Genomic DNA, 72,089 nt, shown 5'->3' on the forward strand with positions numbered 1-72,089 from the left:
TACTGTTATTTATATAATTATGACACTTGGTTTTATATTTATTAAATGTATACACACATTTGTGTGTTTTATCTTATAACATCTAATGTTCTATGTGCCAGAGAAAACTGATTTGTAAACATAGAATTTGTATTTCAATGATATAATGTGTTCCTGTTCTTCACTCACTTCACAGGTCACGATGGAGTAGGGCTGATCTAACCTAGGCTCTGTGCTAAATGCCTGGGGTTAGCTTGGTGTTCTATGGGAACAGAAGGGGAGTAGATGACTCTGGCAAGCAGACCTCAGGCCATATTTCTTAGACCAGGAATCAAGCTTACAGTTATAAAACCTAGGAACCTGAATTGAATAGAGGTAAAAAAAAAAAAAGCAATAATTTAGCTGGAAAAGAAAGGGCCCGCGGGTACTTGCCTGAGCCCTGATTCTGAATGTGTAGAATGGGACTCACATATGACTCCTGTGATTCCTAGACTGAGGCAAGGTGAACAAGTGGCACTATCATGCTTATTTTTTTTTCAGGTTAAATCATTTTTCAGCATACGCTATGTCTTTCCTCAAACTAATTTGAAACAGTTCCAAATGAAAATACAAATGCTATTTGGTAAGCTTTGTTGTTAACTCGTGTTATCAATTATTAAAATCACTATTGTAACAATAAAGCAGCATTAGTGACAGGAATAATAAATAGCAACCAACTATGCTTCCTATGTGATATTCATTATGCCAAGTGTTTTATATTTACTTAGAAGTCTATTGTTCCACAAAGCAATCATACATCTGAGGTAAATTAATTCTCTTTTATCGACAAAGAAAGTATGACATAGTGAGCCCAATACCAGTTCTTTAAGTGATGTAGCTTTGCTTATATCCACATATTAATACCTGGAAGCACAAGTTTTCACCCTGTAGTTCTCTAAGTATTATGTTTTAATTCAGTTACAATATACATTCTGATGAAACAATGGTTGAATTTTGTAATATAACATAATGATATAACAGTAAGATCTTTTTCTAAAAAATTTGTATATTTTAATTGACGGATAACTGCTTTACAGAAATATGTTGATTTCTGCCAAACATCAACGTGAGTCAGCCATAGGTATACATAAGTCCCCTCCCTCTTGAACCCCCCTTCCATCTTCCTCCATATCCCACCCCTCTAGGTTGTTACAGAGCCCAGGTTTGACTTCCCTGAGTCCTACAGAAAGTTCCCATTGGCTAGCTATTTTACATATGGTAGTTTACATATGGCATTATAAATTAGTCTTAAATTTTCCCCTGTTTTCTATTTATGAATTCTTTAAATTGTCTGCAGGTTCCTAATGGAATATTTTTAGATAGTTTTTAACTTACATTCATTTTTGGTGCTTTGCTTTGTTTTTTTATATCTCTAACTTGTTTTTAAGTCCTGTTATCTGTAGCCCAAACTTCGAATGCTTAGACAAACTCTAGATTTAGTTGCATGCTAGTTGATGTTATAGCTATTTCAGAGTTCTGTATATTATCTTAGAAATACTGAGAGATCACTGCATCCTTTTGGGAATAATCATCAACATATTTTCAAACAGAATTTCATAGACACCTTTTCTCTGTGCTCTAGGACCTTGATTTCTTTCCCTTTTGGCTTCAGACAACAACATGGCCAGTTCTTGACAAAAACCATCTTTCACAAGGATTTTGCCCTGCAGGTCTAAGGTCTGAAAACAACCAAGTAGAGCGATGATTCATGCTGGCTGGTGCTGCAGAAATCCCTGGTTTGGTTCTCTAATAGCAATTCTAATAAAAATATTCCAGAAAAATATCTACTTCTGCTTCACTGACTACACAAGCCTTTGACGTGTGGATCTTAATCAACTTTGGAAAATTCTTTAAGAGGTGGGAATACCAGACCACCATATCTGCCTTCTGTGAAGCCTGTATGCAGGTCAAGAAGCAACAGGTAGAACCAGACATGGAACAAAGGACTGGTTCAAAATTGAGAAAGGAGTACATCAAGGCTACATATTGTCACCCTGCTTATTTAACTTATATGCAGAGTACATCATGAGAAATGCTAGGCTGGATGAAGCACAAGCTGGAATCAAGATTGCCGGGAGAAATATCAATAACCTCAGATATGCAGATGATACCACCCTTATGGCAGAAAGCGAAGAGGAACTGAAGAGCCTCTGGATGAATGTGAAAGAGGAGAGTGTAAAGTTGGCTTTAAACTCAACATTCAAAAAACTAAGGTCATGACATCCAGTCCCATCACTTTATGGCAAATAGATGGGGAAACAACGGAAACAGTGAGAGACTTTATTTTGGGGGCTCCAAAATCACTGTAGATGATGACTGCAGCCATGAAACTAAAAGATGCTTATTCCTAGGAAGAAAAGCTATGACAAACCTAGACAGCGTATAAAAAAGCAGAGACATTACTTTGCCAACAAAGGTCTGTAGAGTCAAAGCTATGGCTTTTCTAGTAGTCATGCATTGATGGGAGAGTTGGACCATAAATAAAGCTGAGTGTCAAAGAATTGATGTTTTTGAAATGTGGTGTTGGAGAGGACTCTTGAGAGTCCCTTGGACTGCAAGGAGATCAAACCAGTCAATCCTAAAGGAAATCAATCCGGAATATCCACTGAAGGGACTGATGCTGAGGCTGAAGCTCCAATAGTTTGGCCACCTGATATGAAGAGCCAATTCATTGGAAAAGACCCTGATGCTGGGAAAGACTGAAGGCAGGAGGAGAAGGGGTGACAGAGGACAAGATGGCATCACTGACTCAATGGACATGAGTTTGAGCAAACTCCGAGATACAGCGAAAGACATGGAAGCCTGGCATGCTGCAGTCCATGGGGTCCCAAAGAGTCGAACATGACTGAGCAACTGAAAAACAACATTAGCAATTCTAATCCTCAAATAATAATTTGCTTAACCTTACTTCTGACTTTCCAGGACATTCCTGGAGCTGACAAAATATGATTCAGGCTAACGATATATTATTCCCTTCCTCTTCCCAGAGGTAAAGTTGTTTGTAGTGCACCATTTGGGTGCAGTATTCAAATTGCAAAGAGTCAAAGGTCAACCTTTCTATACAGAACCATCAAACTGTTCACAGGTAAAATGTAGAAAACAGAAATTACATGATTCTTCATGCTCTATCCTTTGAGTTTTTGATAGTTTTTCTTTTAGGCAAGGCCCTAGGTGATAAAACCAACTCAAGGAAGGTAAGATTGACTTCATGTGCCATAGTCTATAAATAGATGCAATAACCATTTCAGCACTGTCTCTTCCTCATTGTCCTCTGACACACTAACAATTAGAAACATGAAAATCATGGCACTTTTCCTTTCTGAAGTATGTGAACTGATTCCTGGGATGTGCTATTCAAGGTGATTATTTTGCTTTGCTTGAAGCCATCTGGAGGCTTTTTAATAGGTGTCATAATTCAGGCCAAAGTCAATATATTTCAAAGCTACAAAAAATATCTGTCATGTATAAATTCATAAAATAAGATAGGTGGGGTTCAGTCCAATTAACTCTATGTTAAGTTGGAAACATAAAGTTTCCTTTATTTTAAGGAAATGCAAAATCATATTCTCACTTGAATAGATACAAATTTTGGCAGGCAAAAAAAATGTGTTCTAAGTTGGAAAAGATGTGAATAAGTTACAAAGTACTCTATGATATCAATGACAACTCACATTTCTAAATATCAACATATTTAACATTCTGTTAATAGAACACTTAAAATGTCACAGTAATGAAATGATGAAAAATGTGTTGCAAAACTAGAAAGTGATTCAAAAATTTGGGAAAAATTCCAGGTATTTGTAAAGGTAAGGAAATTCCCAGAGTATTAAATATTTTTATTGTTGAAATTTTCCTACAAAATTAATTTTTTCTTAAGAAAATTGTAAGTTGAAAAAAAATCAATTAAGGAACACCTTTGTACTTGCCTAGTTTGATAATGGTTAGAATAAAATTCCAGTCTTCAACTAAAAGTCAGGAGTCTTGCTGCCAACAGATAAAAAAGCTATTGCCCTCTAAAGACAGCAACTTTGGTTGAAGGGATTTGTGCTTTGTTTATCATAACAATGGGTGATAAGGGTAATAAGAAGTTGTGAACTGCTAATAGTGATGATAAGAAAAGACAGAACATTACTCTTGGGTAATCCTAGATGTGATCAAATTCTGGACTGGCTCAATGTTGCCGAGTAAGCTGTCCACTTTAGGCACAACAAAAGAAAAAAGAAAAACAAACTTTTCATATAGAATGCTTCAGGGAAAGTAACTTGCGAATCTTGCACACTGAACCATTGTTTTAATAATATGCTTTTTGATAATTTAAGTGTTTCTTTTGAACACTTTTGAACACGATTGACCATGAGCATCTATTGAGCACTTTGTGTTTTGTGAGAACACAAAGAACAGCCTAGAAGGAGAGATATTAGCAATGTTTGAACAATAAGATGTAATTTGAAGGATATTTTAGCAATATAAAATGTGGTTAAGAGAATCGCCATTCATCTTTACAAAAGAGTTGACACTTGAGTTGATATTGAAGACTGGGTAGGTTTACTAGATAAGTAAGTTAAGAATGTCCTAGTAGAGAGAACAGAAAGGACAGAGGCAGCTGTGAGGGGAAAATGTTGTGGGAGTGAACTATAAACTAAAGGTTATATAAGGGAAAGGCTGGAAATGGGTCCAGAAGTGGTAACTTGTAGACATACTGTCTTTACCTCAAGTGACTGGTGAAGAATTAAGGCTTTAACTCCAGAATGTGATTTCCTGTAGTCTAAAGGTCACCTGCTTCAGAGGGCCACATGAGGGGCTTGTTAAATTTTCAAAATCCAAAGCCTGCCTGAAGTTTACAAAATCAAGTTTACAGATTCCTGTGGTCCAGGAATCTATACTTTAACCAACTTCTTGATTCAATTCCAAAAAAACTTTAAGCTCCATTTTCTATCAATGGACTCAAATGTGAAATATGCATACCCCATGCCTGGCCCAAGATAGGTAGTAGTGAATGAAGAATTAAAAATCTGTCTAGCTATTATTTATCAAGAGAGGAAATCAAGAGAGGAGGAAGGAGATAGAGAAAGAAAGAGGAAGAGAGAGAGGTTTTATTGGTGTTGCTAAATGTGCAGGTAGATAAATCATCCTTCATTTGGTCTATGTAAAAGGAAAGTCAAAATGGAGTCAGTATTGCTAAGACAGTGCTCAGAAACGGAGTCAGGAAGTATGAGTTATATATATCACAGCCTAGCTAGCCTTTGAATGTCTGACCAGTTATTGCCTTTGTGTAGGCATCCAGATTATCTGTCCAATGTTTCAGAAACTCAAAATATTTCTCTAATTCTCATCCTAAAATAACTCATGACGCCTATTCTTTAAGGAGAAATATTTCCATACTTGCAACAAAGTCAACCACAATTCTCACCAGTCACCTTAAATGACCTTGTGGCTTTTGTCTTTATAAGCCCCTCACTTTTTTCTTCTCCCAAAACACTCTTAGTTTTTCTCAAATCTGTGTCTCCTGAATTGCAATTCCTGAGACATACAAATACAGCTTTTTGTTCTTTGCAACCTTGGTAGTGAGTATTGTTATTCACCCAAATATTACAGTTTATTACATATATGACATATATTACCTACTGTATAAGTGTTTAAGATATCCTCAGAGAAGAGATATCCTCCCATATCCATTTGTTTTCAGTATGTTGGGATGTATCGTATTTTAGCTATGCTGGATTAAATTGTTTTAGGTATTATTATATCTTGTTTTACTTGAACTTGCAGATCAAGCCTACAGTTAAGTTCACCATCTAAAACCGTGTTTTATAAGCTGTTTAAATTATAAAAACTACTAAAATATCAAGCAAATTGACTTTAGCACTATTGCTTTTAAAAAGTCATTTTAAGAAGGGAGAAATGCTTATACTATTAAAATTATTTAATTAGAAATGAAAATGAGGAAACCATATCTTACTATTAAGCTAGAAGTTATTTGGGGATGCCAGATCTTTATTTCTGTAAAAGAAATGTACTCAACAAAAATGATAGTATAGAAAAGAAACTTGACATCAGAAAATACTAAAATACAAATTATTTCTTACTTAATAATTTTGATATTTCTTGACTTTAGCACTATTGCTTTTAAAAAGTCATTTTAAGAAGGGAGAAATGCTTATACTATTAAAATTATTTAATTAGAAATGAAAATGAGGAAACCATATCTTACTATTAAGCTAGAAGATATTTGGGGATGCCAGATCTTTATTTCTATAAAAGAAATGTACTCAACAAAAATGACAGTATAGAAAAGAAACTTGACATCAGAAAATACTAAAATACAAATTATTTCTTACTTAATAATTTTGATATTTCCCACTGCCTGTGACCTCCAATTTCTTTCAAATCACAGAACCTATCATAAATAATTTTGAGCACAAATCCAATGATTATTTCTCTGCTTTTATTTCTGTACTATTCCATCCTACATTATTCTATTACAAAGGCTACAAAAATATTTCAAAATATAAATAACATTAATAAATAATAATACAAATTCAATATTCAAAAACTCAAGGCTGATAGTGCCAATTTTTAAAGTTTGTTTTAAATAGTAAATAGATCTTGCAAATGGAAAATCAGAATAATGGATAGTATATGGCAAGAACTTAGTAAAGGTTACAATAGGTATGATTGCTGCTATTGTGGTAAAATTCTTAGTGGCACGAATGTGTCTTTGTGGTAGTTGCTTGCCCCAGCAAATTCCCTTTTCCACTCCCAGCATTTTCTAAGCTTCTGATTTTGTGAACAAACACATACTATTAAAAAATGACTTTGTATTTTAAATAGTATGCTTAATCTAGAGGATAGCTATATTTTAAATTGATTCATTTAATGTAAATCAATGGTACAGATGAATAGGTATAAGATTATATTAGATATTCTGGGTTTATTGTGTTATCATACAGGTTGTATCAAAAAGTAGTTTTTCACACCTCAGCACTTCATTTCAAAATATAAAAGAAAGTTCTGATTCTGTCAGAGGCACTGTACATTAATTCAGGGCTTATAACCACAAAGAAGTTTAAGCTGTACTTGTCATTTTTCTTGTGTTTAATATTTTGCTTTTTTCCCAGAGGCTGTATTTAATGATAGTTATTCCAAAAATTCTTCCTTCAGAAAGTTCAGAGATAGTTTTCTATTTCCTTCTTTGATAGTATTGTAACACATCTTTGAATAGATATTAAAGAATAATGATGAGACAAACATTTTATACAATAAAAGTATGTATGTAATGACTTGTCTGTCTAATACACTGGAAAGGTATACAGTATAACTACTCTATATTTTTGCAGATCATGTATAAATGCATGTGTAAACAGTCTGTGAGAGTATATTAACATCATATTGTGATTGTTTATATTTTATAGTGACATACGCATGTATATAAACATATTCAGATATTGAGTTTTGATATTCTATTTATTTTAAAGTAGAAGTTGATAATTGCTCCAGAGAGTGAAACATTAATAGAATTAGTTAACTGTTTGTCAACTTCCCCCAAACTATATTTTAAGAATAAGTAATAATAAAAAATTAATTAGTATGTTCCTACTTACATATGATAGGCTTTACACGTGGTTCAGTGATAAAGAATCCATCTGCCAATGCAGGAGATGTGGGTTCTAACCCTGGGTCAGGAAGATCCCCTGGAGAAGAAAATGGCAACCTACTCCAGTATTCTTGCCTGGAAAATCCCATGGACAGAGGAGCCTCATGGGCTACAATCCGTGGGGTCGCAAATAGTTGGATACAACTGAAGCGACAACACACAGGCACACATAGAAGCTATATTAGAAAAAAAAAACAGAAATAGAATAACATGATATAAAACCCATGGAGTACAAGCAGACAGGTTTGAGGAAGTCACTCAAAAGCAACAAGGACAAAAGTATAAAACTGATCGAAGAAAAGATAAGAACAAAGAGTATCTTCATGAGTAATCCATGCTCCTGGAATAGCAAAGAGAATAATTAAAACTGAAAAATATCCTCAAAGCCACAAGAAAGAAACTTCAGGCAGAACTGAAACTGCTGAAGAGAACAATGGCATTCCAAGAGACGGTATTTCAAATCATTACCACAAAAACACTTCCAAGTGAAATTATTAACTCAAGTGTATGGGCATGGTTTATAATATGGACCAGGAATATAAAGAGGAAGTCATATGCTAAGTTTGTAGCATCAGTTTAACAGTCATAAATGAGGATCCAAACTTTGGGAGTTCAAGAGTTCAAGTTCTAGCTTCCCTTACTAGCTCGGTTACTAGAATCAGCCTCTTTACCTTCACTGCTCTTTTCTAATTTTTAAACGGTACTTAATGAAAGTACATACTTGAAAGTGCCTTCCAGACAATACATTAGATAATGTATAAAGGGACTTAACAATTCTTGGATGTAATTAAGCATTCTCTAAGGTATTGTAAACAAATCGGCAAGCACTCTGAGAGTACAAGCATCCATGATTGCTTCAGGCTTTCTGGGAAAAAAAAAAGATATTAGACAAAGTTCCCACAAAACAACATGAGTATAAACGACAAACTCAGAAATGGAGAAGACACTAAAGGAATAGTGGTAAGTATTAAATCTTACTAAAATAAGATGGCTATACAGCCCTTGGTAGTACAACTGATATATATATCATAAAACTTGACATTGTAATGTTAATAATATAGCAATGGGAAATGAGAGGCAGGTAGAATATTATATTTTAGCAATTTTTATAGCAGAGAATCACTAGATATTGCTGAATCGTGCTGAAAAACAGAAGTACTTCAACCATTTAACATTTTTATTGATAATTGTTTTGTAAATTCAAATGGATTTTAGAAACTATCACCTCTTGTTCTGAAGAAATATTTGATAGAAATTCACAGATATCTTTTTATTTGTGTCTCTTTTCCTTTTGATAAAGTTAAATAAAATTTAAAATAACATTTTATTTTGAATTAATATTTGATCAAATCTTATAAAATACTACCTATAAACTGTCTGTTATCTACTATATCTACATTTTCAGATGCATATAAAAAGGATTGGAATTATTAACAATGAATCTTTATGGGTGATCAAATTTGTGCTTGGTTTTCTTCTTTTAAACTAAGCAACAGAATACAAAGAAAATATAAGCGACTAAAAAATAACTGCATATATGGGTAGCTGGGACAAATTATGAACAGGATGCAAAAAGATCAAAAATCTGATTTTTGAAGTGTTAGGAACAAAAGTAGGGTATTGCACATGATTCTGTACATAGCCACCACCTAGGGGATGGACAGACCACCCAGCCACCCCTAGGGCAGAACCCTGAGCCTGCCCCTACTCTCCCCCATTTAAGGGAACATCTTGCCCCGCCTCTTAATCCCCAGGGAGCTAGCAAGGGAAACAGTTACTTGTTTACACTCCCCTGTGCTGCAGCATGATTTCCAATAAAGCCTTACCTGAATTCTTCATTTGGCCTAATCAATTTCTATTGATTAAAGAGTCTAAGAACCCTGTCTGGTAACAATGGTACCTATTAGTAAGTAATTTCTTTGATTTATGGATGATTTAAAGTTATGTTGTTCAGCAGCCACAAAGTTTGGTGATGAATTCTATTGCAGATTAAGGTGAACTTAAAGAATATATATATTCAGTCAATTCTAGGAATACATTAATTAAACACTTTAAAAGACTGTAAGAATTGAATCTAAGCTCCATCTAAAATAATTCTAGTCTCCACCAAAAACAATTCCAATTACATTCTATTATGAACATTAACTATCAACTTAGTATAAATCATCAAAATGTTATCTTTATTTATAGTCTTTAAAATTAGTAATGCCAATTCAAGATTGATGAAGACTTGATTTGAATAAAAATAATTTAACAGTTTAACTTACAAGAGATACTTAATTCATTATGTGTAGGTTTTATACCGTCTGAAGAAAAGTTACTAGTTTGTGATTTCTTTCCTGCTCTTATATTTGCCTTCAGTAGGATTATACATTAACTCATCCATTTATATTACAGGATCTAAACCCCCAAAATTGTTGACTGTACGAGAAATGGACACTGATCCTGGTCAGGACAATCAGATTCTTTTTGCAATTTAGAACTGGGAAAAATAATTCTTTTTCAAATTTTGATTTATTTGAATCAAGGACTTGGTAATTCTGCAGTGGCGAAATTGGCATGTTTTGAAAAAAAAAAATTTAAGAAGTAAAATTCAAGTCAAAGAAGGAGAGGAATGAATTAGAGATACAAAAAAGCAGAGATATAAGTCTATACAAGTTAAACAAGTGAATTAATTGAAACATGTCTCTCAAGTTCCTGAAAATTGCCTTGTTCCAGCTGGTAAGAATCGTGGTGGTGCTTCTTGCTCCAAAAAATACTCCTGAATCCCTATGCTCTATTTCATTTTTTGCTTCTATTATTTGAAAATGATTTTCTGTTACTGGAACAAAGCATCTTGACTATCCAAGGATATGGAAGGAAATGTTACTTAATAAAGAATCCTAAAATGAATGAGTATATTATTAACATGGATAGTAATGAATAAAAAATAACTGTAGATAATTTTTATTTGAATCAAATTATATTATTTGAAGACAAACATTATACTCTATTCCTTAAATTCAAAATCATCACATCAACCCTTTAAAGATAGGAACATTTCTAAACAAATTTATCCAGATAAATTCTTGATGCCGTGATACATTTATAGTGAAAACCTATATTCAAATAAATTATGAAATAAATTTCAAAAATCCATACAAATGTGGCCAGTATAATGGCAGATGCACTTTCATCTCTCTGAAAAATTAATATAACCCAAGTAAAAATAAGATGAATTAGATTACTTCCAAGATATTGATGTAAAATAGAATGTATACCTAGAAGGAAACAATATATATTAATCCTTATGAAAAATATTACAATGATTAAATGAAGTATATAATTTGTACATTTCCTTTTAGCATTTTGGATAAAGCTTCTATTCATTTTTTAAAAATAAAATCACTGCTTGAATAATTTCTTCACATTTGGCTGTTTTTCAAACTCTCCATTTTAATTAGGGTTCTATAACCATTACTACTACATCCTAATTAAGGAATCCATTAAGTCTCTATAATAGTTGCTTTAGAGATAATACTAAATTTACTGGAGTTTTAAATAATAAATTCATGTGATGGGATTTTAATGTGCAATTTAAAAAGTTATTAATATTTGAAAGAAGTAGTCACTGCTTCTGTGTTCAATCAATACTAATCTTTTGTCAATACTTTGCTATCAACTTTACCATTTCTAATATTTCATGGATACTCTTAAATGCTCTTTACTGAAAGAGATATCTTACTTTAGTGAAATTTCTTTGCTTAAGTAGCTAAGTACTTCTATTCATTTATCTCAATTAAAAAAAAAGTGCCTGATATAGATTAGTCTTACTTTTTTGTGAAGTGTGACTTTTATTCAGTCTTTACTATGACTTTTATTCAGTCAGTACTTTCTCATTCCTTAGCCTCTAAAGTGAAATTTGCATACAGTGTAGTTTATATTACAAAGAAGAAGATATTTAAAGGAAGCTAGGAGAATCTATCAATCATAAATTAACTTGACAATCTATGGAGCTTAATTTAATCTAAGCTCTGGGACTCCTGCTAACTGCTTATGTTATATTATCCACCCATGCCACACTCTTTGAGTGTCTGTTTCTTCATCTATTAAATAAAAAGCCCTCCATAGATTGAGCTACCTTTCATCCATTAAAAATTAAAAATTTATTCTAAATAATCAAGTTGAGTAAATTTTTAAGCTGTTATAAAAGTCGCTAGTATGTTACTATTTTTCAGTTTGTTTAACATCTATGTTTCTAACTTGTATACCTGATAGCAAACTTCAAGATGAGAAATAAAATGTCATATTGCAAACTTCTTTATTCTTTTAATTACCCATTTTAAATCAATTTATTATCAGTTAATGTTCACTTTTGACTACATCATAAAAATTTGCAAGGTTTTTCTTCATTTGGTCTTTTGTTGAAATAGCTGTTTTTAATGTAACCAGAAGAACAATTCAAGAAGTGGCTATTTAAAAAAATATATTAAAAGCATACCTTAAAATAAACTAACAAGTCTTTGGTTCTACCAGGCTTTTGGATTGTCTAAACAGTTTTATGTTCATTCAAAAAATATTTTGGCTTTTTAAAACAATGAGTTCTATCAGCCAGCAATGGATAAACAAAAGAGAGGACCTTATGTTTTCTAAATTGAGTTCTGAGAAAAGTGTTGTCTGGACTTTATAGCTAACGAGTAACACTCTGTTATTTATTATTTCATTTGAAATTAAAATCATTTGAGAATTTATATGCATGATAAACATATAATTCTGAATCAGTGTGGAGACACCATGTCATCACAATCATTTGAGATGGAATAGGTAAAAGTTTAGAAAGAGCAACAAATTGTCCCAAACAAGAAAATTATAACATAGTAAACATAATAGAAAAAAACAGGTAAATATAAGAAATAAAAAAGATATCTCTTAGGTTTGGGTTTTATTTTTTGTATTCTATGTTAACAGAACTATTCCAAATGTCACTTTGAAGAGGAAAATTCTTCTTAAGTAAGTAAAACATAGAGATATATTCTTGAAAAGTAATAACTTTTGTCAGTAATTCAATTAAAAGAAACACCTTTAGTGGAAAAACTAATGGTAAAATGAGATATTTCTAGTATATTACTCTTAAGATTATTTATATTTAAACAGAAATTATACTTTTGTTTTATATTTCATATTTTAAATCTTCTCCATAAAATTAAAAAATAATTATCTGGAAGAAAATGTAATACTAATAATATTGAAAACCCAGAAACAATTTAACAGAAAAAGTTCTCAAATTATTATATTATGAATAAATGGCTATAAGAATATTTTGTTAGGTTAGTAAATTTATTTTTTTGTTCTACTGCTTTATTCAAGTCATAAACATACTTTCTAGAAAAAAAGTAATACATAATACATTGAGACATAGACATTAATATTTTATATTTTAATACATATATAATTAACTTGAAATTGAGCTAAAATTTTTAATATAATTCAATATGATATAATTTGTCATTTTAATTATAAATTTGTAAACTATAAATTTGCAACAAAATTTAATATAGATATCATATTTAAAAATTGACATATTTAAAAATTAAGTACTTCTAAAGATAAGACAGATATTGAATAAATTATTAAGCCAGAACAACCAGACATAGTGCATTTTCAACAAAAACACTACTGACTCTAAATGAAAACCAATTAGTTTATCTGGAAGGAGTTAGAGTAAAACAGAGAGCATGATATCTTTTAGGCCAAGAATGGAAGCTCTATGCTAATGGCGAGGGTCTGGGTGACCCTCTGAAGATCACAACACTGCAGGTATTTGAGCTGCTGCTGCTGCTGCTGCTAAGTCACTTCAGTCGTGTCCGACTCTGTGCGACCCCCTAGACGGCAGCCCACCAGGCTCCCCCGTCCCTGGGATTCTCCAGGCAAGAACACTGGATTGGGTTGCCATTTCCTTCTCCAGCAGGTATTTGAGAGGTCCCATCAAAAAACTGTGTGTTGCATATCATTCTTCTTGAGATTGTGGACATATTAAAAATCATGAGATAGGAAACCCAGGAACAGCCAGAGCTTTCAATAGTAGATTTGGATTGAAAAACAATGAAGCATTTTTGAGCATTAGGGAAATTTCCCATTCTTCACTTCAACTTCTTAACTGTGCTAGTTTATCCATTAATTAGCACTGGAGCTAGTTTTCAACTCAAGCCAATTTAATATTCTGAGACTCCAAAACCTATTCTACAACAAATACTTGCCTGAATATTATGCAAGGATAACAAAAAATTGATCTCAGTTTCAAGAGAGCCTAACATATGGCAAAGAAGAGAAATACACAAAAGCAAGAAAGCCCTGGGGGTGGTAGGAATAGAGTGAAACTCAAAATACAATTGAGAGTTTCAGGGAAGGAGTGCCTAACTCACCTGAAGAGTTATAAGAAGTTCGGAAAAGACAGATTACTTCAGCACTGAATCTTGAATCACAAGCAGAAAGCTTGCAAAGAGACACAGAGGTGGGAAGTAGTTAAGATAATAGATAACTTCATGGGACAGATACACAGAAGATAATAGATAACTTCATGGGACAGATACAGAGAGTAATAAGTTTGAATCAGGTTTTTAAGAGAAAATTCCAGCTCAATATATCAGACAGCTAATACCAGAGGAGTTTAGGTATTATTCAATCTCAATTTATTGAAGAGTGTTACATAGTGAAATAATGAAATCTGGTTTGTGTTTATGGCATTTAATAAATTCACTTCTGTAACTAATATTTGTTAAGAGACTATAATATGCAAAGCACTATGATGTTATATTTTTAAGTAAAGGGAAAAGCAAAAAATCATAGTGAAGGGTAGCAGAATATGTCACCCCAAATGTGACAATTTGGATTATTTTGAGTTAAAGGCATTTAAAAAACAGCAGATACAAAAAGCTCATTCTGATCTCCCCTTTTCTTCCTGAAAATAGGAAGTAAAAACTCCCATGTGAAAGATGCCTTTCCTATACCAAGAGAAAATAAATAGTCTTCCTCAGGGAACAAAAACTGAGATATTTTATATAAACAGACTTTGTTAAAATATTTTAAAATTCCCTTTAGCCTTCCATATATTTCAATTACTTTTCCACAGTTGCTTCTCTTTGTTCAACCACAGTTGCTGCTTTGGTATATAAAAGCATGTAGTAGCCACCATTTCAGGGGGACTTGATTCCTTACAAGGGCCCCTGTGTCATGTAAGTCTTGTATAAATGTGTATGCTTTTGTCCTGTTAATCTGTTTCATGTCAGTTTAATTCTCAAACCAGGCCAAGAAATTCTAAGAGGATTTTTCCTTACAATAGAATATGCTTAAGACTGACATAATGATCATAAATATATTGGGCCTTTGTGGTTTAATTCCTATTAGCATCTGCTTAACAAATCCACTAGTTAAACAAGTTTGATTAAAACTTTTGATATTGCAGGAAATACGTGATCCATTTCAAACAATCCTAGGTCATATTTGCCAATACAATAGATTTACTGCACTCGAAGAGGAAAGGAGAAACTTGTTTATCTTTGGCTAATCTTTTTTCTCTGTCTCTGGAGTTCTGTCCCAGATTTAAAATATTTTAAAATTGTTTCCTTCCCCAGGGATCAAACCCAGGCCTCCCACATTGCAGGCAGACACTTTAACCTCTGAGCCACCAGGGAAGCCCTTCCTAATAGTTCATCTTTCTGTTATATGTGAAAGAGACACATATTTTTGAGTAAATATAAAGTAGAGAAGAAATATTAAACATTCCTTCACTCTTTACTTACTTGTCTAACATTATGTGAACACAGATGTGAGAGTTGGACCATAAAGAAGACTGAGTGCCGAAGAATTGATGCCTTCAAATTGTGATGCTAGAGAAAATTCTTGAGAGTCTCTTGGACAGCAAGGAGATCAAATCAGTCAATCCTAAAGGAAATCAACCCTGAATATTGATTGGAAGGACTGATGCTGTAGCTGAAGCTTCAATACTTTGGCCACCTGATGCAAACAGCCAACTCATTGGAAAAGACCCTAATGCCGGGAAAGATAGAAGGCAAAAGAAGAAGCTTGAGGCAGAGGATGAGATGGTTAGATGCATCACTGACTCAATGGACATGATATTGAGCAAACTCCAGGAGATCTGAAGGACAAGGAAGCCTGGCATGCTGCAGTCCATGGGATGGCAAAGAATCAGACATGGCTTAGTGACTGAACAACAAGACTCAGTACCGACGTTCTGGGTAGCAGTGAGCAAGATAGATAGGATACATGCCATAGTAAAATTATACTTTAGCTTAGGAAATAGAAAATAATAAAAACAACTGACTCAAATAAACACAGAGTATTTAAGTGCTTTATAGGAAATGTGCGATTCTGTGATACAGAACAACCAAGAAAATGGTCTCCAGGATATGATGATAATTCAGCTGAGACCTGCAGAATGCTAGATGCCAGTAATGTCAGGTGGCAGGGGAAAAGAATGAATAATAAATGCAAAGGCTTTTAAATGGGGAGAATGTGGCATGTTTGTTCCTGGAATTGACAAAAGCTGTTGTGATTATGAGAGTGAATGAATTAAGGAGTTCTAAAAGATGAAGTCAGAAAGTGGGTTAGGTTGTGTAAGGATATATAGGTCCTGGGAAAAGGCTTCGATTGCATTCTAAGTATAATGCAAAATCATTGACTTTAAGCTGGGGATATCATAATTTCATTTTTTTAAAAAAGATTTCTCTAACTGCTAAATGAAAAGGTTGGAGAAAGAAAGCAGGGTAGTTGGATAAGAGGCCAGTGAGTGAATGCTCCTAAACAAGAAGTGATAGTGACTTTAATAAAATTGCAGAGATAGAAAAATGAGGATGCGATAGAGATAAAATTCAAAGGTGAGCAGAACAGGATTTGAAGATTGCTAGGATATGAGCTTCTAGAGACTTGAGGATGAGTTCTGGTCTTATTACACTGATTCCAAGGACAGAATCTACTTTTTCCTAACATAAATTTTTTTACTAAATCCACACTGTAGGTTTATCTGGGAAGGACAACATTAACAGCATAAGTATAAGATTTTTGGTCCAATTTCATTCTTTTGCATGTGGATGTTTTTCTCATTACCATTTATTAGAGACTATCCTTTTCCCACTGTGTACTCTTGGTGCCCTTGTTGAAATTAATTGACTGTATATGCTTGGGTTATTTTCTGGACTCCTGATTCTGTTCCATTGCTTTGTGTGTCTGTTTTTATACCAGTTCCATATTATGAATGCTATAGATTTTTAATGTAACTTGAAATTCAGAAATGTGATACCCGTTGGACGGTGAAGAAAGCTGAGCGCCGCAGAATTGATGCTTTTGAACTGTGGTGTTGGAGAAGACTCTTGAGAGTCCCTTGGACTGCAAGGAGATCCAATCAATCCACCCAGAGGAGATTAATCCTGGGTGTTCATTGGAAGGACTGATGTTGAAGCTGAAACTCCAATACTTTGGCCACCTCATGTGAAGAGTTGACTCATTGGAAAAGACCCTAATGCTGGGTAGCATTGGGGGCAGGAGGAGAAGGGGACGACAGAGGATGAGATGGTTGGATGGCATCACCGACTCGATGGACATGGGTTTGGGTAGACTCTGGGAGTTGGTGATGGACAGAGAGGCCTGGCGTGCTGCAATTCATGGGGTCGCAAAGAGTCGGACATGACTGAGCGACTGAACTGAACTGAACTGAACTGATACCTGTTTTTCTTTCTCAAGACTTCTTTGACTATTCGAGGTCTTCTGTGATTCCATGTGAATTTTAGAATTGTTTTTTCTATTTCTGAGAAGGTATTTTCAAATATCAACTCCTAAGTATATAGGCACTGGTCCTATATTATTGATATATACCACATAAACTATTAAATGTTCAGTTTCAACTTCAGAAATATAAACATTGCAAAGTAAAAAAAATGTCATTTGCAAAGGTCTTCTGTAAAATTTAAAAAGCATTTAAAAAATATTCTTAGCTTATTTAGCTTTGTGAATTATGAAAAGTAAATTTTTAGTTTTAATTTTGCATTATATTTTTGCCATCTTAAACAAAGCCACTATAATAAAAATTGTAAATTTAGTATTAGTTATTCTAAGTTCAGAAAAATCAAATATTTCTCTACACTATTTGTATGGATTAGGAACATCAAAAAGAATGTACCCATCCTTCTTACAAAGTTAATTCACAAACTATTTTCAAAGGCAAATTTTTTGATTCAGGAATTTTTGAACTTACTCTTATTTGATGTAATAAAACAAGTCCTTCTTTTAATTAAGGAGATTTATTTTCTCCACAAACAAGCACGTTTCAAAAAAATTTCCATTTGTCACTATGTAGAGTGCTGTGTTGTGTGCTGTGCTTAGATATTCAGTCATATCCGACTCTTTGCGACCCCATGGACTGTAGCCCACCAGGGTGCTCTGTCCATGGGGATTCTCCAGACAAAAATACTGGAGAAATACTGCCATGCCAAAAATACTGCCATGCCTTCCTCCAGGGGATCTTCCCAACCCAGGGATTGGATCGAATGTAGGTCTATTGCATTGCTGGCAGATTCTTTACTTTCTGAGCCATCAGGGAAACCCATGAATACTGGAGTGCATAGCCTATCCCTTCTCCAGGGGTCTTCCCCACCTAGGAATCAAACTGGGGTCTCCTGCATTGCAGGTGGATTATTTATCAGTTGAGCTAACCAGGGAAGCCCACTATGTAAAATGATCATGGCTGGATAATCCTTGTGAGAGATTTGCCAATAAAAGGGCAATGCCAAAAACAGTTTTTAAAATGTGGATATTGCAGGGCAAGTCATGCACATGTGGACATTGTAGGGAAAGTCATGTACCAAAGAGACAGTCAGCAATATGGCTTGATGTAAAGTTCCACTGACGAATGGATAAAGAAGATGTGGTATATATATACAATGAAATATCACCCAGCCATAAGAAAATGAAATAATTCACTTACAGTGGCAAAAAAATAATAAATTACCTAGAGATGATCATACTAAGCGAAGTAAGCGAGATAAAGACAAATATCATATGATATCACTTACATGTGGAATCTAAAAAAAATGATACAAATGAATTTATAAATTAGAAGGTTGGGATTAATATATACACATACCTATATGCAAAATAGATAGCCAACAAGGTCTTATTGTATAGGAAATTATACTCAATATTTTGCATTAATCTACAAGGGAAAAGAATCTGAAAAGGAATATATATATGATTATATATATATATATATTATTGTTGTGCTGTACACCTGCTGAAACTAATGCAATACTGTAAATTAATTATATTTCAATAAAAACATAAAATTACTAGGAATTGTCCCAAACTTTGCCCAAATATTTCCAACATCATCATTCTGGTACATTTTTAGGAATCCTTTCACTGATCATTTCTTATTATTAAGTGGTTATGGATAATATAAAGATGCTTACTACACTCTCGTGATACTCAGTATGAATGAGTCCTAAATAATTTTACACCAGTAACTACTACATCTGCTTTTCACCCCATTTTTAGTATTTTCAAACTTAATAGTCAAATGAATGGAGAGAACACAACTAGAAAAGGAACTCTCTAGTTTGAAAAAAATCTCAGTACCTTTATCTTCTCCAGTGGAACTGAATCTTGTACCCCTTTTCGGTGAAGAAAATGGAGATGTTATAAATTGTGCTGTAGCATTTGAATTAAATAATTTTATCTTCAGAAAAAGAGTCCAGGGCTATTTTATATGTATATATGTATGTGCGTGTATATATATATATATATATACACATATATATACATGTGTATATATATATATATATCATTAAAAAATCAATTGACCACCTCCATTTTTTCAAATTCACCTAAAATTTTTAATACTAATAGTGTGAAATCCTGGACTGTGGGAGCTTCTACTATTTCAGGGCAGTTGTAACCCTAAGGAATATTTTTAGTAGAAATGTTACTTCTTAATTTTGTGGTTAAACCAAAAAATATAGCTTTTAATGAAATGTGGGACAACTAATGAAACATTAAGAGATCTGCTGAAGTGATAAAGGATTAACTAGTTCATGGACAGAAAATCACTTTTTTAATGACTTGAAGCAAACTGCCTTTGCAAAGCTTTGAAAATTATCATCAGTAAATTGAGATAATTTTAGTAAGAAACATATGCTTAAATTTTAGAAAATATAAACTCATTAACTGACCTAATGAGAAGTATGCAAATAATTTTACAACTAAAATAATGAAGCTATGCAGAACAAATGGCAAAATGTCAATAATAAAATTTTGCTTTACAAAATAAAGGAAACCCATTGATTATTTTTATTATATACTATTAAAATTATTAACATTTTGTTTATATAATATTTTAAGGTGGAAATCACCACCCAGAAAGAGGAAGACAGGGACTCCCGATTAGACATAGGTCTGCACTGGAGGTTGAGTTTAGAGAGGTTGTTATGTAAATGAACAAGGCCACACAATTGTAAAGGAAAAACTAGAGAGCAAGAAAATGACAAGTCTAAATATAGACCTCAGAGAATATGAATATTAATTGGACACAGGAGTATAAGAATGAACCCACAAAGTGACTGAGTTATCAGAGCTGTCAGTAGTAGGTAAGAAATAGTCTTGTTAAATAAACTCTAGAGAAGGAGAAAGCTTTAAGGGAGCTACCATCTGAGTGACAAAGATATGGACAATGACTATTTGTAGTTGACAATTAGAGATTACTAATCAGATTTTTCAAGAGAAACATGAAACTTGCCATGAGATGCCTAACTACTACAGTGGAAACAATGTGGATTAGTATTCTTACATAAATTGAAGTCTCAGATATTATCTGCCCGATCTAATAAGTTTTTATACTTCAGAGTTGTATCCTTACATAAAACAGTCTAGAAAAAAATTAATCTTGAAAATCCAATGGGATATAAAATGCATAAAATGTAATGTGTTCTCTTGCCTCTGATTTGTTTTTGTGATATATATTTTCTGATCAATATGTGATTGAATTTTGGTCTGTTTCTAGGAAAAGGAAGAGGGGCTAGTTTAATATTGTGATTATGTTACATTTCACAGTTTTTGCATAAACTATCTTGAGTTACATAGATAATATATTTGACAAAATTTATTGAGCTGCTACTAAGCACCAAGAACGGATAAGAAAAATACTATAGTGAGTCATTAGAAAGCTTTATGTCCACTTAAGAAGAGACATGCTAATTGTGTTCGCTCATCAAATAAATATAAAATTACCACTGTGATAAATAACTTGCCATGCAAAAGCAAACATCAAAGTTACTATGAGACCATGTGATATATAGTTTTTTTCCTCAGCACGGCTATAAGAGTTAGCAAGTAGGAAATTGAATACTTTAAAATGCATATTGTTTTTATTACGGTTAATTGTTATTCAAGAAGAGTCATGTGTTTCTTCATTAAACATACTTAAAACATTTTGCCAGATATAAATCTTTGATTTGCATTTACCTTCTGATTTATTTTCAGTACATACGTGATATTTCATTATAAAACTCTTTCATTAATCCCCTGTAATTTTCTGAAAGGAACACATATTTACTTTTTTTAAATAAAATATAATGGGAAAATAAATTCAACATATGTAATTTTGCAATATAGACAAACATAAACAACTAAAAATTATCAGCACTAAATTATAGAGGAAGCATGCAAACTTTTCATTCATATCCAATGATTTAACAATTATGAATCATGTATAATGTGCCAGGCATGATGCTAGATAGTGTGAATGAGAGTTTGGCAAGATTCCTTCCTCAGAGAGCTCATAGTTCAGAAGACAGGAGATAAGAACAAAAATGTAATCATAGCATGGCTGAGCGATCTAAGGTGCTGGATTAAGGCTCCAGTTTCTTCAAGGGTGTGGGTTCGAATCCCACTGCTGCCAGCTCTATTGTTGATGGTAAAGAATCTGCCTGCAATGTAGGAGACCTGGTTCGAGCCCTTGGTCAGGAAGATTCCCTGGAGAATGGAATGGGAACCGACTCCAGTGTCCCTGCCTAAAGAATTCCATGGACAGAGGAGCCTGGCATGCTACAGTTCATGGAGTTGCAAAGAGTCAGACAAGTAAGTAGTTACACTTACTTACTTACCCTGGGGATATATAGAGCATAACCATGGGTATATTTTGGAGGTGTCAGCTAAAAACATAAAGAACTACTTGTTGCTGTTGTTCAGTCACTAAGTCATGTCTGACCCCCTGGACTGCAGCATGTCAGGCTTCCCTGTCCTTCAATATCTCCCAGATTTTTCTCAAATTCATGTCCATTGAGTTGGTGATGCTATTTAACCATCTCATCCTCTGCTGCTTCCTTGTTTTGCCTTCAGTCTTTGCCAGAATCAAGGGCTTTTCCAATGAGTCGGCTCTTCAGGTCAGGGGGCCAAGGGATTGGAGCTATAGCATCAGTCCCCCCCAATGAATATTCAGAGTTGATTTCCTTTAGGATTAACTGGTTTGTTCTCCTTGCTATCCAAGGTATCTCAAGAGTCTTCTTCAGCACCATAATTCAGAAGCAGTTCTTTGGTGCTCAGCCTTCTTTATAGTCCAACTCTCACATCTGTACATGACTACCAGCCAGCTAAAGGTAAATGGTATTTGAGAGTAATTTAAAGATATGATAGCAAATATGTCAGATGCTTCCTCCCATGGTGTTCACATCATGTCCAGTGTCTATAATTCCTCATCATTCAACCTACAAGTTTTAGTTTATGTCCAAATTATACATCCATTGAAGGTAGGGACTCTTTTTAACCCCGATAGTTTTTAAACAGTCACATTCAGAATACTTAGATGAGCTTTAACAACTAATGTCCTCAGAGCCTCACCTTCAGAGATTCTGACATATTAAGTGGATCTTTCAAGGTGAAGAATTAATTAGGGTTGGGCAATATTTAAGAGAGGGGGTTCCTCGATGGTTCAAACAGTAAGGAATCTGCCTGCAATGCAGGAAACCTGGATTCAATCCCTGGGTTGGGAAGACCCCTGGAGAAGGCAATGGCTACCCATTCCAGTATTCTTGCCTGGAGAATCCCCATGGACAGAGAAGCCTGGTGGAGGCTACAGTCTACGATGTCACAAAGATTTGGGCATGACTGAGCAATTAACACTTTCACACTTTCAATGTTTATGACACAATATCTTAGGCTCGAGGGACACAAGGGGCTTACCGTCTTAGAGCGGGTCTATGTGTAAAATGCTGTCTAAGAGACCTGTTTGCGTAGAAGAGATGTTAGCTAGATGAGCAAACTTTTTCCCAAACTGGTGGGCTTGTTGAAAGTTCCTGAAGCAATAAGTGGAATTACTTTTTGATCTGTGGTTTTATCTTCCTGATCAGGAATTTCATGGAACTAAAAATTAATTCATGTTGACACAAGCAATTCCCATTTTCAAGCTTCCTAGTTGAGCTTTGCAGATGCAGGTGGCCTCAGTTCTTACTAGCTGGACAGGTTTTTATATTATTTAGATAAGAATTTTTCATCACTGCACTAATATTCATTTTATAAGTGGCTGAATTCTCATAATTTTTCTTAGCAATATCATAGATATATTTTACCACAGTGTGACATTTAAACATTTCTTATACTTTGCAAATTGCTTGGCATGCTGGTTTACTGGGAGTGTATGAGTTCCCGTTTCTCCATATCCTCAATATATCTCAGGGGTTTATGTTGTGTTTCCATTATTGTAATCATTTTTCATGTTTATTGACCTTTTATAGTTCTTTCTCTGAAAAATTATTATTGACAGCATTTGCATGTACTTCAATGTTTTTGTCTACTGGAGTTTTTTTTAAATATATTTATTCTTTCCACTGACAATTTATACTTTTTTTAGTCTTGTTTTTTATACTTGCGTAGTTTTGAGTTACACAAAGTTTACTTTTGATGTAATAAATTTGTCAATCTTTATTCATCTTTCCTGTTTTCTTTGCCTTAAAAAAAAATCCTTTCCAACCATGATGTCACTTATTTTTCATTTTTTATTTTCTTTAAGTTGCTTCAACTTTTAAAATGTTGTTTAGTATGCAGGTGTTTTTCATCTATTTACTTTTTTGCAACTCAGGGATATAATTTTACATTTATTTTAATAAATGTACCTAAAGCTAAATATTTCTCTTCACATACTGTTGATTTGGATCCCACAAATTTTGATATGCAATACTTTTATGAGTAGTTAAAATTGCATTTGTGAGTTTCTCTTCTACTTTTGATACATCAAAGAGAGATAGTATGCCTGTTTAATTGCCATAGACATTATTGTTGGGTTAGTAATATTGCTATTGTTTTGTGATATTTCTGCATCTTTTTTTTTTTTTTTAAGCTGGTGATGGTTTTTAACTCAAGAGCTCTGTGGATCCTGAGAGACCAAATGTTTATTTAACTACCTATCTATTTATCTATCTTTAGTTTATCTCAGTCTAAATTTATTTAGTAATTTTTATTCACTCTCAATTTTTAAGAGAAGAACCTTATTAAAGCCTGTCTCTCCACTGATTTATATTGCCTCCTCTGACTGTTCATTTCTGTATTGCTAATGTTTTATTTTAATACTTCTTTACATACTAGTTGTTGTAGATTTAACATTTATGTTCCCTCCAAACTCTGATGGTGAAGCCCTAGCCCCAACTGTGGCAGTGTTCAGAAACAGGCATCTAAGGAAGTAATTAAAGTTAGTGAAGTCGCTCAGTCGTGTTCCACTCTTTGTGATCCCGTGGACTGGAGCCTGGCAGGTTCCTCCATCTGTGGATTTTCCAGGCAAGAATACTGGGGTGGGTTGCCATTTCCTTCTCCAGTTAAAGTTAAATGTGGTTATAATAATAGGGGGCTAAAATGATAGCCTTGTGTGCTAAGTCACTTCAGTCGTGTTTGACTCTTTGCGACCCTGTTTACCAGTAGCCTGCCAGTCTCCTCTGCAGTGCTGTTCCCTCCACCAGGGGATGGTCCAGATCCAGGGATCGAACCCATATCCCCTGCATCTCTTACTTTGGCAGGCAAGATCTTTACCACTAGCACCTCCTGCTGCTAAGTCGCTTCAGTCGTGTCTGACTCTGTGCGATCCCATAGATGGCAGCCCACCAGGCTCCCCCATCCCTGGGATTCTCCAGGCAAGAACACTGGAGTGGGTTGCCATTTCCTTCTCCAGTGCATGAAAGGGAAAAGTGAAAGTGAAGTTGCTTAGTCATGTCTGACTCTTTGCGATCCCATGAACTGCAGCCTACCAGGCTCCTCCTTCCATGGGATTTTCCAGGCAAGAGTACTGGAGTGGGTTGCCATTGCCTTCTCCTGGGAAGCCCCAAAATGATAGTCTTAGTCTCCTTATAAGAAGACAGCTGGCTTGGTCTATCTGCATATATGCACTGAGGAGGCAAGGCCATGTGAAGACACAACGTCTACAAGCCAGGAAGAGAGCCCTCACCAAAGCTCCATAAACCAGAATCTGGGTCTTGGACTTCAAGCCTTCAAAACTGTGAACAAAAAATTTCTGTTGTTTAGGCCACCCAGTCTTTGGTATTTTGTTTTACAGCATAAGCTCACTAATAAACCATTACAGCTATAATTATTAACTCTTGTCAACTGAGTTAATTTTACCAATTCATCTGCTTAACATTATTTCTTTCATCTGTTCTTATATCTGAGTATAATTAGCTTTTCTCGGACATAATTCTATTAGTAATTATTTCTTCCATAAGTGTTCAAAATGGAAATGTCCTCAATGTGGCTATTTTGTATCCAGAAATATATCTATTTTATTCTCACTATTGAATGACTTTGTCCTTGAATATAGAAATAATGCCAACAATGCGACTGCTTCTCGGTTCAGATAAACTGAAATAACATTTTGTCTTTCTTGCTGATACATGTAGAACTGAACTTCTGACATTATTTAAATATCACTTCTCTACCATCCTCTTGAAGTTTTCTTTGAAGTGCTGCCAGGCATATGCTAAAGTCACGCACTGTATATCTCTTAACTTCATACTTTAAATTTTTGCTGTCTGTGCAGATTTATTGGTCTTTTATAGATATTGTCTTAATATTTCTTTCCTCCACTGTGTCCAATTTAGATGTTATCTTATTGTATTCATTTTTTTGTTTTGCTTCTATTTGAAAAATGTATTTGAGTTTTGTCATCATCAAATTATTTTACAGTGTGTATATATTCAAATGTTCTCATTTCATATGCCTATGTTATTATTTTTTATTATACTGTTTCTTTACAGCTTTTAAAATCTAAAGCATCTTTTTAAAATTCATTTTGAGTTGCAGCTAATTATTGAATTTCTTTAAGAATGAATTTATGTCCTCCTTAGCAATACTGTTGTGTCTTTCTTAGTATTATTATCCTTGATAGAAGTGGCTATTTTATCTTAAGATTTACCTTTTCATATATGTAACCTATGGCTTATGTTATAGATAGAGTCTATTTTATAGTTGCTTTTGTTTATTGATTTCATTCATCTTATCCCATTAAGAGCCCAATTCAGAACTGTGATTGCTACTAGTAACTCAAAATTTCATCCTGTAATTATAATTATGAAGTCCAATGGCTAGACTCAAATCTATCTGGTTTCTTTCTTTTTCCTATCATCTCTTTGTACAAATACACTATTTAATATACCCTGTGTGTGATGTTCAGCTATTTTAGTCCCTAACTTTACTCAAAGTTTAATGTTCCTGCTACTTGTCAGCTCTTCTTGTTCCCTGAGGTCTAACGCCAAGATACCATTTCTTGTACCTGATACTGATGTTCCACAGGCTGTGGCTTCATCTTTGACTAACAATTAATTGTGTGTTCTATTCCACAACTGAAATAGATTGGACCTTAGTTTGTATAGAGAGCAGCAATCTTGGGTTAATTTTTAAAATATCTGAAATTGCTATAGGTTTTCAGTATGTTATGTTATTTTTGTGTTTATCAGAATTAAAGCATGGACTCTAAGTGTATCTAGATTTAGATAAATACTGACTACCTTTTTTGTATGACAAGTACAAAGGAAATAATCCTACTTCCCTATCCATATGTTCATAAATTTAACAAGCAAAAAACAAACATAAAATATGACTTAAAAAATGTAGACTTAAAAAAAAAAAAAAGACTTTAGGAATTCTGGTCTCCAAAAATGAGTAAAATAGGTTATTCAAGTGATCATTAATTTAACAACATGTGAGTGTCATATGAGAGTGATACTAAGAGTCTATGAACTATGGATTAAATTTAACCATCCGTTTATAATTAATAATCTCTGGAATATATATTAAGCCCAAATACATGAATAACTCTAAATTGAGGATCACAATACTAAATCTCCATTATAAATTTCAATGAATTTGTAACAGCCTAATCAATTTAATATGTAGTACAACTATCTGTTAAATTATTATGACTCAAAAATGCCATATTTCTAATCCATAACACCACAAATTGTAGTACAAATAAATTTTGAAGGTTTAAACTTTTTTCATCTTGATTTTATTTAAGTATTTATTAATTGTAAAAAGCACAAAGAAGTTAAAAGGACTTAATTCTAAGACAGCTAGACATTTTGTGAAACCTTAATATTCCAAACTCAGACTCAAATTATTTCTATAAGATTTTATCTGAATTAATGAATAAGTTTTCACTGTCCTTTGGATACAGCTACTAAGTTTGACCTCATACGTCTTATGACCATGTAAGACTATGCTGAAACACCTCTTGTGAAACACCTCAATTAATAATAAAATGTAGAATTACTTGCTCAGTTTTATATCTACTATTGTCAACTATATGTAAAATTTGTCATATTGTTCAACTCTATACTATACAGCTCTAATATTCACTGGCATATGGTATAACTGCAATAAGTTTATTTTGAACAGGCATACACATACTGTCTAGTAAATAAGAGAAATATACAAGTAAAAAATTAAAAACTATTTTTAACCTCACTAACTGGGGAATAATACTGTTGATGCATTTCTATATTTCCATTTATTCTTCTCAAAATGAAGGTATCAGGTTTATGTATATCCAGATTTAAAATATTTGTCTATTTCTTAACTAAACACTTACTCATGTTCTAAAATATTTTCTATAAATGATGTTATAAGCTTTATGATATACCAGTATGCAAAATTATAGTAATGTTCTGGTATATAAGAATGCAGTAAGTATCCCTTGCTAAATTTAAGTTCTTATCTTTGGAAAAAATAATGCCTTTCTTTTCTATGTTTTAATTACATTTGAAATATTAATGTATGTATATATGTATATATACATATATATATTTTCCTAGCACATGCTGCAGAGATTCAGTAAATATTTGTTGAAAGCATGTTTGCATTATTCTCCATTGCAACTTGTTTTCATGAATGGAGCTAAGAAATGCATTTTGTTCTATTTGATGAGTATATGATATTTTCAATATCCACCTAAATGTCTATAATAAGTTTATCTCAGGAAAAGCCCTGACTGAGATGTCTTATTTTTGAAAGTAGTCACTATGCCTCACAACAGTTTTGGGCTCCCTCGGGGGGCAGATGTAGTTACAAGTATCACTATGCCCAGAAAATCTCAAAACTGTGGCTTATTCTCAGGTATCTGTGGTTCTCCCAGGCAAGTGAAACTTCCTTATTAGGTGTCTTTTTATAAAAAACAGTGTTGCTTACGTACTTTATCATATAGCACCTTATGAGCTTATCAGATGAGCAGATCTAAGTAGTTAACTGGATCAATTGTGCTTATAGAAAAGACATGTGTTAACCCTCTGCCCACATGTAACTATCTTGTTTTCTATGGGTTTTGTATTCCACATCTTTCTTGATAAATTTCTTTATACCATTTATATTATTTACCATCTGAGCACCAGGGAAGCCACACACATAAAATACACATGCATGTATATGTATCAAGAAATTATGTAAATGTTTATATGTCATATAAAATTTATACATAAAACTATTATTTAGTTCTTTAGTATATGTGTATAGTATATATATCAACATCTTAAAAGGCAGGCAGAGTTTCATTTACTTTCTTTTCTGCATGGGAAATAATTTGTTAAATATTTAACGAAATATTTTATCAAGCAGAATATGTGCATTTGATTTTGAGTTCCAGTTCTTTGAATTTTTACTATGACTATGTCATCTTTAATTATTAGAGAGCATGAATATTTTTATTGTCACAGAAACATATAAGAAAATTATTAGAGAAAAGTTAATTCATCTTTGATAATAAAAAAAAATAGATGACAAAAGATATCAATCAAATACTGGAAGTGGATCTTCACAACCCAGGGATCGAAGCCAGGTCTCCTGCATTGCAGGCAGATTCTTTACCAGCTGATCCACAAGGGAAGCCCAAGAATACTGGAGTGGGTGGCCTATCCCTTCTCCAGTGGATCTTCATGACCCAGGAATCAAACTGGGGTCTCCTGTATTGCAGGTGGATTCTTTACCAACTGAGCTGTCAGGGAAACCCTATCTTATTTTTACATCTACCTTAAACTATATGTTAGTTTTTTGGTTTGTTTTTTTTTAATAAAACTAAGCCATTATGTTGGTGCTTCTTGTTTGTCGACTGAAGATATTTTGTGTTGAAAGTTTAATCCCAGAAAAGAAATTTGAATCTTTACTTAAAACTCTCAAGAGGGCTTAAAAAAATAATGTATATGTGATTAAAAAAATAATAATAACACTTTTAGAGAACATAAAACAGTTTAACTAAAACACACTAAGAATTATCCTCCTAAACATCTTTAGCTGGAGTAGGAAATGGCAGCCCACTCCACTATTCTTGCCTGGAGAATTTCATGGATAGAGGAGTCCATGGGGTCCCAAAGAGTCTGGACACGACTGAGCGCACACACACATATAGTGATCTCATATTTAGCTTGGACAGAATCCAAGCTACATGGCTGAATTGAGTTTCTTTCATTCAGAAAACTGTAGTCACATTTTTTTTTTTATTGTTTTCAAACTCTGTTTTCCCCAATTCCTGTGTAAACTAAAATGTTATGCCTCACTCTCTTCAGAGAAACTACATTTGGGGAAGTCTGTTAGTTTTGAGGCCTGTCACACAGCAGGATAGAAACAAAAACACTATACAATAAGTAATTTAGACATAGTGAAAGAAAATGGAAAAATTCTTTCATTTGAAAAAAATTCTGAACTTACTTATTAGTTTGTTTGTTTTTTAATGCTTTTAGCAGGTGCAAAATATCGGGTAAAGAATCTGCCTGTAATGCAGGAGACACAGATGTGGGTTCGACCCCTGGGTGGGGAAGATCCCCTGGAGGCAGAAATGGCAACCCACTCCAGTATTCTTGCCTGGAGAATCCCATGGACAGAGGAGCCTGATGGGCTACAGTACATGGGGTCACAATGATAGGACACAACTGAGCGACTGAGCACACAGCACTCATCTATAAATGAAGACAAGCTTTTGATTTCCCATTCTGGTAGCATTTGCAACCATCGTTAATTTGGTGTCAATCCTATTAAAGTTTCCTGACCAACAGCTTGTAATCCAAAGGTGAATTTATAAGTGGAGAGAACTAATTAGAACAGCACCTTCCAGTGTGACCTTGGTAGAAAGGATAGAAAGGATGGGGACTTTTTTTTTTTGGTAAAAGTTTAAGATTATGTAACAAGAGAAGTATAAATCATTCTTTTTTGTTTGTGAATACTTAAAGAACTTGGCCTCAAAAAGTAGCTTAGTAGTGATAAGTGTATTTGACTCATAGTTATTTTGGGAAAAAACAGCAAACTGCAACTCTGAATTTTCTGGTCTTATATACCTCTAGGATCTTAAGTTACCATTTCTTTCTCTCCAGCAGTAGAATTTGTCAGGGCAAAATCTGTGGAAGATCGCCAGTCTTGTATAATTTATATAATCAAAGAGGAATCTTGGAAATTTCTGAGTTCTTAAGGATTTTTGCAAGTTTGGGGTGGGGGTATTCATTTGTTTTGGTTTCTATTTTAACAGGAGATGGATATATTGGAGTAGAAGAAAAAATAAAAATAGGACTCCATGGAGATAATGGAGAAGTAGTACTAGGAAAGGAGGAACAGTCCAAATGGGGACATAATTCTGTAATTTCAGGGAATCTAAATTCTTTTTTTTTTAAATTTATTTGGCTGTGTCAGGTCTTAGTTGTGGCATGGGGATCTTTCATTCTCTAGCTGTGGCACACGAGCTCAGTAGCTGAGGCTTGTGGGCTCCAGCACGCTCGGGCTCAGTAGTTGCGGCAGGGGACTTAGTTGCCCCTTGGCACGTGGGATCTTAGTTCCCCGAACAGAGATTGAACTCATTTCCCCTGCAATGCATGGCGGATTCTTACCCACTGGACTACCAGGAAAGTCCCCAGGAATTCTAGTAAAATTTATTCTAGTAAAATTCTAGTAAAATTTGAGTAAGTAAAATTATTTAGAGATTATAAAGTTGCTATGGGCTTAAGGCATCCCCAGCTAACAAGGGTAAAAGAAAACCCAGAACCAGCTTATAAAACTGCTTTGTGGAAATGAATACCTGTGCCTATGTTCCATTGTGTAATCTGACACTACCGAGAATGTATAAGTTTTGGTTCACTATGATCAGCTATAAGCCAGTGACTCATAACTACTTCAAACTGAGCTACACCTACAGTGTATGCTGGCAAACCTAGAGACAAAGGCTGCAGGGTGGGAAGAGGAATTTCTCTCTGTACTAGGTGATTAGTCCTCACAGGCAAAAGAAAAAGGGACTCATTTGAACAGCTTTAGTTCCTGTGATTTCACAATGCCTACAGAATTTTAGCTGAGGGCCATTTTTATCCTTTAGAATTGTGACGTGATATAGGCTTTGCTAGAGTGGTAGTTACATCTAATGTTTGCAAGGCCCCAGAATGATTGGGCAATGTTCGACAGTAATTATTTTTGTCAAGAAAAGTTAACTATATGAAGGATTTGATTAAAGAATTACTAATTAATAGCATTATCTCAAAGTCCCAAGCCCATGTTAATTGTGAATTGTTTTAGGGCAGAAGAAATCAGAGAAAATTAGTATGTGTGCCGGTTATCACAAAAGATTGGTTTATTTAAATTTTACTAGTTTAGTTTCAGAGTAGAAGCTATTTTTAGCTTAGAAAAATGGATAACTACATTCATTTGGCCAATAGGATATTTTTAAAATGCAAAAATGCCTTGGAAAATCTCTAAAACCCAAGCCTCCTTGCAAACACTGAAGCTTGAGGGTGTTACACTGTATTCAGGAATGTAATTACCTCAAGGTGCAAGTATGTCTTGAAAATTTAATTAAATTTTAAGGGGTTCGGAAAAGCATGATCAATGAATTTGGGGAAAAAACTGATTTTAAATTGGTATGTAATAATTTTCAACTTTGTCATGTCTTAATGAAGTATGTTGGATGCATAACGGCCCAAAAAGTCACAAATAACATTAAAAAAAAAAAAAAATGCCTCCTCATATTCTCTAACATACCAATAAATGGAAGGAAATTAAAAGTGTCTGAAAGTTATTAGTTATTTGCAACAATGTGTCAAATAATTCCTCAAGATGAAAAGAAAAAAATAACTGTTAGAGTTAATACTGGAGAACCATATGAGGTTGCATGGTTCAATGCAACCCCCAGAAAGGATATTCTTTCTCATCTCCCACCCCCAAAACACGCACACATTATTGTGAAAAGGTTTCTCTCTAACCATTATTAAACATCTTTGTATTCACTTTTTGTTAATTCTTTATGTATTTATATTAAATACTGGCACTATATCTAGGCTTGGGGTGTAGTATATTTCTGTGAAAAAAAGTGAATCACATTTTCTCATGAATATCTGAATGTAAAACTTTATTTATTAATATTCTTAATTACTAGCCATAGATAATAACTCTAATTTAAACGAAAAATCAGTCTCATTTGTTTCTTCTCGTATGTGAACTCATTTTCATTCAGCTTATATTTAGAACATAAGGAAACCCAAATATTGTGTTTTCTTCAGTGAAACACTACAAAAACTGGCATATTTTTATCCAGATATTGAGTGGACTTGGAAGAATTGCATAAAAGTGGATAATGATAGAATGATAACGTAAATCCCCTCACAGAGGTGCTTAGTAGCCACTCTGGCCTAGATGCTGTAAGAAATGGTCATACAGCAAATTCACAAGAAATGGAAAGGAGACCAACGATCTCAGTGTTCTTACTGATGTCACTGTATTTTGATTTGTTTTGGTGAGAGAAAGAGCTTCATTTAATGAAAATTTCTACATCGATGTGGATGTGTCCACCTGTAGGTTTGACTTGAAAGAACCTCTTCAGTAGTGAGAACGTGCATACCAAGTGTAACACACACTATTGGCACTAAGCCATATCAGTAGTACCTGGCTCGCTGATGCTGCTGAGCACATGAAAACCAGCAGTGGTTTTTACATCTTTAAACTTTGAACTGGAAGTTGTTAGAGGAAGCTGGTATGGTAATGACAGCATCTGTAAGTGTTTCCCCACGATAGACTTCTGGGCTTCCCTTCATTTTTGTGAGAAACGGGGTGTACCTCCCCTGAATATACGTGTGTTAGTCACTCTCAGTCGTGTCCAACTCTTTGCGACCCCATGAACTGTAGCCCACCAGACTCCTCTGTCCATGGAATTCTCCGGTCAAGAATACTGGGCAGCCAGTCCCTTCTCCAGATGATCCCCTGAAAAGACACTCATAATTCTGCCCTTATACTCCATCTGGGCCTTTGGTTTCCCTGCATTCATCACCACCACAAATGACCATTTTTCATGTCTAAATGGACATCTACATTGTCAAGGCTGCATCTAGTCAGACGTTTAGTATCAAAAATTAGGTTGGTAAGTAGACAGGTTTCAATAGTTATATACACCGCAATAGTTTTATGTTGTTAAGTGTTAGTCGCTCAGTCATGTCCGACTCTTTGCAACCCTGTGGACTGTAGCCTGCCAGGATCTTTTGTCCACGGGATTCTCCAGGCAAGAATACTGGAGTGGGTTGCCATTCCCATCTCCAGGGGATCTTCCCTATGCAGGGATCAAATCCACATCTGCATTCTAGGCAGATTCTTTACCGCCTGAGCCACCAGGGAAGCCCTTCTATGCTCTAAAGCTCCACATCAGTTAATGAAGTAATAGGATCAACCGTGTAGGTACTATACGGGAGTTCATACTTTCTTCACTGAGAAATGAGAGGATAAGATTTTGTCTTCTTTACAAAGAATAGCATTATTTTTTAATTACTTGATTCATTTTTATAAATCTCCTGTTTTGTTCAACTCTGTTCCAATCCATCTTATAATATGTAGAGATACAAAGTTCCCTTAATTTGCATTTGGGAATGCAAAACTCCAATATTATAAGTTCTTAATATTCACAGAAAACATGCCAGATTTTCTAAACCTTTCCCCACACAGACACCCACATTTTTCTTGTTTGAGTCTTTGTGCACAAGTTACCATAACAGACTACACGTTCTCTTTCCTTCTTAGTTCAAAGGAAAATAGAATCCACAGAAGGCAGTATGTGACTAAGTCCTTCTGGCTCTCACAGGCTTCAAATACACTTGTAATAAATATGAACGTCAAGCTTCATTCAAGTATTGATTTAACTGCAAAAACATATCAAGAGAAATATTATTTAACCATTGACCAACATGTCACTGTTCTGCAAGCATGTGTGTTTCTGATAATGTCAGTGTTTTGAAGAATGTCTTAACATTTTTTAAAAAAAAATTTTTTCTCTTTTTCTTGAAGTAAAGAAAAAGTAAAATTGTATGATTTTTTTTCTTATCTAGAAAAGAATTCTATTCCATTAAGTTACTGCTTGATTTCTACATTCTTATATTCATAAACCAGCTTTTTATTTCATCAAATGCAGTTCACACCTGGCTTTAGTGATTGGTGGTCCAGGTTGTCATGGGCAAGGGCACTTATGGACAGAAGAAATTCACTTGGTGAGGTCACTCGTGGACAGAAGAAACATTACCACTAGGAGCTTGTGTTGGGAGTTTTAGTCCTTCCTTTCCTATGTTTTGAAAAGACACATACAGAGCATTTTGATTCTTCAAAAACATGTTGTAGATAAACACTTATTCCTACTCAGACATTATCAGCTTTTAGCAGAAATAAATTCTTGCCACGGTGTTTTGTAGGTAATTAGCTTATTCAGGAACCTGCAGAAGCAGAAAATAAATGAGTACCTAAGGGTGAGTAGCCAATATTTGAGACACTAAGCATTTCCTTTTTGAAATACACAGTCTACATTTAATATGGGAATTAAAATTACTCACTGCCAATAGAACTGGCAAGAACGACAAGAACTCATTAAAAACAAGAGAAATTTAATTTTTTATAAAGACTTCATCATTGGTATCATTCCTTTACATAGCCTTAAAGGCATACAGATGTAACTATTTTAAATGATTCTTCTTAAACATTTCCAATTTTAACTACTAAAATAAAAATTACTATTCTATAATAAGATATGCTTCTTCTCACTCTTTTTGAAATGTGCAAACAGAGAAAATACAGTTTTCTTTGTTTCATGATTATCGACACCTTCTGGAGAGTTCAAGGAAAGGACACAATTTAAAGAGAATAAGGCCTAAGAGAGAACATAATGCAGAAATGCTTTACAGGTGAACAAAGGCAAAAATTGCTTGTTGGAGAGTGAGATTGTATAGTCCTATTATACAAAGACAACTCAGAGAGAACTTGGTCTCATAAAAAACAGAAAAGAAGGGCATTTCAAAACAAGTGGAATTTTGTTATAAATATCCCAAGCAATTGAATTGAAAAAGAAGTGAAATGCAACCTCTGGATGTAAAAAAAATTAGAGACTTAGGTAAATTTTTCATGTGGTGTTGAGAGTAGAAAAGAACTGGATTGGGAGAGTTAATTTCTCTTTCAGTAAGATTGACGTGGTCAAAGGAAGTGGAGCATTACTCACAGGGACGTATTAAAGTCAAAGTAAATATTTGCTATTGATGATGCTGTTGTTTGTGTTGTTAAGGGTGGAAGAGACTTTGCCAGAGGCATCTACCTTCCAAGTTCTTCATTGATCGTTATTGGACTAAAATTTACATTCTGACAGAAGCAGCTACAGGAGAGGGGGGTTTTGAACTGTATCAATGGAAGAAGGATGAACAATACAGCAAGTTCTTAGAAGATTAGGAAAGAAATGTGTTGAGAGGACTAAAAAAGTTTACAGAAAGGAGTGTGCTATAAGAGAGGAATTGATTAAGTTGATAGGATGATAGAAAGTTACCAACTTCCAAGCATAAGAACATATAAGAGGATACACATCTGTCATAAAGGAGGTCCTATTTTGGAAGAGGTTGGTAGAACAAAATGAAGCAAAGTCTGGGGAAAATGTATTTCTTTAATTGAGTTTGTTGGAAATGTATTGAACTTTTTCATTAGCAAAACGGAAGTGACGAGGAGAAAGGAAAACTTACAAAATTAGAGAGGAGATTGCAGTTTTCATTATGTCACCCCCATATCTTTCCTGGGAGTCCCACTCAGAAGGTTCAGCAATTAATGGCTTACATAGATTACAACCAGGCTTTCCTGACACATCTGCATTCTATTTCATTTTGTGCTAAGGTCTTTCCCGAGAGCTTATATTCTAGGTCCTACAGTGCTACTACAGACTCTATGAGGATGTTCAGTAATTGAGACATAAGGAGACTAAATTGTTCTCTCAAGTCACAGTACTGATACCAAGAGAAGCATAGAGTTCTCCTGCAATTGGAAAGGGAAATCCTAGTTAAGTGTATATAGAGTTTGAATATGAGTAGAAATTTTGATCTGATAAACTAATACAGTTTGCTAAGTAATTTCATAATATGGCTAGCTTTTACTTTTAGATTATGCTCAGACAAGGAGGGAGGTCTCTGAGGAACAAATTGGTACAAATTCTGCAAGTATGATGGTCATACACATTGATGCAGCTTGTGTATCACACAGGGGTTCCTGACCCAGAGATAAAAGAGGGAGAATCAAGCTTATGCTCTGCATTGTAAGGCTGGGTCCCTGGCACCATTTTTCTGTATGCAAAGCACTGTCTATTGGCCATGTTATCCAGTACAGGGTTGCACCCATCCTGAAAGACAACCTTTTTCATTTACAGAAAGCTGCTTTATGGATTATAAAGAAGCCTTGAGCAGGAGCAGTCTCTGCCTCTCTCACACAGAATATGGACTATTTTCTTATATCATAGCCTCCTACTTTACATAGGATCAGATATCAATATGAATCAAAATAATCTTATTGTTATATTAAATATATGTTTAAGTTAAACAGATAATATGACTCCACAATAAATAATATTAAAGTATAAAATCAAGACAGAGAAAAGAATAAAACAAAGCTAAATTAGAAGAATAAAATTACTAGAAAATATTAGGTATAGGGAGGCTTCCCTGGTTGCTCAGTGGTTAAGAATCCGCCTGCAGTGGAGGAGCTGCAGGCGACAGGGGTTCGATCCCTTCATCCGGAAGATCCCCTGGAGGAGGGAATGGCAACCCACTCCAGTATTCTTGCCTGGGAAATCCCATGGACAGAGAAAGCTGGCGGGCTACGGTCCATGGATCGTTATGTTTAATACATTTCCTATAGATATGTTTCTATACATTTAAAAAATCAGATCGAATAACGGGAATTCTGAAACAAATGAAGTGACGCATGCAGGCAGCAGTAAGAGGTCTGTACGGCCTCCCCATAGCAGTGAACAAGAACTTTCAGCCTACAGCTGAAATACAGTCATTCCTCTCTATTTTTTCCTATTTATCAAAAATAGGCTTTTGGTTTTAGAGGTCCTTAGGTAAGGGGTGTTCAGAGTAGAGTTCTTTCTGCTCTCTTCTTTCTCTTTGTTCATTTCCAAATTGTATCCCTTTAGTTAGAATTGCAAGAAATCACTCTGTGGGGTGTCAGGAAGAGGAGTTAATTAAGCCTTTTCAGGACTCATCCAGCAACTTCCTAAAGAGAATCCCTAAGCTAAAATTAAATATAAGTTTAACATCATTTCACTTCAAAGAGTCTTCAATAAGCTATTAAAAATACAATATTGTGATTTTAAGTTACCTTTTAAATATTCTAAAATAATTTAGTTCCACATAGGTTCAGAGACTAGTGTCTGGGTATTCAAAATGTATTTCCAGAAAGCTTAGCTGACAAAAGATGATCAATGGTGCACAGTCAAAAAGTTGAGGAAAAACTATTTTTAGGTATTCATGTATAAAATGGTGGATATTAGCTTGGGTAGGACATTAGTTGTTTTGAAAAAAAATAGCACTTTCATTTCTGTTTTTCTAATTGATAAAGATTATCCTGCATGCTTACTCAAGTGGAGCAAATTGTTAATAATTTTGTTAACAATATTTTTGGAATTGTTAAGTACTTCATGTGCACATTTGCGTAAAGATTTTTAAAATGCTCAAGAGAACATGTTTTTTATCGTTCTGCTGTTAGTAGACTCAGAAATTGAAATTTAGCCAGGGCTCCTCATTTCATCAACAATGAATTTCTACCCAAATCTCTTTGCAATTTTTGTAGGATTATCTGCACTATTCTTTTTAATTACAATGTTCATATTCACTGCTCTGTGGCTATTTTACTTCTAATTAGGTTTATTTGAAAGAGTAGAGTACTCATTTTCTTTCACTTGCTACTTAGTCACAGCAGATTCTCAGTGAACGGAGAGACAGACATTCTGTTAATAAATATATCATAAAACAGAAAGTTTAGGCTTTCACAGTATATTTTTTGGTGTCCCATCAGATTTATGTATGATTTTGTTATTTTAATCCCTGAGGATAATTTATAAATATTTTTATCATATTCTACAAAATATAATGAACATTCGTATTGAGCAAGCATGTATATTCCATATGGTTGTTAAATTCATTTGGTTGCATTAAGAGATTAAAGCAATAAGAGATGATTATTGCTGTACAGATAATAAAAAAGACATCAGCCATCATCATAATATTCATCAACACAATAGTACATTGAGCTTCCATAAATATGTGGTGCCCTGCTGGCAATCCATAAACCAAATTATATAGCCTCATCCCCAGTACTCTATAAACCGTGATCACTGACAAAAACATGCCCTTATAATCCAGCCAACAAATATGAAAAGAATAAACTTTTAGAACATACGTAAATACCAAAAATGATCACCATTAAAATAAAAAGTGTTCTGTATGGTAGAATTACTTGTTATACCAGAATTTAAAAGAAATAAAAAAAAAAAAAACTAATGCCATTCCATCTTTATGAATTCCTTAATTAACTTGACTGGCCATTTGAGGAAGATGAAAATATTCTGGCCGCATAAAATATATAAAGTGCTGTATATTTTCTTTCTATTCAGCTAAGATACTGTCTGATTATCAAATAAAACCTGCACCTCAACAAAGCTTTTAAGAGTCTTTTTTTTTTTCCATTATCACTTGCAATTGAAAGAACAAAAGCCATGCTCACACACTCTTCTGCATATGGAATGGCCTCCTTATTGGGCTTGTCAGGCACTTTTAGAGAAGCTGAGCACATAGAAATGTAAATAATGAACACCTCTTGCATACCTAAGGCATCTTGGTAAGTGGATGCTTTCGTTGACTACTGCAGTTCCAAAATGTGAAGATGAGTGTTCACAACTCATGAAACAGTCCAGCATTGTTGAGTTAAGAAGATAGACTGTATATTCTGTAAATTTATCGGTAGGCTTCAGTTACTAAGATTTATGAGCTGCATCGAAGCATTCATGTTATATAATTATATGAAATTTTTCAAATCAAAGAAACTTAGGTAATGTGTATATAAGAATATATTTTGACTAGCATCCCACTAGGGGTAAAGAGCCCACCTGCCAATGCAAGAGATGTATGAGACATGGTTTGAGGTCTGGGTTGGGAAGATTCCCTGGAGGAGGGCATGGTAACCCACTCCAGTATTCTCACCTGGGAAATCCCATGGACATAGGAGCCTGGTGGGCTACCGTCCACGGAGTCACAAAGAGTCGGACACAACTAAAGCAACCTAGCACACACCCATGGGATGGTAGAGAACAGAGTGGGTTTACTCCCTTCCTCTTACTCTAGATTTACCTGATCTTTGCCATAGACTTGTGTTTGGAGAGAATTCTGTCCTGAATCAGGATGCTATTAACAAAGTATGACATTTTTATAAAAAGTACATAAAAATTCCTCCCCTTAGAGATTTGGGGGAAAATTGACTAGATATGGTTAATCATCTAGCCCATGCCTTGTATATGACATATCCTCAAAAAATATGAATCTTCTTGGTTTCTCGTATTCTTTTTCAAACCGATTAGTTCAATCATATTAATAATAAAGTTCCTAAGAATTCAGAAAAAAAAACAAAATAATGCTAGAAATCATTTACATATTACTACACTATTGCACAAAAGTAAATTTTATTTCAAAACATAATTCCTAATAAATATTTTTGAGGTTTTACTATTCCTAGAACAGAAGCACTGAAGCACATTATTCAGATAAAATTCAGATAAAATAGAATTTTACAGAGGAAGTTAAAAGGTATATAGTTTTATGTTTCTAAAGAAATATGTTCCCAGTTGGTACCCAAATCAGAAAAGCCACTGTCCAACAAAAATAATAAAGTTCCCTGCATAACCCCATTCGAATGCAAAATAATTGTAATAAGAACAAAATACAGAGGTAGCAGGAAAAAAACCCAAAGCAGTGCTGAATTCAGAAGAAAATAGAGGGTGATGATAGTCTCAGTTTGTAAGGAGGTAGAATACTGCATTGGAGGAAAACAAACTCCCTGAGGAAAATGATCAGCAAAGACTTTGTAGAGAAAGTGAACTCTGACTTGATCTTATGCATAGATTAAGAATTTTCTCCAGTTTTTAACAAGCATTTAGCCTAAGGAAGTGACACAAATGAGAATGATTTGGGATAAAAGCAGCAGAAGTTTTACTGAAGAATATCCTTAGAATAAGAATGAGCAAAATGATGCCAGACCAGAATACAAAAAGATACCACTAACTAAATGTTCTAAATATCAAAAATAAGAAATTTGGAATTTATATAATAGTTTTATTAAGATGCTCTCTGCCTTTTTATGTATCTTTATCCAGCAAAGTTTCATGGTTAAAAGTGTATATATGATTTGTCATTTTCATCTATTTGTGTTTGTTAAGTAGTACTTCAATGCATTATTAATTACAGATAAAGAATTTTATTATAGCCCAGATTTATGGCTCACAGTTCAAGGGTAAGCAACTACAATCGAAGGAAACTGTATTGTTACCTCAAAGTTACCTCAAAGTTTAAAGTCCAGGAGAAATGTAATTTTGAATGATACATAAATTAACACAAAAGTAATGGGGCTTCCCAGGTAGTGCTAGTAGTAAAGAATCTGCCTGCCAGAGCAAGAGATGCAAGAGACGCTGGTTCAGTCCCTGAGTTGGGAAGATTCACTGAAGTAGGAAATGGCAATTCACTCCAGTATTCTTACCTGGTGATTTCCATGGACAGAGGAGCCTCGTGGGCTACAGTCCCTGGGACTGCAGAGAGTCAGACACAACTGAGCACACACACAATACAATACAATATGTAGGAGAACATGTTGTATTGTATTCTAGGAGAATCCTTCATGGATCACAGCCTTGCCGTGGAGAAGGGGCTTGCATAACTCATTGAAGCTATTAGCCATGCCCTGCAGGGCCACCCCAATGGCACCCTACTCCAGTACTCTTGCCTGGAAAATCCCATGGACAGAGGAGCCTGGTAGGCTACAGTCCACGGGGTCGCTAAGAGTCGGACGACTGAGCGACTTCACTTTCACTTTTCCCTTTAATGCACTGGAGAAGGAAATGGCAACCCACTCCAGTATTCTTGCCTGGAGAATCCCAGGGACGACGGAGCCTGGTGGGCTGCCGTCTCTGGGGTCGCACAGAGTCGGACACGACTGAAGCGACTTAGCAGCAGCAGCAGCAGCAGGGCCACCCAAGATAGGTGGGTCATAGTGAAGAGTTCTGTCAAAACATGGTCCACTGGAGGAGGAAATGACAACCCACTCCAGTGTTCTTGCCTGGAGAACCTCACAGAAGATGAGCACCGCCCCCGACTCCTGCCGCATGGTCAGAAGGTGTCCAATATGCTACTGGGCAGGAGTAGAGGGTAATTACTAATAATTCCAGATGAGATGGTTAGATAGCATCATTGACTCAATGAACATGAATTTGAACAAACTCCGGGAGTTAGGGCTTCCCTTGTGGCTCAGCTGGTAAAGAATTCACCTGCAATGTGTGAGACCTGGGTTCGATCCCTGAGTTGTGAAGACTCCATGGAGAAAGGGGAAGGCTACCCATGCCAGTATTCTGGCCTGGAGAATTCCATTGTCTAGTCCATGGGGTTGCAAAGAGTCAGACATGACTGAGTGACTTTCACTTTTACTTTCAGGAAGATAGGGGAGGACAGAGGAGCCTGGCATGCTGGTCTATGGGGTTGCAAAGAGTCGGACATGACTTCATGATTGAACAACAACAAAAAGGAGAAATGAAATATGTGCCTAAAAAATATAATAGGACTTTAAAATTACATTTCTGAATATAAAGATACAATAAATATTGTCCGTTCAGTGATAAGGTTTGTTTTGAGAAAATGGACTTGTTCCAACATGATGAATATATTAGGAAATAATTTGAGCATGATGCAAATTTCATGTGTCCATGAGAAACACTAAGTGAATGCAGAAAACTACAGCTTTGTTACATGAATCAAGACATGTAGGAATATACAAATGCACAACACACACACACATGCCTCAAACACAGAACAACTCAATTCAAAACATCCTATTTTATATAACTCTCCTTCCACCATTTGACATTTGTCCAATGCCCAGTCCATAAGAAAACTTCATGTCATTTTCTAGTTATTTATCTAGTGCTTAATCATCTAAGATTTGTAAAGCTGCTACCATTTTTATGAAGCACTTATCTTTACTGAGTTTGTGCCACAGAGGAAGTTTTTGAGTGCTTGGTCCCAACCTCACTTTTCCCACAAATTCTGTGAATTTATTAGACAATTTTGCATAGTGCATGCAGTGCTGTTTAGGAATGCATGTGTCACCTTATAATAGAACTGACTATATTAGAAGGTCAAAATAAATAGCATTGTCACAGAGTAAGAAAAAGTTCACAATATTGTATTCATAAGAAACTTGAAGAAAGAGTTTAGACAAATTTTTAAAGAGGCATTTTAATAGTTCCAGTGAAATCAGGAAAATAAAAGACATAGAGAAAGAAAGCATAGGACATGACATGTTGAAAACCAAGAAATTAAGCTAGGTTGAACTGTTAACGTCAATTAAAATGGCTGAATAACAAAAGAACAAAATGATGCCATTTTTTGCAACATGGTTGGACCTAGAGATTGTCATACTGAGTGAAGTAAGTCAGACACAGAAAGACAAATATCATATGATATTGCTTATATGTGGAATCTAAAAAAAAAAGGTCACAAATGAATTTATTTACAAAACAGAAGCAGAATCGTAGATGTAGGAAAAAAAAAACATGGTTACCAAAGGAGAAGGTGGGGGGATAAATTAGGAGAATGGGATTGACATATACACACTACTATATATAAAACTGGTAACTAGTGAGAACTTGCTATATAGCACAGGGGACGCTACTAATACTCTGTAATAGCCTATATGGAAAAGAATCTAAAAAGAAAAAAAGAATGGGTATATGTAGATCTGATTCAATTTTCTGTACACCTGAAACTAACACAACATTGTAAATCAACTATACTCTTATAAAATTAAAAAAAAAAAAAAAACACTATTCTAAGTTAAAGAAGCCAGGAACAAAAGTCCGCATATTTCAGTTCCATTATATGAAATGTACTTCTGTGTGTGCTCAGTCGCTCAGTCGTATCTGACTCTTTGCAACCCTGTGGACTTAGCAGGCCAGGGTCCTCTGTCCATGGAATTTTCCAAAAAAATTTTCCAAGAGAAATTCTTTTCAGCAAGAATACTGGAGCAGGTTGCCCTTTCCTATTCCAGAGGAATCTTCTCACGCAGGAGTCAAATCTGCATCTCTTGTGTCTCCTGCACTGGCAGGCAAATTCTTTACCACTGTGCCACTTGGGAAGCCCATGAAATGTACAGAATAGGCAAATCCACGGAGACAGAAACTGGTTTTGTGCTTGTCATGAGTTGGGGTGGAGACGGGGAATAGAGGGTGAAAAGTGAGTGATAATGGTGTAAGTCTTCTTTGGGGAGAAGTGATGAAAATGGTCTAGAATTAGATAGTGGTGACAAATGCACAACCTTGAAAGTATATGAAGTACTATTGGATTGTAATCTTAAAAAGAATAAAATTTATGATATGAGAATTACAACTCAATAAAGATGTTATCTTAAAAAATAAATAAAAAGGCTGAAATGACGTATCCTTACTAAAAATATCTCCAGACAACAATATAAAGCATCTTAATTACCACATTAAAATGCATTTATTTTCTTAAAATGTGTAAACAAACAAGGAAGATGAAAGCATTTTCTTTGAGTATCATAGTGATTTAATAGACCAACCTAAAGATTATTTTATTCCGTAGGATATCAAATATTATGAAGTTTAATTGTCAGTTTGTAGAATATTCTTAGAGAACCAAATATATGGTAGGATAATCTATGATTTTATTGCCCTGAAGGACATTACTAGTCTGTATTCTAATGTAGTGACCAATCTTAATTTAACAATATTTTTGCTGTCTATAAAAACCAAGTTATAAAAATACTGTTGGAATCAGTTTTTCCTCAGTTATTAATGGGTTGAATAAAATATTTGGCATGTGTTAAATTATATTTTGTATTTGTAAGAGAGTCATGTCTTTGATTTTTTGAATGCTATAATATAATGAGTATTTATATTTTCCTCTATAGAGGAAGTATAATATGGAAATGTATCTGGCCTGGGTTTAAGGTAGAAGAAGAATATTTGTCATTAGAGATCTCATTGCTCTTGTGGTGTACTGTCCTCTGAGTCCCAGTGTCATACCAACTGGGTACCACAATAAGTTCTAAGCAAGAGACTTCAACTGATTAAACCATAGACTTTCTGGACAATAGGCTGGATACTGAAAGCCAAGAAGAGTTCAGATTAATGATTTGACACTTCATATAGGAGAATTAAACAATTTGCTTCCCATTTAGGAGAATATGGCTTGGTTGTATCTTAAGTGGACATTGGTGGTCTTTTCCAGCTTAGAGAATGTGCCATGCTGCGGGATCTGCCCCATAACTATGTGGTCTCAAAACGTGGCTTGATTGACTATAAAGAACAAATTATTCAGGGCCAGATATACCAAAGTAAATAGGCAGATATATAAAATAAGCAAGCTAATATTAACATAATATCTCTATTGATTTCTGTAACTGTTAAAATTAACCAACTCCTTTTGCTGCACGTCTAGCACACCCTCACTCTGTAGTCTGTTCTGCATGGGAATGGGAGTCATCTTAGGTTATCTGGCATGGAGTTGGTATGATGAAACTTTTTTCTCCATAAAGGTTGCCTTTCATTCCCAAATTTGCCATAGTCCATTTACCTCTGTAGGCTTCTACTATATTCCTATATAGGCCTTCTTGAACAGTAACAGCAGTATTTGCCATGTTGCAATCAAGTCTGTCAGGTGCACAAGCTCTTTTTTGTTAGTTTACATTGATTCAGTTAATAATATCTCCTTGAATGTGTGTATATGCTAAGTCTGCTAAGTCACCTCAGTTGTATCTGACTCTTTGCGACCCTATAGACTATAGCCCACCAGGCTCTTCTGTTCTGGGATTCTCCAGGCAAGAATAGTGGAGTGGGTTGCCATGACCTCCTCCAGGTGATCTTCCTGACTCAGGGATCGAACCCGCATTTCTTATGTCTCCTGCCTAGGCAGGCGGATTTTTTACCACTAGCGCCACTTGGGAAGCCCTAGCTATAATGTGCTCACACCGTTTCTGTCTTTCTTAATTCCTTGCAAGGAGACTCACTTCAAGAACAGAATTCCGAAACAACTTAATTGGCAATCAGTATTAAGAAAAGTAATGAATTTAATTTTAATGAATTCTTTTTAACAAATACCAATTGAGTATCTGTAGTGTGATCGGAAATGTGATAGGAAATGTTCAGCATATCACGTTTTCTGTTTTTAAGAACGATATCTGTAAAAGGATGTGGGTGAATTCTTTGCCTGTTCTCATTTGGCACATTTACACAGACTCACTTATATGACTGTCACTTTGCCTTTCTGACCACTTATTGCTAAGTTTAATAGTGGTAGTAAATTCTAGGTTAAATTTTTGGTGAGTTATAGGCCTAGGAACATAGATTATGCAATGGCACTATTTTAGCTTTTGCAATTTTAGAAATAATAGATTCATAAGAAGATGAATTAACATATAAAATTTGTTCAGAGGAATAGATATTAAATCAGGGAAATGATTTAATTATGATTACATAAAAATAAATGTTTGTATATGTCTACTATTTGGGAAGATGTATGAGGGAATACTTATGATCTGCATTCTTAAATAATTTAAAATTATTTTTATTAAGAAAAAAACATTTAAAAGATATTAGTGTTTCATTGAATTTTACAACAAAGAAACATGGGCAATTTTGCTTTGAACATCCCATTTTCTATCAAAATTTTGTAGAATGTAAAGTGCAATGGAATATGTTGCATTACTAGCGACATTTTATAATGTCAAATATATAAAAGGCTTTTTATAACTATTTCTATCACTTTAAAACACATCTAGATAATATTTTTAATTCATGTTACTGGATTAAAATGTTTTTTAAAACTGTTATATATTGCATTTTTTTACTTTGCAACTATCTTGGTGAACATGAACCAGTTTCAAGAATCTAGTGGCTGAGTCAGAAAAATGAATCATTTTCAATCAGGTGACTGCTCTGACAGGTTCTAGCACACAGATTCCTAAAGGAATACAAAGGAATGACAACTAATCCAAATCTGGGATGGTCTCTTAAAATGTCACTGAAAAGTCGCTTCTAAGCTATGATTTAAAAATTCAGACAAGGAAAAACAAAAACTTCTAGGTAGATTAAAACACAAGGTTTCAGTGGTAATATATAATTGAATGTTCTAAGGAATTATGAAAAGCTTATTATATTATTTAACATTTTTTTCTAAATTTGTATCAGTTAAGAAAATGTCCAAATTTTCTTATTAAACCGTATCAAGCTAGTGTCAATATTATTTCTCAACATTTCACAGAATGACTTGCAATGACAGAATTCACAGAATGACTGCATGCAGGCCAGTTTTGTCAGGTTCATAAGTTAATATCTGCTATAAAAATAATCTAGCTTTAAAAGTAATTTTACCCAAAGACTATGGATCCAAAATTTGTAAAAATTAATTATTCTCTTTAGGTAACCCTAGACAAAGGCTCCTAGTTATTTTGTTTAAATAAGTATACATTGACATGAATCCACCATGGGTGTACATTTTTTCCCCTTCCAGAACCCCCCCTCCACCTTCCCCCCCATCCCATCCCTCCGGGCCATCCCGGTGCAACAGCCCCGAGCACCCTGTATCATGCATCGAAGCTGGACTGGCGATTCGCCTCACAAATGATAATTTACATGCTTCCATGCCATTCTCCCATATCATCCTGCCCTCGCCCTCTCCCATAGAGTCCATAATACTGTTCTATTTATCTGTGTCTCTTTTGATGTCTCGCATACAGGGTTATCTTTACCAATTGACTAAATAACATATATATGTGTTAGTATACTGTATTGGTGTTTTTCTTTCTGGCTTACTTCACTCTGTATAATATTGTAAAGTTAAAAAATAGAAAATAATAAAAAAAAAAGAAGAAGTTGGTCACAAAATAAATAAATAAATAAGTATAAAATCAAAATTATTAATTCTGTTGAAGAGCAATATAAGTATTACAAACCTAATTCAGTTGAGACAAATTTCTAAATAATTCAAGTGAAAAAACGGTTAAATTTTATCGGCAAATGGAATATGCATGGGATTCAGCTCATCTGTTATGTATTCAAGGACTGTTGTTGTTCAGTTGCATAGTCATGTCCAACCCCATGGACTTTATGCTTTGCGACCCCATGGATTGCAGTATGCCAGGCCTCTCTGTTCCTCACCATCTTCCAGAGTTTGCCCAAGTTCATGTCCATTGCATCCATGGTGTCATCCGGCCATCTCATCCTCTGATGCCCACTTCTCCTTCTGCCCTCAATCTTTCCCAGCATCAGGGACTTTTCCAATGAGTCAGCTGTTCATAACAGATGATCAGAATACTGGAACTTCAGCTTCAGCATCAGTCCTTCCAATGAGTATTCAGAGTTTATTTCCCTTAAGATTGACTGGCTTGATCTCCTTGCTGTCCAAGGGATTCTCAGGAATCTTCTCTAGCACCACAGTTCAACCTTTCATAGAGAAAGGTACCTAGTTATTTCGTTTAAAGAGGTATAAAATCAAAATTATTGATTCTGTTGAAGAGCAATATTATTACAAATTTAATTAAATTGAAACAAATTTCTAAATAATTCAAGGGAAAAAATGGTTAAATTTTATCTGCAAATTAAATATGCCTGGGATTCAGTTCATCTGTTTTGTATTCGAGTATTAAGAAGACTCCCGCCCCCCGGCCTGGCCTAGCTCCTCTCGGCCACGCTTTTAACTCAGATGACCATTATATCTACTACTGTGGGCAAGAATCCCTTAGAAGAAATGGAGTAGCCATCATGGTCAACAAAAGAGTCCGAAATGCAGTACTTGGATGCAATCTCAAAAGCGACAGAATGATCTCTGTTCATTTCCAAGGCAAACCATACAATATCACGGTAATCCAAGTCTATGCCCCAACCAGTAATGCCGAAGAAGCTGAAGTTGAACGATTCTATGAAGACCTACAAGACCTTCTAGAACTAACACCCAAAAAAGATGTCCTTTTCATTATAGGGGACTGGAATGCAAAAGTAGGAAGTCAAGAAACACCTAGCATAACAGGCAAGTTTGGCCTTGGAGTACAGAATGAAGCAGGGCAAAGGCTAATAGAGTTTTGCCATGAGAACGCACTGGTAATAGCAAACACCCTATTCCAACAACACAAGAGAAGACTCTACACGTGGACATCACCAGATGGTCAACACCGAAATCAGACTGATTATATTCTTTGCAGCCAAAGATGGAGAAGCTCTATACAGTCAGCAAAAACAAGACCAGGAGCAGACTGTGGCTCGGATCATGAACTGCTTATTGCCAAATTCAGACTTAAATTGAAGAAAGTAGGGAAAACCACTAGACCATTCAGGTATGGCCTAGATCAAATCCCTTATGAGTATACAGTGGAAGTGACAAATAGATTTAAGGGACTAGACCTGATAGACAGAGTGCCTGATGAACTATGGACAGAGGTTCGTGACATTGTACAGGGGACAGGGATCAAGAAAATCCCCATGGAAAAGAAATGCAAAAAAGCAAAATGGCTGTCTGAGGAGGCCTTACAGATAGCTGGGAAGAGAAGCGAAGCGAAAAGCAAAGGAGAAAAGGAAAGATATTCCCATCTGAATGCAGAGTTCCAAAGAATAGCAAGGAGAGATAAGAAAGCCTTCCTCAGTGATCAGTGCAAAGAAATAGAGGAAAACAACAGATTGGGAAAGACTAGAGATCTCTTCAAGAAAATTAGAGATACCAAAGGAACATTTCATGCAAAGATAGGCTCGATAAAGGACAGAAATGGTATGGACCTAACAGAAGCAGAAGATATTAAGAAGAGGTGGCAGGAATACACAGAAGAACTGTACAAAAAAGATCTTCACGACCCAGATAATCACAATGGTGTGATCACTCATCTAGAGCCAGACATCCTGGAATGTGAAGTCAAGTGGGCCTCAGAAAGCATCACTACGAACAAAGCTAGTGGAGGTGATGGAATTCCAGTTGAACTATTTCAAATCCTCAAAGGTGATGCTGTGCAAGTGCTGCACTCGATATGCCACAAATTTGGAAAACTCAGCATTGGCCACAGGACTGGAAAAGGTCAGTCTTCGTTCCAATCCCAAAGAAAGGCAATGCCAAACAATGCTCAAACTACCGCACAATTGTACTCATCTCACATGCTAGTAAAGTAATGCTCAAAATTCTCCAAGCCAGGTTTCAGCAATACGTGAACCGTGAACTTCCAGATGTTCCAGCTGGTTTTAGAAAAGGCAGAGGAACCAGAGGTCAAATTGCCAATATCCGCTGGATCATCGAAAAAGCAAGAGATTTCCAGAAAAACATCTATTTCTGCTTTATTGACTATGCCAAAGCCTTTGACTGTGTGGATCACAATAAACTGTGGAAAATTCTGAAAGAGATGGGAATACCAGACCATCTGACCTGTCTCTTGAGAAACCTGTATGCAGGTCAGGAAGCAACAATTAGAACTGGACATGGAACAACAGACTGGTTCCAAATAGGAAAAGGAGTATGTCAAGGCTGTATATTGTCACCCTGCTTATTTAACTTATATGCAGAGTACATCATGAGAAATGCTAGGCTGGAAGAAACACAAGCTGGAATCAAGATTGCTGGGAGAAATATCAATAACCTCAGATATGCGGATGACACCACCCTTATGGCAGAAAGTGAAGAAGAACTAAAGAGCCTCTTGATGAAGGTGAAAGAGGAGAGTGAAAAAGTTGGCTTAAAGCTCAACATTCAGAAAACTAACATCATGGCATCTGGTCCCATCACTTCATGGGAAATAGATGGGGAAACAGTGGAAACAGTGTCAGACTTGATTTTTGGGGGCTCCAAAATCACTGCTGATGGTGATTGCAGCCATGAAATTAAAAGATGCTTACTCCTTGGAAGGAAGGTTATGGCCAACTTAGATAGCATATTTAAAAGCAGAGACAATACTTTGCCAACAAAAGTACGTCTAGTCAAGGCTATGGTTTTTTCAGTGGTCATGTATGGATGTGAGGGTTGGACAGTGAAGAAAGCTGAGAGCTGAAGAATTGATGCTTTTGAACTGTGGTGTTGGAGAAGACTCTTGAGAGTCCCTTGGACTGCAAGGAGATCTAATCAATCCATCCTAAAGGAGATCAATCCTGGGTGTTCATTGGAAGGTCTGATGTTGAAGCTGAAACTCCAATACTTTGGCCACCTCATGTGAAGGGTTGACTCATTGGAAAAGACCCTAATGCTGGGTAGGATTGGGGGCGGGAGGAGAAGGGGACGACAGAGGATGAGATGGTTGGATGGCATCACCGACTCGATGGACATGGGTTTGGGTAGACTCCGGGAGTTGGTGCTGGACAGAGAGGCCTGGCGTGCTGCAAATGGGGTCGCAAAGAGTCGGACATGACTGAGCGACTGAACTGAACTGAGCTGATTAAGAAGACAAAAATTAAAAACAATGCCTAACCTGTAAATTCTCTTGATTGATTTTGTAATCATGACTCACTGTGTCTCAAATTCCCTTTAAAGGAAGAATATCTACCACTTGACAAACATTCATTCCATCTTTAAAAAATGTATTTTAAGGAATATGCTGTGTACTAGTAAATTTTGACTCAGGTATGTTGAGAGACATTGCAAGCAGAACACTGGCATGGATCAACAAAGCCACAAATAAGATGCTCAGCTTGATTTAAGCTGTTGGAATGGTGATTTTACTGGCAAGACATGGTTTCCATGCTGTTTTGAATCAGGTGCCAAGGATACTCTGTGGCAAGACAGTTTCCATTTTAAGCATCAGCTATTTCTTTAATTACAAAATGGCATCTGTGCTATAACAGAATTTGTGACAAATTTGTATTTCAAAAACTTGGATCTCAGAGAGAGTAGTGGGATTTATTAATTATTAGCCATTAGATAAACAATGCAACTTTTTGATTCTACCTTCACCTGTATATAATTGTGTTTTAATACCTATCGTGATGAAAGGCTGCTGAAATAATTTAATGCAAGAAATGCAAAGTGCTATATCCTATTATTTCACACTGCTTTCTTGCTTACTCTCCTGTAATTACATCAGCCTCATTACTGTGCTCTGAATATGTCAGATAATAGCAGGGTTTGGCACCAGATTTTCCTCCTGCCTCAAACTAATGTCCATTTTGCAAGTGTTCTCCAAAGTAATTTACTATGTTGCTTTTTTATGGTCACTTTTATCTAAGAATCCACTCCCAGCCATATTTGCAATTTTCCCTTGATGTTTCTTTTTATTTTAGTATTTACTTATCTTTAATATGTTAACTATAAATTATGTTAATAAATACTGATATATATTTAATATATCTCATCACTTCATGGAAAACAGATGGGGAAACAGTGACAGGCTTTGTTTTCTTGGGCTCCAAAAACACTGCAGATGGTGATTGCAACCATGAAATTAAAAGACTCTTGCTCCTTGGAAGAGAAGCTATGACCAACCTAGACAGCATATTACAAAGCAGAGACATTACTTTGCCAACAAAGGTCCATCTAGTCAAAACTATGGTTTTTCCAATAGTCATGTAAGGATGCGAGAGTTGGACCATAAAGAAAGCTGAGTGCTGAAAAATTGATGGTTTTGAACTGTGGTGTTGGAGAAGACTCTTGAAAGTCCCTTGGACTGCAAGGAGATCCAACCAGTCAATCCTAAAGGAAATCAGTCCTGAATATTCATTGGAAGGACTGACGCTGAAGCTGAAGCTCCAATACTTTGTCCATCTGATGTGAAGAACTGACTCATTGGAAAAGACCCTGATGCTGGGAAAGACTGAAGGCAGGAGGAGAGGGGTCGACAGAGGATACGATAGTTGGATGGCATCACTGGCTCAAGGGGCATGAGTTTCAACAAGCTCTGGGAGTTGGTGATGGACAGGGAGCCTGGCGTGCTGCAATCCGTGGAGTTGAAAGAGTCGGACATGACTGAATGACAGAACTGAACTGATTATATTAACACTTTACTTATTTATCTAGTTCACTCTCTCCCCAGTTTGAATGTAAACCCCATGACAGTAGTAGATTTTGTGTGTTTGTTGACTGTCAGAACCCAGAGAAGTGCCTGTGAACTTGTAAAGACTCAAGATTTTACCCATAAATGAATTAATACTATGAGTGCTAAATTTTCTGATAAAGTGGAAAAAAATAATTTTTAACTGAGTAGCTTCTCCATTTTATTCTTATATATTTATAAAATGTGAGTGAAGAGTATTAATTAAGAAAGACATTGAGAATTTTAGTGACTGATCAAAAATGACAAATGTAATTTTTGTCATGCTGTTCTCACTCCTGGTAGCATCTAGAGCACTATGCTGAAGAAAGCTGTCATCCTAGTTAAGATGAAAAAACTTTAATTAATTAAAATACCTGCCTTTGGGTTTGGGGTGGGAGTCATCAGATGAGAAACAGCCTTTTTGCTGCATATTTGGCATGCTCACAGCAAGTACTTCAGGAAATTTTATCAGTTGATATTTAGAAATACAGTGTAACAGATTACTTAGTTTAACATAATCCATTCAAGTCATTCAAGAGCTAGTCACGTAAGTTCTTTAAACTATTGAAAATTTCAGTCACCCTTCTAGAGAAAGATCTCCACTTTACTCCTTGCTCCCATTAGAGACTATTCAGTTCAGTTCAGTTCAGTTCAGTCGCTCAGTCATGTCCGACTCTTTGCGACCCCATGAACCGTAGCACGCCAGGCCTCCGTGTCCATCACCAACTCCCAGAGTCCACACAAACCCATGTCCATTGAGTCGGTGATGCCATCCAACCACCTCATCCTCTGTTATCCCCTTCTCCTCCTGCCCCCAATCCTTCCCAGCATTAGGGTCTTTTCCAATGAGTCAACTCTTCGCATGAGGTGGCCAAAGTATTGGAGTTTCAGCTTCAACATCATTCCTTCCAATGAACACTCAGGACTGATCTCCTTTAGGATGGATTGATTGGATCTCCTTGCAGTCCAAGGGACTCTCAAGAGTCTTCTCCAACACCACAGTTCAAAAGCATCAATTCTTTGGCGCTCAGCTTTCTTCACCGTCCAACCCTCACATCCATACATGACCACTGGAAAAACCATAGCCTTGACCATACGGACTTTTGTTAGCAAAGTAATGTCTCTGCTTTTAAATATGCTATCTAGGTTGGCCATAACCTTCCTTCCAAGGAGTAAGCATCTTTTAATTTCATGGCTGCAATCACCATCAGCAGTGATTTTGGAGCCCCAAAAAATAAAGTCTGACACTGTTTCCACTGTTTCCCCATCTATTTCCCATGAAGTGATGGGACCAGATGCCATGATCTTAGTTTTCTGAATGTTGAGCTTTAAGCCAACTTTTTCACTCTCCTCTTTCACTTTCATCAAGAGACTCTTTAGTTCTTCTTCACTTTCTGCCATGAGGGTGGTGACATCTGCATATCTGAGGTTATTGATATTTCTCCCGGCAATCTTGATTCCAGCTTGTGTTTCTTCCAGCCCAGCGTTTCTCATGATGTACTCTGCATATAAGTTAAATAAGCAGGGTGACAATATACAGCCTTGACGTACTCCTTTTCCTATTTGGAACCAGTCTGTTGTTCCATGTCCAGTTCTAACTGTTGCTTCCTGACCTGCATACAGGTTTCTCAAGAGACAGGTCAGATGGTCTGGTATTCCCATCTCTTTCAGAATTTTCCACAGTTTATTGTGATCCACACAGTCAAAGGCTTTGGCATAGTCAATAAAGCAGAAATAGATGTTTTTCTGGAACTCTCTTGCTTTTTCGATGATCCAGCGGATATTGGCAATTTGATCTCTGGTTCCTCTGCCATTTAGACTATTAGAGCTTCTAAAACTTCCACAGGCAGTTATACAATTTGGAAGGCATTTGGATTCTTACCGTATGATCAAAAAATCATGCCCCTTGTTGTAATCTACAGAATTTGATTTTTCTGTCTACACATGTCTGCACATGGATGCATTTCTCGTTCATAACTGCCAAAACTTGAAAACAACCAAGATGTTCTTCAGCAGGTGGATGGATAAATGCACTGTGGAACATCCAGATTATGGGACATTATTCCGTGGAGAAAGAAATGAGGTATCAGGCCATGAAAAGACATGAAAGAATCTTGAATATTGCTCAGTGAAAGAAATTTATCTGAAAACCTACATAACGTATTATGCCAACTCTATGACTTTCTGGAAAAAGTGAGACTATGTAGACAATACAAAGAGCATTGGTTGCCAGGGATAAGGGAAGAGGGATGGAAAAATGTGGCATAGAGGATTCTTAGGGCAGTGTAACTATTCTGTACAACACTATAATGGTAGATACTTATTAGACTTTTATCAAAACTCATAAAATGTACAACAGCACAAGTGAATCCTAATATTATGGACTTTAAGTGATAATGATTTGTCATCGTAGGTTCGTCAGTTGTAACAAATGTTCCATTCTAGTACAGGACATTGATAATAGGGCAGGCTCGGGTTGGGAGAGAGGGATATATGGGAAATATTGTACTTTATACTCAATTTTTCTGTAAACCTAAAAGTGGTCTGAAATATAAAGTCTACTTAAAAAAATCATTTAGATCAAAATTTTATTCCTGTGTCAGAGAATGTGTGTTAACAGGAAAAAATTGCCTGGTGATTGTTTTTTATCCAGTTTTAAATTCACAGGAAATCTTTATATTTCCCTTAGACCTCATGACCTTATTCAGATCTACTTATTTCAAATGCATGATATTCAAGCTGGATTGAAGAATACTTTTGTAGTCCTGTCCCACTCTCCTGCTCAAAGAAAGGGTTTTCTAAGAGGAAAAAATGTGAATAGAGAATTCTTATTATGCTCAAAATATTCATGTTTTCAATTATTTTAAACATTTTAAGAGAATCATTTACACGTGAATGGCTGAAATAATATAATACAAAACTCTTACCTATATAAAAATGCCCATCTGCTAAGTTGCTTTGTTTTGAAATTTTTTATTTGTTATATATCAATAGAAATATAAATTATTGCCTTTTAAAATTATCTCAAAAATCAAGTAACTTCTTTTGCTAAATGTGCTAATTCCCGCCTCTTAGAATTTTTCCAAAAAAATTTCATATTGAGTTTATGTGTGTAGCATGCTTGTTGCTGAAAAGATTACTTTTTATTATAATATGAACTAGTCATAAATTTGGTCTTAGTTTTAAAAAGTGTATATTAGTGTACCAATAAGAAAAAGAAAACAGTAAACCAGGCATTCAGATCTATTGGGCTTCCCTGGTGGCTCAGCTGGTAAAGAACCTGTCTGCAATGCAGGAGACCTGGGTTAGATCCCTGGGTTGGGAAAATCTCCCGGAGAAGGAAATGGCAACCCACTCCAGTATTCTTGCCTGGAGAATTCCACGACAGAGGAGCCTGGCAGACTACAGTCCATGGGGTCACAAAGAGTCAGACACGACTGAGTGACTAACACTTTCACTTTGCAGATCTGTAAATGCATTCCATACATCAAAGACCAGCTTTTTGTTCGAGAATAATCAAGAAAAAGAAAGTTTAACCCCCAAAGATACACATATTTAGCAACATTAAAACACAATGGAAACAAGTACCAAGCATGGTCATTTTGGGTGATTTTTTGGCATGAAATATTTTAAAGTACAAATACAATGATGACTTTTATTTCTATCAGTGCTCTTTAAACAAGCATTGACATTCTTAATTTTTTCAAAGGCATTTTTAAAAGCTCAACATTTGAATTATCTGACCCAGTGTAAAATTTTTATTCAAAAATGCTTCTTTAAATGGTAAACTGTGTTGCAGAGGAAGACTGTTCCTCTTCAGGGATTATTGATCCTCATTTAAGTTAAATATTTATCACAACTCTCCCCCTTCAAATTTTTCAACTAACTTTTCTGGCAAACTAGCTAATGATTCTGAATCAAAATTAGTATCATGCTCCAATGCACCTTGTTATACTAACCTGTACACTTCCTACATAATAAAACATGTTTATAAACTTCTCAATTGTAATTTTTTCTTTTTTGATGTGTCAGCTTATTTTTCTGTGATATATAACATTTAGTTTCATTTGTTCACCTTACATTGTAACTGAAAATGCTTTTTAAAAAATTTTAACCAGCACTAATTGCATTGACGGAGCACCAATTGAATTTTATCTAGGTACTGGTTTGTATTAAAAGATTGCATGTATGAGTTTAGTTATTTTTAACCAGATATAGCTATAATGAAAAAAGAATAGCTGTTAGTTAATAATTTCCTAAAATCTAAATTATTTGTTATCACTTATGACATACACATTTCAAGCAAATAAAATGTTCATGTGGGGTGCCTCTTAAGGAAACATGATTAAGCGTACAGTTAGCAAAACTTCACATACCAGTCTTTCACTTCCTAGTTACATGGCATTGACAAGATAATCTTTTTTTTTTTTCCAAATCTGTTTCAAGGGTCTTGAAACCCTTCTGGAATCCATGTGATTATATACATACTTAAGTACCTTAGCATACTATCTGGAATAAAATACAAACTCAGTAAATTACTACCTGAAACTAAATAAATGGAAATAATGCTATGATGTGCAGAAGTATTCTCACCAAATTTATTCATTTATTTTCAATGAGCTAAAACATAATTTTTCCGTGGTTTTTTACAGTCTATTTTCTAAAATATGTCATTTCCCTTTTGGAATTCATTATATGGATATTTTATATCCAGAATATATCTAAAATGTAATAATAAAGTAAAAACATTACTAACCCTGAAATATGTTTGACAATAGTCCACATTGGACTCTAGGGATTTTATTCATCAAAGACTATATATAGATTCCTGATGTTTACATAAAGAACAAAAAAATTAAGCACAAAATGCCTACATATAGACTACACATGAAGTATTAAAGGAAATGGCACCAAGAAAAGATTAAAAGTAATAATTAAAAAACAGCAAAGAAAGAAAAAATGGGCACATTAACTTAAGGAAAAAGAAACAGTATTCTGTGACCAAGATATGCAGCGTGTCAAGGAAAACTTTTCCTCCCCCACAGTGAGTATGAGTATGACATGAGTATGTCATTGTTCAGATAATAGCATTATGAAAATTGTGTAGCAGATATGAAATGAGGCCAAGTTTTAAAATACACTAAAAGATGTGGAACAGATTTATACTCAATTATTCAACTAAGTAAGGGAGCAATGCTACTTTGAAAGTTACTACATGTGTATTTTGATCTTTAATTACATAAAATCAGATTTTTAAAAAATTTCCAAATGTAATGAAAATTTAAGTATTGACTACTGACTCTAGTGAGATCAGGCTAATCCTTTTAAGGTGGAATTTCTATAGTAATTCCCTCATAGTCATAGCTCAGTCAGTAAAGAATCTGCCTGCAATGCCAGAGACCCGAGTTCAATTCCTGGGTCGGGAAGATCCCTTGGAGAAGGAAATGCAACCCACACCAGTATTCTTGCCTAGAGAATCCCATGGCAGAGGAGCCTGGCAGGGTACAGTCCATGGGGTCGCAAGAATCGGGCAAGACTTAGCAACTAAACCACCACCACCACCACTATTGTAATGCCTGTCTTGAATCTCCTTGACTCTCAGAATCCTTGATTCCTAATCCATGCAATAAAGGCCTCCATTATATTCTTTAATTATGACATGTATCATGTTCCCTGTGCCTTTTCTCATAGTCCCGTCCTTAAGGAAAGAACTCTCCCTCATTGCATGCACAGTCCCAGAGCTTAAAGTAACAAAAACAATGGTTAACTGTTATTGAATGCATACATTAAACCTACTAGTTGGTACATCTATGTAAATATAACATAGAGCCTCTTATTCTAACTGTTGCTAAATTCCACAATTGCTGTCTATCTTTTCTACAATAAATAGAATACATTACCTTTATCTTTTGGGACTTGCCCATATAAACAGTAAAAAACAGAAACAAACAAAAATGTCCTGGTTCCTTAACCCCCAAATTTGTTCCTGTTAGCATATTAAAAATACACATAGATAATGATCATAATGACATTTCTTTTCCATTTTCAGAAATCTGTTTTGTTTCTCAGGGTGATTTCTACCATTCTTTCAAAGATATAAGTGTGCAGATGGAAATAAAGGAGATTTAGGAAAACAAAATTAAATCTACTAATACTTCAATTATTGAAAAGCATTAATATGTCAATTATTGAAAAGCATTAAACCAGAGATTGTTAATCTTTAAAATCCCCTATATTCTTCTTCTGGTAATTTTTCAGAATGATGATGAAAAGTTTTAAAAGGTCAGGTTAGATTCTTATAAATATAAGAATGGTTAACAGCCCTAGGAGACATCACCATGGGCGGTAGATATTTTGTGAAAACAATTTTAGGTTAAATGAGTTGTGATGTTCAAATAAAGGTTGTGGCTTAATTTAGTTCTCTCTCTCTTTAAAATGTAAAAAGACAATACTTGTGTTGATTGCCTGCTTTTTGTTGTAATTACAAAACAATTTACCTTGAACAGTGTCTGTCTCTTAATCACAAGTAACAGCAGGTACCGAGCAATTGATATTCCACACGTCTTGCTTTGAACAACACCACAAAAAAAGCTGCATTAAGAAAAATACTAAATAGTTCCAAATTAAATAATCATACTTTTTTTCCCCCACCTGATTTACCATGCATACAACACTTAGCAATGCATTCTGTATTCAGATGTTTCATGAATTTCAGTTGCTGGCATGGGTTTTTGTTGTTGTGCTTAGTCACTTAATCATGTCCGACTCTTTGCGACCTCACGGACTGTAGCCCGCCAGGCTCCACAGTCCACAGGGATTCTCCAGGCAAGAATACTGGAGTGGGTTGCCATGCCCTCCTCCAGGGTATCTTCCCAACCCAATAATCAAACCCATATCTCCCACACTGCAGGCAGATTCTTTACCATCTGAGCCACCAGGGAAGCTGTTGTTGTTAACTAGATTTATTATATTGAAGCCCTAATCTCATATGTTTATATTTAGAGATAAGGGATTTAAGGAGTTAATTAAAGTGAAATGCAGTCTTAAGGGTGAGACCCTAATCCAGGAGGATTGGTATTCTTGTAAGAAAAGGAAGGGTCACCAGTGTGCCCTTGCACAGAGGAAAGGCTGGTGAGGACACAAGAAGAGTATTCCTGGGACAAAGAGAGAGGCCTCATGAGAAACCAACCCTGTCAGAATTTCATCTCTGACTTCTAGTCTCCAGAACTGTGAGACATTAAAATTTCTGTTGGTTAAGTAACCCAGTGATGGGCTTCCCTATGGCTCATATGATAAAGAATCTGCCTGCAACACAGGAGACCTGGGTTCAATTCCTGTGTTGGGAAGACCCCTTGGAGAAGGAAATGCCAACCCACTCCAGTATTCTTGTCTGGGAAATCCCATGGACAGAGGAGCCTGGCAGGCTATAGTTCATGGGGTCACGAAGAGTTGGACATGACTGAGTGACTAACACTTTCTAATTTGAGCAAATATTTCAAATACAGTATCTGAAGAAAAATATATGAGATAATGGAAACCTTTTTTTTTAAGTTCCAACAAAAGTTTTAAAAGATATATAAAAATTTTTGAGTGAAGATTTTAGATATAGAAGTAAAGAAAAGATATTCTACAGATGAAAGCAATTCCCAAAGAAGACAAATCAAACCAGTATAAGAAAACTATTAAAAACCATAATAAAAAACCAAATTTTATATATATATATATATATATATATATATATACACACACATAGGCCAACTTTTAAAAAAGGCATATTGTTTACTGAGCAAACAGATACTAAATGATAACATCCAGTCAAATCTAGCAAAACTACTGGGCTATAGAAAAAAGGAACAACAACAAAAAAATAGCTTATATGGCCTCACAGGGAAAAAGACAAGGGAGCATTTAAGGAATAAAAGAATCAGATTAGCATCAGGCATTTTGAAGGCAGCATATTGTGCCACAAATGGAGTAAATACAAAAGAAAATGTGAACCACGGAAGTTATGTGTAATCAAATAGACCTTCAAATAAGAGGTCACAGAAGAACCTTTGCGATCTTGCAGAAACTCAGGGAACTAAAATATGTTTGTAGAAAGTTTCTCAAAAGGACTAGTGGGGTGTTGTATAAATATTATTTAGAACTCAGGTAGAAGGTAGACATAATGGTAATTGAAGAGTATATAATTGATTCGTGATAATCTATATTTGATAGAATTATTTTAAAATGTGGTGAGTTGGAGGGAATGAGAATACACGGAAAGTTGAATAAATGCACTATTATTTTAGGCAGGAGTTCGTAAACTAGGTCTTGGGACAAATTCAGTTTGGTGCCTATTTTTATAAAGTTTTGTTGTAACACAACCATGTTAATTTGTCTACAGATTGTCTATACTTTTTCCATGCTACAAAGGCAAATTTGAGAGTTTATAGATTGTATGGCCCATGAAGACCAAAATATTTCCAGTGTGGACTTTTAAAGAAAATTGTGGACTCCTTTTTTAGAGGTATTAATTGAGAATATTTAATATTATCAATTATTATGTTTTATATATATATATATATATATATATATATATATATATATATATATATATACACACATACACTTGGGTTTCCCCGCTGGCTCAGATGGAAAAGAATGTGCCTGCAATGCAGGTGACCCAGGTTCGATTCCTGGGTCAGGAAGATCCCCTGGAGAAGGAAATGGCAACCCACTCCAGTATTCTTGCCTGGAGAATCCCATGGACAGAGGAGCCTGGCAGGCTACAGTCCATGGGGTTGCGAGAGTCGGACATGACTTAGCAACTAAACTACTACTATATATATATCTACACACATACACATATATATATATACTTATGTGCGAGTGTTTGTTTATATGGTACTCCATGCTTGTTTGATAAATTCCTTTTCTTATTATACATGCAGAATTATTTTCTTTTTCTTGCAACTAGGGTCCCAGACTGATAAATACTTTTCAAGAATCCCTTGCCCTCTATTCATAGTATACTGTAGTATGAAGCCCTGGAAGAGTGATTATAAATCAACATAAAGTCAAGGGTATTTTGCCCGATCTGTTTCCCATCAGGGAACAGTAATAACATACACCGCAATCTCCACTGACAAGCAACCAAGTTAATTTATCTTTTGGAATTACAATTAGAGTTTAAGCGGAGCAGCTGAACAGACATTGAGATAAAGTATACTAAATCCCCAAAGGCAAGTTACCCAGTAATTACGGAACTAGAAATACAGAACAAATGCTATAGAATTTGCATCGGCCCTGAAACACAAAGGAACGCGCCTCTGATGTCTCTCCCACATAAAAACTTCCTGCAGAGGAAAACACAATACAGGAGTCTTCAACTACCAACAATGAGCATACATAATAAGACTTCTGAATAAATGATTAAAATGAAGCAAATCATCTAACTATTCTAATCATATACAAAATTAGTTGTCTTAGGTTGGCTTCCCCAGGAACAGATTCTGGAAGGGAGGTTTGCGTGCAGACAAGTTAATTGCAGAATGAAAGATTTAGAATTGCTCAGAGGGAGGTCAAAATGGTCACAGCAGAGGCACAAGTCAATCCCTTGGGGAATTTAGTGGCTAGGATGACCATTCAGAATTAGCCTGCCTTCAGGCCAGGCATTCAGTTTTAAATGTGCTCTGTCCCAGGGCAACAGGGTAAACTTGCTTAAGGAGGTGCTCTTTAGCCAAAGGCAATTCTTCCAGATCTTCTCCACGGAGCTCTCAGCTGCCAATGCTCCCAGCAGTTGGAGAAAAGACAATGTTAGCCTTTAAGAGTGGAGTTCAATAGCACTGCAACACACATCACAATCCACTCCTCCATTGCCATACTCTGTGTCCCTGACGGACATAATTCTGAGAGGAGCTTCTTCGGAAATGTGGCTCTCTTTTCTTGGGGTGACTTACAGAAGGACAGTCAGTAAACAAACTAGACGCTGCAACTCATGCTCATTGTCTCTCTTGTTCTGTTCTTTTCCGATTTCCATCACTGGTGGCTGCCCTGGTGGGGAGACCCAGAATCCTCAGTCTGGAGAGATCTGGGTCCCTGACCTCTCCATCTGCAAGTGCTACATTTATTTATCAAAACTGAACAGAGTAATATCAAGGGCTCGTCTGTGAGTCACCTAAATGGCAAAGATATTAACTGCTCTCATTTTTAAAAATTTCACTGTTTGATTTATTCTTTTATTGTGGTAAGAACACTTGAGACCTACCCATTTAACGAAATTGTGTGTGTATACTACAGTATTGTTACCTTTAGGCACATAATGTTGTTCAGCAGAACTGTAGAACATAATCACCTTGTATAATTGAAACTTTGTGCCAGTTGAAGATTAACTTCCCATTTTCCCCTCCCCTCCCCCCAGTAACCACCATTCTACTCTCCATTTGCTTCTATCTATTTTACTATTTTACTTACCTCATAGAATTGGAACCATGCAATATTTGTCCATTTTGACTGACTTACTCACTTAGAATAGTATCAGTTCAGCTCAGTTCAGTCGCTCAGTTGTAATATAGCTGCTGTGAAACACAGGACGGAGGTTCCTCAAAAAATAAAACTAGAAATACTGTATAATCCACCTATCCTATTACTTCTGGGTATTTATCAAAAAAAAAAAAAAAAAGAGTTCAGGGCTTCCTTGGTGGCTCAGTGGTAAAGAATCAGCCTGTCAATGCAGGAGATGAGGGTTCTTCCTGAGCCAGGAAGATCCCACATGCCTTGGAGCAACTAAGCCTGTGCACCACAGCTGCTGAGCCCGTGCTCTAGAGCCGGGGAGCTGCAACTGCTGAGCCCACACACCACAGCTACTGAAGTCCAAGTGCCCAAGAGCCTGTGCTCTGCAACAAGAGAAGCCACGGCAATGAGCAACCCTCACACAGCAACTAAAGAGTAGCCCCAACTCGCTGCAACTAGAGAAAAAAATCCATGGCAACGAAGACCCAGTGCACCCAAAAATCAATAAATAAAACTATTTAAAAAATAAGTTCAGAGTCTCAAAGAGATATTTACACTCCTGCGTTTATTGCAGCATTATTCACAATAGTCAAGATGTAGAAACAACCTAAATATCCAATTACAGATGAATGGATACATACGATATAAGCAAATATGGGATATTATTCAGTTCTAAAAAAGAAAGAAATGCTGCCATATGAGACAACATAGGACATTATGTTTTAGGACATTATGTTAAGTAAAACAAGTTCAGCCTCCTTAATGCTGCTGCTGCTGCTAAGTCGCTTCTGTCGTGTCCGACTCTGTGCGACCCCATAGACGGCAGCCCACCAGGCTCCACCGTCCCTGGGATTCTCCAGGCAAGAATACTGGAGTGGGTTGCCATTTTCAGGTGAAAGTGAAGTTGCTCAGTCGTGTCCGACTCTTAGCGACCTCATGGACCGTAGCCTACCAGGCTCCTCCGTCCATGGGATTTTCCAGGCAAGAGTACTGGAGTGGGGTGCCATTGCCTTCTCTGAGCCTCCTTAATAACACTCTCCATAGTTCATATCAGCATGATCAATAACCAGGCTTGGAACTCTTTCCTGTTTCCTGATCTCTTAGCCCACAGTAACTAAGTGGAAGCCATAGCTTAAATTTTAACTTTATTCTTACTGTATTCTCTTGTGGAACCATTTTCTCTCTGAAAATCAGGGCCTCAGACTTTCTATTTCCCATAGTTATAGGAAAAGTAAGTACAAATTCTCTAAAGTCACGTGGACCTAGATGATAGTAGACTTCTCCTTGTACCATTTTTTTTGTGTGTGTGTATTGCCTTTTATAATGTATATCATTCAGTGGATGCTAACATGTGATGCAAAGGTCTTTTATACTTTGTGTCTACTCCTATAGGTCTACCAAATGCTGCTTCCACAGCTGGACTTGACCTGTCTTCCAATCTTTCCTTTTCTGAGTTTCTGCTCAGACAATTTAATTTCTATGATATTCTTTTGAATGTCCAGAGGGTTCAAGTCCCTTTGGACTATATTTTAACAGACTTTAGAATAGCTAACTTAGCACTAGGATAAGACAATATAGGGGCTTCCCTAGTGGCTCAGATGGTAAAGAATCCACCTGCAATGTGGCAGACCTGGGTTTGACCCCTGGGTTTGGAAGATCCCCTGGAGGAGGGCATGGCAACCCACTCTAGTATTCTTGCCTAGAGAATCCCCATGGACAGAGGAGCCTGTTATGCTACAGTCCATGGGGTCACAAAGTGTTGGACATGACTGAGCGACTAAGCACACACAGCACAAAACAACATAGCCCACTGGCTGGATTATGTAGTGATAGGACTTTTCTTACAGGTCTTGTGACCAAAATCAGGAATAAATGATGGAGTGGGGTCCTTATGAAGCGTCATATTGTGGATCCTCATCAAGTCTCTGACAGAAAGGAGCGGGCCACTGCTACAGATTCAGAGGGTTCATATGTAAGGGGTTTTAAGTCTTTTCAAGTGGAATGATCCAACATGCCATCCCGTCTCAGGATCTTGCTTCTGCCAATCAAGGCCTTATGTTTGTGTAGGACATTAGCTAAAAATGAGAATTCACCTTCTCTAGAGCTCTTCTACTTTTAAGTGTGGGGTTTTATGATCAACTCCTTCTGCCTTCTGGCTACAAGTAATAAAATTCTTTTTATATACTGCAAAAGAGGCCTTCTAGTTTTCACAATTAACTCTTATTTAATTAATTAATCAGTATCAGCATTGTCTTTCTCCAGTGCATCAATGCTTATTGTCCTTGCAACCCCTAATGCAGCTGAACCTCTCTAAAGCCACCCATCACTCACCATTGCATTCTCCTTACTTGGTATTCTGTGCAACTTCACCACTTGAAAAAACACTTTAACAATTGTACCATGAGATAAGCCAAATTCCTTGTGACACCTACCACCAGTGACAGAATAAGTATTATCAGCTCTCAGTGGATATTAGCTTCAAAATCCCATTTTAGAATCTTCTGGGGAACAGGTTCTGAGAGGGATGTTTGCCTGCAGGGAATTAATTGGAGAGTACTCAAGGGATCAGCTACAGTGAGGAAGTAGGAAAAAAAAAAAAAAGAGGACTGATGAGGCAGAGGCACTGACAGCAATGCAGTTATAATGAAGGTCTTAGTCAATTCCATAGGAAGCTTGGAGCTCAGATGTCCCTTTAGAGTTGTCCCCAATCAAGGCATGGGGGCCAGGTCTTTATACATTTAAAAATCAAACCAAACATTTTGGTGAATAAGCAGGTTAGGAAAAAAGGATAGAGGAATATTGGCAGGGCTGTTGTGAAATGATTTTGAGTACAGCTAAGATCCTAACACAGATTGGTCACCTCTCTCCACCTCTCCTTTATGAGTCCTTTCTCCAAGATTAAATACATAAGGAGACATGATAAAGTGAAATATACGTCCTTTATTCCATGAAAACTCAAATGCACTGGCATCCTTTTTAGTGTTCTTTGAGAGGCTTGAAAAATTTTGTATCTAGGAACTTTGGACAGCTGTCAGGTTTCCAAGGTTAGGCAGAAGAAAAGCAAAGATCTTGTCACAGTTGCTGATTCTGGAGAAATGGAACATAGATTTACATTTTTCTTCCAGTGTTTACCTTTAAATTCTTGTACAGTTAATTCTGGTGATTATGACTATTTCAGAGATGCTTTATACTGTTTACTCTTCTTCTCTTTCCCTCCAGTAGAAAGGAACATTTTAGTAACCAATACATAATATGCCAAAATTTATATACATGTATACTTCACACATAAACCACACAAAATATGATAGTTTCACACTGGAAATTAGATGGACATCAGTTCAGTTCATTTCAGTTGCTCAGTTGTGTCTGACTCTTTGAGGCCCCCATGAATTACAGCATGCCAGGCTTCCCTGTCCATCACCAACTCCCTGAGCTTGCTCAAACTCATGCCCATTGAGTCGGTGATGCCATCTAACCATCTCGTTCTCTGCCATTCCCTTCTCCTCCTGCCCTCAATCTTTCCCAGCATCAGGGTCTTTTCAAATGAGTCAGTACTCAGCATCAGGTGGCCAAAGTATTGGAGTTTCAGCTTCAGCATCAGTCCTTCCAATGAACACCCAGGACTGATCTCCTTTGGGATGGACTGGTTGGATCTCCTTGCAGTCCAAGGGACTTTCAAGAGTCCTCCCCAGCACCACAGTTCAAAAGCATCAATTCTTCAGTGCTCAGCTTTCTTTATGGTCCCACTCTCACATCCATACATGAATACTAGAAAAAACAGCTTTGACTAGATGGACCTTTAATGGCAAGGTAATGTCTCTGCTTTTTAATAAGTTGTCTAGGTTGGTCACAGCTTTTCTTCCAAGGAACGTCTTTTAAAAATTTCATGGTTGCAGTCACCATCTGCAGTGCATTTTGGAGCCCAAGAAAATAAATTCTGCCACAGTTTCCATTGTTTCCCCATCTATTTGCCATGAGGTGATGGGACCAGATGCAATAATCTTAATTTTTTGAATGTTGAGTTTTAAGCCAGATTTTTCAGTCTTTTCTTTCACTTTTATCAAGAGACTCAATGGCACCCCACTCTAGTACTCTTGCCTGGAAAATCCCATGGATGGAGGAGCCTGGTAGGCTGTAGTCCGTGGGGTCGCTAAGAGTCGGACACGACTGAGCGTCTTCACTTTCACTTTTCCCTATCATGCACTGCAGAAGGAAACGGCAATCCACTCCAGTATTCTTGCCTAGAGAATCCCAGGGACGGCGGAGCTGGTGGGCTGCCGTCTATGGGGTCGCACAGAGTCGGACATGACTGAAGCGACTTAGCAGCAGCTTTAGCTCCTCTTTGCTTTCTGCCATAAGGATGGTGTCATCTGCATATCTGAGGTTATTGATAATTCTCCCAGCAATCTTAATTCCAGCTTGTGCTTCATCCAGACCAGTATTTTACATGATGTACTCTGCATATAAGATAAATAATATACACAATCTACAATATACAGCCTTGACATACTCCTTTCCCTATTTGGAACCAGGCCGTTTCTCCATGTCCATTTCTAACTGTTGCTTCTTGACCTACATACAGATTTCTCAGGAGGCAGGTCAGGTGGTCTGGTATTCCCATCTCTCTAAGAATTTTCCACAGTTTGTTGTGATCCACACAGTCAAAGGCTTTGGTGTAGTTAATAAAGCAGAAAAAGATGTTTTTCAGAACTCTGTTGCTTTTTCAATGATCCAGCTGATGTTGGCAATTTGCTCTCTGGTTCCTCTGCCTTTTCTAAATCCAGCTTGAACATCTGGAAGTTCTCAGTTCATATACTGTTGAAGCCTGACTTGGAGAATTTTGAGCATTACTTTGCCAGCATGTGTGATGAGTGCAATTGTGTGGTAGTTTGAGCATTCTTTGGTATTGCCTTTCTTTGTGAATGGAATGAAAACTGACCTTTTCCAGTTCTGTAGCCACTGCTGAATTCCAAATTTGCAGCATATTGAGTGCAGCACAGAATGATTCAGAATATTATAATTTAATTTTGCTAGCTAGATCTGTATTTAAACTTTTAACTTAATTTTAAAGATACTTTAAAATTTGGGAGCAAGGTAATATTTGCTCAAATATGGAAATAATAAAAAAAATTAATTTTATTTTTTCTTTACTTTAATTTACATGTGTGGTAATATAGTTATTAGGTAACAGCATACATTTTATCATTTAATACTTTTGATGATCTTGCCAATAATTATATATTACATAAAATATTGATTACAGCTATATAATTAATAATTACTCAACATGAATAATTATTTAGATCATTGCCCCATGCTTCTGAAAGCTCAACAGATTTTACCCTACTGGTGAACTAGTTTGTTAGCTGGCCAAAGTCTCATAGCTTCTGTTAGAAGATTCCTTGGTCAGAGACCAAAAGCATTTTGTTCCTCATAGCACTGGTGGTAGTCAGAGTATCAGCATTTCTATGGTGGTTGCCCAGGCGCCAGTTCCCACAGGGTAATCCAAAGGGCATCTGTGTGTTGCATTAGAAGGAAGGAGCCCTAAACTTAGCACAGGAAATCATAGACAATGAGCGTGAATACTCCTGCCCTTTGCAACACTATTTAGTAAGTAACTCAATTTTCCAAGGCTGTTCTCTACACAAATATTCTTGAAAACAGACTGAAACAAAGGACAGTCTGTGCTGCCACTTACAAAATGTGCAGAAAATTAAGAGATCCATGTAAGATTGTCTCCTAATAATTACCACTGCCATTAAAATGCCAATTATGTTAAAATCTTGATTCTAACAAATTAATTTTTTCTGGAACAAAACTTCTAAAATGTACGGAAAAAATTTAAAAATCAGTTACACTTTGAAAAAAAGTTTCTCATTGAAATATTCCCTGCCCATTAGCAGAACATCCAGATGTTTGTAACCATCGAATTCAGTCATCTTTGATATCTTGCGTACTTTTCACTCATCCAAAAACCATAGCTTACATACGTCCTTTGCTTTAAACTTTTCTCCTTATAAAATATATATATTTTGGGAGGGCAACATGATATATTTCACTTAGCAGTTTTTGGTTTGATTTATAACCAGTCCATCCTAAAGGAGATCAGTCCTGGTTGTTCATTGGAAGGACTGATGTTGAAGCTGTAACTCCAATACTTTGGCCACCTCATGCAAAGAGTTAACTCATTGGAAAAGACTCTGATGCTGGGAAGGATTGGGGGCAGGAGGAGAAGGGGACAACAGAGGATGAGATGGCTGGATGGCATCACCGACTCGATGGACATCGGTTTGAGTAGACTCCGGGAGTTGGTGATGGGCAGGGAGGCCTGGCGTGCTGCGGTTCATGGGGTCGCAAAGAGTCGGACACGACTGAGCGATTGAACTCAACTGAACTATAGCTTTTAAATATTTAGATACATTGTGCATGAATTTCCAATTGCATTGCTGTTAATATGTCAGTAATAGTTTTGTGTTAATTCAACACTTTAATATGTCTTTGTGCAATCTAGTTGCTAATAACAAGGTTTTAGACACCTAATTTGAAATATAATCCCCTAATTGGAATATATATTGGGTGAGTGGCCTTCACCATTGCTGAAATCACTGTGATAGTTTCATTAGTCCCATGACCATTTAGCACCACTGAACTAAAAACACATTTTGTTCAGCAAATGACTTAATTTGAATTAATAATTTGATGTATGTCATATGCATGCATCCTCAGACCACTGTTCAAATTAACAGTAGCGTTCATACTGGGGAAAATTAAAAACAGATTTAAGATTCAAGACTGGCACAGATATGCCACTAAATGTATGCAACAGCAAAAGATATAAGTCCCTTTGTCTAATAGAAAAGATGAATTCTTGACTTGTCCAGTGAATTAAAGGTGGTTTTAAATTTCTTTATATTTCCCATTTGACACACCATTACAGGAGACACACAAGAAGAGAAATCACCAGAATCTCAGCAGTTATTAAAAATTAAATATTAGCATACAAATGCTTGTCAGATATTGTGAACAAACTATCATACAGAAGGCACTTGTGTCTATGAACTTTAGTGGTTAATAGCTCAGGGTACAATAGATAAGCCTTGAGAGTTAATTTATAATTGCAAATCGTCAGGTGGGATTGAACGCTGAATCAAAATCACAGTGACTTGCATGAAATTGAATTTACAATTAAGCGAAGCTTTTCTTAAAGAACAGAAATTGCCTTCAAAGAGATAAACAAAAACTAGGGCACTTAAGTGTATATACTTACTGCAGTTTCCAGCACCACAATTTTCCCTAGTATACATACTAGATGTTACATATTTACTAGATGTTATACTAGCTACATATTTCAAATTTTTAAAAAATAGTTTATTTTCTGTGCAGTGATTTTTACCTTAGGAATTTGAGATCCAAGTTAATGTGCTCATATAGAAAATTTGAATTTGTAATGGTGTGTGTAACGATGAGTTAGAAAACAAAAATCTTGTGGACCAAAAATTTAAAGGAATATCCTCTCTCTGTACTCTAGAAAATCAATCAATCAATCAGTGCTTGTTCTAAGCTCTCTCAATAGCATACTGTTTACTCTAAAATATGATCTGTAATCAATTATAGCTCCAAAGCTATTAAGAATTAATGTTCTAGGTATTAACTTAGCAAATTGCTTCACAGAACACATGTTGCAGCTTACATAATTAATAAGAAAGCTTCCCAAAATGCTTTATTAAAAGGACCTTGAAAAGTCAAAAACTAATTAATTGTATTGTGTCAATTAATTTGCATAAATACTCAATAGTAAAATAGTTAAATAAAATATAGTTTAATCACTTGATTGAATATTTTTTAATTAGGTAACTATTTAATGACATGTGAAAAAACTGCTTTGAATAATAAGAATAGCTATAATGAGATGGTATGAGTGTATAAACACTCTAAATTTATATGAAAATATGAACAAATAGAAAAAATACTGAATCTAAAAGAATATAAAAACTTGTGCTGAATAAATGAGCATATGAATATATATTTCTCTTTTGTGTAATATAATTTTGTTACCATATTAACATTTAAATTATTATTAATATGAAAAAGATACTTATGTAAGACTGCAGAAATTCAAACTTGAATTATATTCGGTTCCATAGAATTATGGAAATTTGTGTAGTGGGTTTTTTTGGTATGTTTCTGTTTTATTTTGTTTGGTTTTTACAAAGCAAAAAAACTTTTATTACTACACCTACGTAATTAATGATTAAGTGTCCTGAACTATTAATTTTCACAGAAAAACTATTTTAACTTCCTAATCCTATTCAAAGGATAAAAGGGGGAGGAAAAGGTTGCATACTATTATTCAAAGGATAAAAGGGGGAGAAAAATGGTCATTATAAAAATATACAAGAGCAGATCTTCTAAAGGAGAACTATGTTTTGTTATATGCAATATTATTTATCCATAGTTTTTAGTAGTAGTAGTTAGTAGTTTCTAATATGTTTGAGGAGCATAAATGTAATATGTAATTAATTCAACATTGTTTTATGCATACCTAGAATACAGATTTGTTTTAATTGGTAGAGAAATGAAGATGGGCAATAAAATATCATTTTACCTTATATCCCCTACGAGATAAATTATTTTCATCCCCATTTCATTGATGAAAAGACTAATATAATAGCCTGCTAGCTGTTGCCACATCAAAGTACTATAGACTGGGAGGCTTAAAAAAAACAAAACAAAACAGAAATTTATTCTCTCCCAGTTCTGGAGAATGTGTGTTAGCTGCTCAGTCGTGGCCAACTCTAGGAGATCCCATGGACTGTAGCCCCCCACTCTCCTCTGTCTGTGGAAT

This window comes from Giraffa tippelskirchi, chromosome 12, assembly GCF_054371585.1.
Source record: "Giraffa tippelskirchi isolate mGirTip1 chromosome 12, T2T-mGirTip1v1.2.pri, whole genome shotgun sequence".
In the NCBI taxonomy this organism is placed as follows: domain Eukaryota; kingdom Metazoa; phylum Chordata; class Mammalia; order Artiodactyla; family Giraffidae; genus Giraffa; species Giraffa tippelskirchi.